The sequence below is a fragment of the Conger conger genome, chromosome 7 (assembly GCF_963514075.1).
Source record: "Conger conger chromosome 7, fConCon1.1, whole genome shotgun sequence".
In the NCBI taxonomy this organism is placed as follows: domain Eukaryota; kingdom Metazoa; phylum Chordata; class Actinopteri; order Anguilliformes; family Congridae; genus Conger; species Conger conger.
In genome coordinates this window covers 29,003,791-29,075,879 of record NC_083766.1, presented here as the reverse complement: position 1 = coordinate 29,075,879, position 72,089 = coordinate 29,003,791, and the positions used below count along the sequence as shown (strand labels likewise).

The 72,089-nt window shown below is 41.4% G+C and overlaps 1 protein-coding gene across 1 annotated transcript; it reads left to right on the top strand.

The window, feature by feature from the left end:
• Positions 1 to 17,021: 17,021 nt before the first annotated feature.
• Positions 17,022 to 64,389, top strand: LOC133133913 (LHFPL tetraspan subfamily member 6 protein-like). The gene is made up of 4 exons (XM_061250205.1): positions 17,022 to 17,363; positions 18,042 to 18,562; positions 59,692 to 59,790; positions 63,508 to 64,389. Exons 2-4 carry the CDS (start codon positions 18,178 to 18,180, stop codon positions 63,624 to 63,626), a joined length of 603 nt encoding a protein of 200 aa, XP_061106189.1. The 5' UTR covers positions 17,022 to 17,363; positions 18,042 to 18,177; the 3' UTR covers positions 63,627 to 64,389.
• Positions 64,390 to 72,089: the final 7,700 nt, after the last annotated feature.

Genomic DNA, 72,089 nt, shown 5'->3' with positions numbered 1-72,089 from the left:
CTCCCACTGAATCCCTCCATCAAATTAAGCCAAAATGGAAGAAAGTCAGGAAATACTACTTGTGAAGAACAATTTTAAATGTATTCCATCCATCCATTATCGGAACCCGCTTATCCTGATCAGGGTCGCAGGGGGCTGGAGCCTATCCCAGCATACATTGGGCGAAAGGCAGGAATACACCCTGGACAGGTCGCCAGTCCATCGCAGGGCACACGCACCATTCACTCACACACTCACACACTCATGCCTACGGGCAATTTAGACTCTCCAATCGACCTAACCTGCATGTCTTTGGACTGTGGGAGGAAACCGGAGTACCCGGAGGAAACCCACGCAGACACGGGGAGAACATGCAAACTCCGCACAGAGAGGCCCCGGCCGACGGGGATTCGAACCCAGGACCTCCTTGCTGTGAGGCGGCAGTGCTACCCACTGCACCATCCGTGCCGCCACATTTTAAATGTATTCATTTATTTAAATACTTTATAAAACACATAATCTCATCAGTTATGTGTATTTATTCACATTGTATGTTGCAAAAACAAGTGTTGATCATTGTTACCATTTAAAAAATATTTGAAAGTACTAGTATTGTGTCATGCAGAAGATAATGATCAAAATCCAGTAAGTTTTCCTTTTTTCCAATGTTTTTTTTCCCATTGTTTCTCCCAATTTGGATTGTTGCAAAAGAACCTAAAACTGAAGGAGTGGGTCTCATTAGATGCCTTCAAATCCCATATGAAGGATGTAGAGGCAAACTCAATGGTCGTTCTTTGTTTTGACTTAGATTTTTCCTTGATTGCCCTGCTTACGTACATAGTTTACTATTGGATGTATGTCTGTTAGTGAACTTCGTGTAATTTGCTGTTTGTGGTTTGCATGAAACTTTGTTTTTTTAATTATTTGTGCAGCTGCCGGTCTTCACCAGGTATCTCTTGAAAAAGAGATGTTTAATCTGAATGGGACATTACTGGTTAAATAAAGGCTAATGATAATAATGTGCACTCATGTTCACTGTGCAATGGCCTTTGCAGCTTCCCTTGCCAATAACAGAGAGCACACACAAGCTCCAGGGCAGGGTTATAGCAGCTGCTGCTTCTTCTCACACTGCCTTGCTCACATAGATGAGTCAGAGGAGAACTTTTCAAGTGCAGCTCAACAGATGAACTTGTGGACCCCGAGTCGACCAGCGATGGTTGCTGACACGTGATGAGACCCTCACCCTAACTTTCCCTTCCCTGGGTGATGAGTAACCCCTGCCACAGTCTGCACTGTCAAGGCCCAGATTTGATACACGACTGTATTGATACCAGACCTATCTACATTACATTACATTATTGGCATTTGGCAGATGCTCTTATCCAGACCGACGTACAGTTGATTAGACTCAGCAGGAGACAATCCACCCCTGGAGCAATGTAAGGTTAAGGGCCTTGCTCAAGGGCCCAACGACTGTGCGGATCTTATTGTGGCTACATCAGGATTAGAACCACCGACCTTGCGTGTCCCAGTCATTTACCTTAACCACTACGCTACAGGCCGCCAACACCTAAACATCTAAACACTGGAATAGTGTTAACAGGATGAGCTACCCAGCAAACCAAAGTATCGAGCTGGTTGGTGCCTTGCATGGCAGCCAATCGCCCTTGGTGTGTGAGGGTGTGAATGGGTGAATGACAAGCATCAATTGTACAGCGCTCTGGATGAAGGCGCGATATAAATGCCAGCCATTTATGATTTACCATTTAGTGTACCCATTAAGCTACAGTACAATTGCATTTGAATATGCTTTCCAGGTGTTATCTATAGCGCTGGTGCTCTAAGCCCTGTTTCAGCAGCCGGTGGTATCTGTAACAGCTTGCCGAAGAGCCGCTCTCATGACTCATGTATGCTCTCTTTATTTGCCTGTGGCTAATAAATCACATTCACACACATTTCTGAAATATCAGTCAGTGACATATTAAGGGGAAAGATAGGACAAAGATAGGAAGGACACAGGAGAGACATCCTTCATAGTCATCAAATTCTACACGGACAGTAAATGTCACCTTTTATAAAGCCCTCAGAGCCCTGTCTCCTTGCCTGTGGGCAACAGTTAACTCAAACTACTCATAATTGAAAAGAATAGAACCAATACACCCCTTTTTATGCATTCCCCTGTTCTTTATTTTGATAAGTGTTTTCCTCCTCTACACACGTAGTGGTGTAGTTATTGTGAAGGATGGGTTGTCAAGACTTGCATGCAGCACGACTAGCGGTATTGAAATACCAAATAATGAGATTGAAAGTCAATGCAGAACGCATCTTTTTGAAAAAATAGGGAGAAGGATAATTCACTTCAACAATACACCATAAGCATAATATGGTTACACTGCCAAAAGATCTACAAGTCTTGACAATAGCATTCCTGCTTGTGACTGATGTCAATACACAGTCACAATGTATGTAGCATTCATTTTGTAGATGTTTAAATGTGCATGCAACGATGCTCATCACAACCTGCATTGTGAATTAGGAAGACCACAATAGATTTAATACCAGACTGTAGTACTCAGCTGTGCCCTGGAACATTGCCTTCATAGGATGAGCAAGCCAGCAGCTGATTCGTTTTTATCAAATCTGTTTTGTACACTGGCTACATTGGCTTCTTTTGTTATGACAGTGTTTATTTGTTATGTGCTGTCATGTTATGGCTGGTTATAACTGTTTTTATAAGATGCTTATGGCAGCATTATGTAGGCTTTATTGTACAAATATTTTTCAGTAGTGGGGGGGTGGGGGCTATGCTACGTTCATATAACCTGCATACAGCATTGCATTGTGGTTCAGGAAAGAGTTAAATATGTGGGGATATGTGGGGGGAAAAAATAAAAATAATATCCTCCCTGGGAGGTCAGATGAGCCTTTGTATGTATCTGCACATGTGTATGTGTGTGTGTGTGACTCTGTGTGACCGACAGCATGTGAACTTATAAGCCAAACTTACATCCAGTTATCAGCCAGAAACACAAAGCCGCTTCCCCCCTGCATGTTCTCAAACAAGCACTGAGAATTCCTGAGCCCAGGGTAAGAGACACACTCAGCTCTATGCGGTCATTACCGAAAAAGTGAATGCCATTCAAAAGCACTCTGTGCCCTGCTCAATGGGTTTGGCCCCATAACTCACCCACAGAATGTGATACGCTGAGATCAGTCAGTCATATGTGGGTCTCTTAAGCAGTCTTTCAAGCAGACATAGGATTGCTAGTGATTGTAATTTGAATTATATGTAAATGATTGCTTTGGCAATGCAATGTGTGGTCATGTTTATAAACCATATTAGAATTAGAATTTAAATTTGATGGAGCAGCTTATTACTTCTCCATTACACAAGAAAATGCTTTCAATCTACAAAATATGTTATTAAACGTGGAACATATTCAGGGCTGTACTGTGCATTTTATGACACAAGCAGAGAATTTCACACACAGGTTGAAATATTTTTAGCTATAGGGCCATTTTACCCAGAATTACCGTGGCTTCAAATCATATCCAAATGGTTTTGATCAGCAAGGAAAACCAGATTTGAATGATCACCAAATGTATCTGCAGCACTTGGGCTTCATTGACTATTACCATGTACCAATATTGCTGAGATACCAGGTATTCCAAGCAAGAAACTGATTAGAATTGTATTCCTGTTCACAGTTCACACCATTTTGTGATAGTGTGTGTTCATTGCAATAGTGCGCTCAAAGGTGGGGGGTGGGAGTAAGGTGGTAAACAGTGTAAATTATATTAGAGGATCTTCACACCATTATATATTTCTCATCTGGCAACACTGGTTATGTCTCTCCCCCTTAAAGGAACTGCATTGAGGCTGTCGCAGGTTATTATCTGGTGGAGACATCCACTGATGTACCACTCAGGCAAGAAACACCCTTTCTGTATTTCACAAATTCGCTATGCAAAATGAAACAAGCAGGAACTAGATCAGGTATTATCTTAAGGTTGATTTCATTCCTCTTTAGTAAACATCGCTGATGACAACGGGAAGACTGCATAGCCTAAACGAAATAAATCATATAAATTATAGAAATGCCTGAGAAAAATATACCAGATCATACGCATCTGCCGGGTTGAATCTCCAATAAATAAAACTGTCCATGATCATCCACTTTTATTATTTTATGTATTTATTTATTTATATTGTAATATATATACGCACTTCATTAGGTATTTATTAGACTTATTTTTTAGACTTCCACTGCTGTAATCCATCCACTTACAGTAATGATGTGTTGTGTGTTCAGAGATGCTCTTTTGCATACCACTGTTGTAATGGTTATTTGCGTTACTGTCACCTTCTTGTCTGCTTTGACCAGTCTCTCATTAACCTCTGTCTGCAGAAGGGCTGCTCACTGGTTTTTCTTTTGTTTTTTGCACCATTCTTTGCAAACTCTAGAGACTAGTGTGCATGAAAATCCTAGGAGATCTGCAGTTTCTGAGATCACCAACAATCATTCCACACTCAAAGTCACTTAGATCAAATTTTTTCCCCAATTCTGATGGTTGATGTGAACATTAACTGAAGGCCCTGACCCATATCTACATGATTCTATGCATTGCACTGCTGCCACACAATTGGCTGATTAGATAATCACATGAATAAGTAGGTTTAATAAAGTTAAAATATTCCTAATAAAGTGCTCAGTGAGTGTATAGCACGTGTAGCAGGATTACGGTTGTGACCACGCAGCTGGTTCCCTTGAAAGGTTCTTTAATATTTTGTCTTCCACAGGATGTTCCTAAGGCTTGTAAGATATCAGGATATGATCTTGTTTGGCTTGCTGACTAAGACCACCTGAAATATTATTATGGTTTGTGGCTGGCAGCGATGCCCATCTTCACTGACTAACGAGAACTAAGTGGTCAGATTCATACGTTCAATAATTGATGACGGATCAAAAAACCTGGAACATGAAAAGGGCCATACTTTCAAATTTGCAGCCAAGCAGTCACACACCTATTCATCTTGCATTTCAGAGACATCATTTTTCAGATCTTTCCAGATTCTTGTCTGGTATGAAAATATATCAAAGCGGGGATGTTCAGAGATGCTGGAATTCACCTTTAAACACTCTCCCTCTCCATGTTGATTGAACAGCACTACTGTGGAGGATATTGGCAAGTGTTTCTGAGAAGCTGTCTTCTGGCCCTTTGCAGCGCAAAAACAAGGCAGGGGGAAGGGATGATGTCTATGCTATACATACAGATTTGTGTCTAATACTCACAGATCTGTTCCTAATATATAGGCACTTATCTGTGCCTAAACTATACAGACAGATCTGTGTCTAAATCACATCAATACTAATTTCTGCACAAACGTAGTACGGTTTCAGATTTTGACTTGAGTCTGAACAGACTTTTCCCCACAAATTGATGAATGGCTCATGGATGGCCATTCATACTGTAAGGCTAATTAAGGAGTGTACTGAGCATGGAAAGCAGGCTTGTGCACGTGTTTGGGATTGGTGTGATTTATTAATGAAACAGTGCATTTGCATGGTGAAAGCTATTTTCATAACTATCAAATTTTTCATGTGTATGCAGGATTATGGATGCCAGTGTACACAAAAATCTCTAAAATGTAGAATGAAATTCACACTAAATTTGAGAAAAGCCACACAAAAGAAAACTGGTTTATTGGTACCTGTAGCAATTTCTTTTTCAATGTCAGACCCAAACCACAATACCATAAATCTGATCCAATTTTATAAAACAGCATGTTAGCAACATAGGCAGAGCACCAATTCAGTGTATAACTGAGAGAAAATCACCCACGAAAACCACTCATAACATATGAAGTGCAACATGGTGCCATTGTGTGCTTGTTATGGATGGCCTATCATTTATCGTACATTCCACATGTTATCGTAATATTTAGCATTCAGATAGCTGCAGGTTTAAATGACAGTTACTAAAAGCAGGGAAGTAGCTTCAATAGATTAAATTGGTGAAAACATTGTTCTCTCCCTCTCCACCTCAGCTGGTGTGTGGTGAGTGTTCTGGGGCAAAAATGGCAGCCGTGCATCACCCAGGTGGGTGCTACACATTGCTGGTGGTTGAGGCGAGGTTCCCCCTTAACACTGTAAAGTGCTTTGGGTGTCTAGAAGAGCACTATAGAAATACAATAACCTATCTATCTATCTAGCCTGAAATGAAACACCCACTGAACACACCATCCATGCAGGATTCCAGCAGATAATCTGCTGATTGTGTGTTGTGCTCTGTCCAGCATCCTTCACACACCAGCTCATTTCTCCTCAGGCTAATGAGTAATGGGCCACAGTCTCACTCTGATTGTGAGATTCCTGTGGAGGTCACCACAGTACTCAGGGGCACTGTCTCTGAAAGGATGAGTCACACAGAGGCCTCCGGCTGTGACTCAGGTGCTGAGTATCTCAGTCCAGCCCTGCGGTATGACCGTGGTATGACGCACTGAGGCCTGCGGCTAATGCAATCTGCGACCTCTGCGTTATCGGCACTGCCACTGAACTCTCGGCAGGCCAAACAATCGAAACCATTGTTCTGCTGGTACATGCAATCATTTCACATCTCCTCTCAACTCTTCTTCTGCTTCTTTTCTGTACATTTGACACTCTGGTATCAGCTGCATTACTTCTCACCAGCCTGACTTCAGTTCTTTCTTTTATTTATTTTTTACACACAAGGTTATCCAGCTGAAGCCTTTTACAGTAAGCTCCCACTCTCAATATTTCAATCCTTGCATGTCAGCTCTCATTTCACAGCGTTTCCTTCAATATGATTTCTGGAATGGGCCATAAGACCTTATTTTCCAGCTCTAAAGAGTTTTAGCGACAAGAAAAATTTAAATTTGTCATTTCTGAAGGCTTCAATTGTGCCACATCTGTATTTAAAAACATTAAATGAATCTCTCTGTCAGTCATCGTAACCCCAATGCTACAGTATATTTCTGGATTAGTTACAATAAATGAAGTGATCTATGGTCCCTCCACTATTTACAGCTGCAAACTTGTAGAGTGAGAGCATAATGAGAGTCTTGGAGGAGTTGACTCAGTGAAATTACCTGTGGCCGATGGAACGTAATGACTGCTCTGTGAGGAATATAATTCTGCTCAAAAAGTCACAGCTCAAAAGTACAAAAGTCACAGTGATGGATATTACTATAAAACATTTTTGAGGGAATTACAGCTTTGAAATTATACATTATTTCTTAAAAAATACACACAAAGCAATCAATTGTTTCTGCAAAACCACTGAAAATCATGCACATTAGCATCACACAAATAAAACTTTCATTTATTCAAAATCAAAACTATTACAGAGTATGCATGCCTATACAGATATTAAAAGAATGCCCTTTTTATTTTTTTTATTTTTTAACAAATTACAATTATTGATTTTAGGAAGGCGGCATGGATGGTGCAGTGGGTAGCACTGCCACCTCACAGCAAGGAGGTCCTGGGTTTGAATCTCCGTCGGCTGGGGCCTCTCTGTGTGGAGATTGCATGTTCTCCCTGTGTCTGCTTGGGTTTCCTCCGGGTACTCCGGTTTCCACCCACAGTCCAAAGACATGCAGGTTAGGCTGATTCGAGAGTCTAAATTGCCCATAGGTATGAATGTGTGAGTGAATGGTGTGTGTACTTTGCACTTTGGACTGGCGACCTGTCCAGGGTGTATTCCTGCCTTTTGCCCAGTGTATGTTGGGATAGACTCCAGCCCCCCTGCAACCCTGTTCAGGATAAGCGGGTTAGGATAATGAATTAATTAATTCGTTATTTTAGGAAGGCGTTTCTTTATTTTACATTGACAAACATGTTGTGTATTTTTCTCATCCAGAAAGAGATTGTGTCAGAATGAGAAAATAAAGCAAGGCACAGCAGCTATTTCTCAAACTCTCTCACAGAGAGCAAAGGGAGAATATAATGACTGCCATAACCTACCTCATGCAAAATAGAGAACATTAATCTTAACGACTGCCTTGAGCAGACATCAGGAACTCATCCATCCAACAGCTCTTTGACAAGCCTAGACGTCCATTTGATTTGATCCTCGACTGTGCAGGAGTGCAAGACAAGAAAGCCCTGTAAGACTGCTTAACAGCCATATGTATGGTATGAATGACACACTCATTTAACTCCACCAAGGTGTTTATCTAATCATTCAATCTGGATGGTGTCAGTGTCCACTGTGGTCTGTAGACTGGATCTATTGCCTAGGGATGGGAGGCCAAGATAACAGTTCCCAGGGCACCACCAGCAACCCCGATGATAGATTGGGCGCTCGCAAGTCTGCCTGTTGGGCTGCACTTGAAATGTCTTCCTCCAACTCATGTCTAGTCTGATGAAGAGCCATTAGGCTCAAAACATCACTTTCTGGTTTTAATAAATTCACATTACTCTGGAACATACAGTTACAGTTCCTTTTTACTCAAAGATTAATAGCCTCGCTTCTCTTGTCCGCCCAGTTACTACAACTACAAACGCTGTACAACCTGTATTTATTAGTAAATAAATACTGTCAAATGTTCCTTGAACATGAACATCTCCTCATTGCCAAGTTCAATACAAGAAGTTTGTGAGAGGCTGAACAAATAAGATAAATTGCAGGTGGGGTATATATAGCACTAGCGGTCTGTTTTCAAAGCTGCAGTGGGTGTTCTGTGTTCTAATGCCTTGTGAGGCAGCAGTGTAGTATGATGGTTTGGAAGCCAGACTTGCAACTCAGTGATTCCCAACTGGGATATTGCCATTGCACCCTTGAGCAAAGTAATTAACCAGAAATGGCTCTACTAAGCATGCGGCTATTTCAGAACTGCCCTGCCCTGTCCTGTTCCTGGAGATCTGTAGGTTTTCACTCCAACTCGAACAAAGCAAACCACATTCAACACCTAGAGATCTCATTGAGCTGCTAATTAGTAGAATCAGGTGTGCCAAATTAAGGTTGAAATGAAAACCTACAGGACGATCAATCTCCAGGAGAAGGGCTGGGCACACCGGAGCTATGTAAATAGATTGCATGCATAAAAGGGTAAGGTGGATAACAGCATCTGTTGCATGGTAAAACGCCATGAAGGCTGAGGAAATTGAGGAAAGGGGGAGACATTAACTATTCTCTGTTCCTGTTTTTCAATGGCACTCACACCCTCGACAAAGGACAAGGGAGAGTGTAATTGACAGCACATGAGGCTGTCCATCTGTACAGACGTGCTGAAATGGCCCCAATTTCTTCTTCGCTGACCATCAAAAACCCTTCTGTAATTCATCTCAGCACATTAGCGGTAAATGTGCAAGAGTGAGACCACAACTTTGGCAGATTGGACACCTCTGAAAGGGAACAGGTCAGACTATTAGCTGTCAAATGAAAGCCATTGCTTTTAGGTTGCCAGGTAAATGCTGCTACACCACAGTGTAAAAAACCTATTTGACTCCATCCAGCCAGTGTTCAGAATCTGAATCTTTAATTGTCCAACGGAATACACAAAAGCCTGCAATGCCAAAGAACCTGAACCATGTGTTCACATGTATGTACAGTATTTCATATCTACTGTAATATACAAATATTGTTCTCTTCTTTTTTGTATGGTTTATATCTGTCACCTGCTAAACAACTGCACTATTTTAATGCAGTTAATTGATTAACTTTTTTGTGCATTGTTTCCATTCCTGTAAAGGACCAGTTTCTGTACAGCACTGCTGCTTGTGATATTCATTTAAATCAGTTAAAAATATTTATAGTTTCTGCTATGCTTAAAAGGTTCATTATATTATACTTGATCAGCACCACAACCACCAGGACCAGAGAATGCGTAAGTAACTCCCAGACCACAATTAAAATCATGTCGGACAACTCTCCTCCTAACACAGAATATGAGCTCATAACGCTACCTGTGTCTCATTTACCCTCTTTCTCTCCATCCCTCTTTCAGTATATTTCTTCTATCTTTCCCTCCCTCCCACTTCCAGTGTATTCCTGCATCTCTGTCTTAGTATTCCTGGCCTCTGCTGCTAACACCCCGCCACCTTCTTGTTGGAAGGTACTAGCAGCGTTAGCGGAACACGGCATTAGCGATTGTACCTCACAGCTGTCAACTAATGCCTCTGCCAGCAATCCACCCGTCGTCCTGCCTCCCCTTAAGAGGGTCACCTCCAGAGTAATGGCAAACACAGGCCCTTCCTTCCGCAATCACGGAATGCACAAACAACATCGGTCATCTGACACCCAGTGCTAAATGGCTGTGCCACATTTCTGTCCACATTACATCTTGATTCCCTGGGCTGCTGTGTCCAAATTAACCCTTATTTGCTAGCCTTAAAGGAAATTTTCACTGCATAATAATATAATATAATTAATATAATTCCCTTCAGGTATTTTACCACTGTCTCACACAAATCATAAACAATGACATTGTAATGAACTATGAGAGCTTCTAACAAGGGAAATATGGAAAATATTGTGTACACATTTTCAGAAAAGGTTCAAAAGACATTTCATTGATTTGCACAATTGCTTGTCTGGCAGAAGTACCTACACTTGTAAATATTGCTGTTTTTGAAATTGTAAAGATAATGAGAAGTATCAGGGGACATCATGTGTGACTTGTCATAAAAAGCATATTCTTATTATTAAGTTTATTACTGTTGGGCTCTGGCTGTATGTATTGCTCTCAATGGTGGTGGGGCAGCACTGCCCAATTGGAACCATTCCTGTTATTTCTTTTTCTGTGAGGGAAAAATATCAGTGGAGGAGAACTTAAATAAGCGCCCGGGATATGATGACATTTCATTGTTAGTAGACCTATTATAATAACACAAACTGGGTAATTACAGAACCCACCCATGTGAAAAATAGTATACTGCAGCATACATGAAGTATACTATTTTAATACTTAAAAATACTTGAAGTAAAAGTAAGTTTACATCAATATGCTTAGTATAGCCTTCAATTTCTTTCACACGCATCCATACTTGACTATGGTTATTTTAACCATGGTTTAGGTACATTAACTAAAGTATGGCAGACGGAAGATTTTAACACATAATGCTGAAAAAGATACATTTTCTTTAAAGACTACTAGGCTAGGCCTATACATGAACAAATATTTGCACTTTTCACAGATCACATATGCGGACTAAAGCGCTCCGCGCATGGTGAATGGATTTGACGGGCACCAGGTGCGATCAGCTGAACGCTCCTCTGAGACTCTTTCTGTGCTACAGTACTTCCTGTGACTGATTATTACAGTATGACAGGGCTGTCCACTCCCGGAGGCAGCCATGTTATTATAGCGTCTCTCTCCCCTTACACCCTCCTCTTGCACTTCATTCATCTGGAGAAACGACATACCGTTGACTATCATCCACGTTTGTCATTGTCACTCATCTCTCAATATAGGCTGCAGCACCGTGACCGTGAAGAAAAAACATTCAATTTTATGCAATCCACGTGAATGACAGCATGTTCTATTTAAATATCAATTATCAAAATAGCACAGACTAACCGTTCTCTTGACTTTTTTCCCTGTCTCTATAATCTTGCCTCTACAATTCAAATGTTTTTATGTACACCTAATTTGTCCCAAAGTCAGGTGGGATTGCAGAGAGATAAAGAGCAATAGATCTATACTTATTATTTTAATTAATATGGGTAAATACTGTACATATTTTGTGACCCTCATAATATATATATATATATATTTTAATATAAAATGCTCCCATATCTTTGTTAATCAAGTATTATTTGACAGAAACATGCATTTAAATGAAATACAGTATGATGTAAGTTTTTGTAACTAAGCCCTGTCTTATTGGAAGGGTTTTTCATGCATGAACATGTATTGTTGGGTTCCATTTAAAAATAAACCATATCACAGAGGTCTTCCTTGGACTACCAGCCCTTATGCAATAACTGAGCTCACCAGTGTTCTCTATGCTCCTAATGATGTGTTTTGGGTAAGCCTGCTTGACCATCTGTACTGCATGTCTCTGACTGTTTTATCTCATTTCTCAGTCTCCATGGCTAATGGCCTCCTTGACTGTCATTGGCACAACTCTGGTCCTCATGTTGACAAGGGATGCAATTCCTACATCAATCACCCAAATGTAAATACCCTCTAATTAAATGTGACAGTTTACACTTTAACCACATTTTATTTATTCCATTCCAAATCCAATGGATAATAGAGCAAGAAAAAACTATAAATTGCACCACTGACCAAATACATACTGACTGCACTGTATGTACAGTATATGCATGTACACAGTATGTATGCATGTGTGTGTGTGTCTCTGTGTGTGTGTGTATTAAACTACCATAAACCATACTCTATTGGATTCCCTCTGTTGACCTCCATTACCTAAAAACTTAAATTGCTGACAGAGTAGACATCTTTTAAAGCCTTCTACTATTAATCCCAAAAAGTTCCAAAATATGAGGCTTAAATCTTTCATTTGCAATTTATTTCAAAGTACATTATTATATCTGCAGGACACCTATAATGACATTCCGAAAGAATAACTTAAAAGGCAGTTTCTGTTGATTGCTTTGAGAATCCTCTTTTGAATGTGTGCATTGTTCAGGTAATTCATTAGCTTTCTACCTGAATACAGATTGAGTTCAGTTCAGGTAGGTTCTCACTGACAATGTTAAACAGACAATGAGGGACAGACTTGGGGCTGTGCTCATTTAAATAAATACAAATACAAACAGAGTTGTGCCCGCTCTTTATTTCTGTGCATCCCTTACAGAAGAAAAACTTTGAGGACAAAGTTAGACAAAAACAGGCATCATAGAACCACCTTTGATATACCGTACAATGACATGCAAACGTTTGGGCACCCCTGCCAAAATGTTTTTGAATCCCTGAGTTAGAAGAACTCAACCTTTTCAGGGCACAGGTTTTACAGTAAACGTGAAATATTTCTGATCATTTTAATGCACAATTACTATGTATTTAATGAATTGAGCAAATAGGGCATGTGCCGAAGTTTAGGCACCTTTCCAGTTGATCAATTTATACATTTTTAAGGTCTCAAAACTTGACTGACTCCTGAGGCCGAAAATTAAGCCAGATAAAGACAATTCGCTGCATATGAATAATTAATACTCTGACATGTCCTCTCAGGGAGCTGTGCTTACTCTCAGCGAGCTCCTCTAAACAGCTGACTGAGCATTTGAGAATAAAGACAATTGACTCTTACACAGCAGGGGAAAGCCAAAAGAAGATATCTAAATGCTTCCAGCTTGAAATTTCAACTGTCAAGGCAAGATCTGGAAGATTGAGAAAAATCTGCACATAGAAACCCACACATCATTGCAAAGGAACTAAAGAAAGGTTTAGCTGACTCCAGAGTTGGGGTGCACCGGTCCACTGTGTAGCATTGCTTATAGAAAAACAAAAAACTATATAGAAGAGTTGTTAGAGGGAAAACCTTTCCTGCAATCTCATCATAAAAGTCAAAGTCTGAAGTATGCAACCACCTTGATAAACCAGATTATTAAAATAATATACTCTTACTATAAGCTGTACTCTTTAAACCAATTCAATGTCTATTAAAAGAGGGAAAACTATTTGTTCAGTTAAGCAAGTGCAAGCCATTTGTCCGACATGATTCATTTTTTGATATGGCATATGATGCCTTAATCGAATGAAAGTCCATGAAAACACTTTCTTTCCCCAGTTTTTCAAGTTTGGGTGAAAAAAACTGAATACATTAATATCCTATTTAGGTGAAGAGAAGAAAACAATGACTATGTTCACAGTTCACATAAATCCCAGTGTAATGTGTTTTAAAGTGTTTCTGTCATTCACATTTAATATAACATGGTCCACTTCCAGGATTTCTTTTTCATCGGATTAGATATACCTTAAGATGTATAATTGCCTTTGTCATCAAGAAGGTATTGTACTAATGTACATTTTGGGCACCCATTGATGTACAAAATAAAAAGACTGATGAATTGATTTAATGCCTCACTTAAAAACAACACCACCTGCACATGGTTTTTACGTCTGCCATCAGGTCCCAGGGGCACTCATTGCACTCAATGTGGCCTCTTTTTCAGCCTCGGTGTAGGCAATGAAATAAGCATTAGCCAGTGCAACCAGGAGAGACTGTGAATGTCACCTTTGGTGTGATGTGGAATTCTCTGGGAATTTGAACACAGCGGGTGCAGTGACTGTCGGTATACTCCGGCAATAAGGCACAAGTGGGCTAAAATAGTATACTTTGCAGGACATTTTAGGGAGCACATCAGCGAAACAACATTGGTTCATTAGCGGAATGAGTGAACAGATGGTTAAGCGATATTCGAATGTGTTAATATGTAAATGGCATTTACCTACTTACCTACTCCAACAATTCATGAGAATATGGCCTTCAGATATTGTGTGTTTATCAAGGTTTTCCAGCCCCTGTCGAGTGGCCAGTATTGGGCAGATTATTGAAAATTCAAATTAATGATATTACTGAAAATTTCATAAGAAACATAATCTGATGGCTTACTCAAAAGGTGTAATATCATTTTATTTTGGATCGACTCCAGTTTGATTAACCAAGTATATTCGAGAATAAATGTTAGCAAAATATATGAATTTATGTTTCTGAACAATAATAGATAAGCCACGACAGCACTTCCTTCAGTGAGCAGGGGGAGCGCTGATTAAGCATTTTCTTCTTTGTTTCCCCTGTTCCTTTCTATCACTTGCCAATTTTAGGGGTTATCCCTCTGGGTTAACTTGTGGATTTCCTCAGTCTGCTACTGTGTTGAGAAGTTGAGAAATACACAAGGTACACAGGGGTCAAAAAACATAATGATGTGTATGTACATGTTTTATTGTTGCTCACAAATTCATTCATTTAAGTAGCTGAGTTATCTACCAGTATTCACCATTTAATGTGTAAAAATGTATTGGGCAGCTAAAGTGTGCAAGGCTTGTCACCTCGGTCAAAAAAGCACTGCATGCATATTTGTGACCAAGCCATTCCGTTTTGAAAGCCTTAATATGGAATATTTGCTTACTCAACTGAAAACTTCACTGTCTTATACTTTTTGATGCATTGACTGCAATATGACTACAAAGTTCAATTTATTTATTTATTCAAATAACCTTCTGCTGCTAGGCACTTTAAAATGATGCAACATAATACTTTGAAATATGCATTTCTCATGAATATGGAGAGGGCCATATGAACAGCCATATTAAGAGATTAGCTCCTCTTCATTCTTTATGTGTGTGAGCAGCACTCCAACTCTGTTAAATATTTTAATGTGTGTGGCTGCCACAATGTAAATTTAAATGCATCTGTCAATGAAACAGAAACAGTGAAAGTGATGATGAAGCATTTTTGAATCTTGAATTGATTGTATAAAGAAATAAACCAGACAGAAAAGGTATACACAAATGTATTGAAAAAACCCCCCCAAAAACAGGGTTGCATTGTTTGCACTATACCCTACCTAATAAAAAACCTTGTCTTTCATCTTTGAATAACTTTGAATAACTTTGAATAACTCAGGCTACATCACCATTCTGAATCACGGTTTACATGCATCATTCAAATAGTGGATTCTGTCTACACTTTAAACACAATTACAATTTAGACTGTTTTTCAGAGGTGGCTTTGTCCAAGTTGACTTGAATTGATTGCAATGTCTAAATCTCATGCACTCTGCAATGGTGCAGGTGGAAACAAATCAGGTGAATCAAGTAAAAGTTCTCAAATCTACACTATCTCTGTTACACACAGGAAGGAGAACCACTTGTGACCTTTAACCCCAGAACACCTTGATCTACCCGTGGCTCTACATGGCTCCATAACTGCCCTCTGAAAAAAACAAAAAACAGTACCCTGTGATTTTTTATTTAAAAAAACAAATAATCATTTTCTCTATTAATTCTTAAGTCTTTATGCTTGTCCTTACTTTACTTACCTGCCATTTATCATGGTCATATCCATGATGCGATTCATAATGTAAACAAAGTGGGCAAAGCCCCCTGTCTGTTTGGAGGCTTGTTCATTCTCTGAAACACCAGCAGCCAGCCTCCACAGTGTTTTACTTTGCCATCTTCAGCCATTTACTCCAGATAGCTCCGACTACTATGACTACCACCTGACACAACTGAGGCTGCAGGTACTTGCATCAACCAGAGGAGTCACTGCTACACAGTGAGACAGGGAATACGCCAGAATGTGACCACATTGCTCACTGAGGTTAAATAAAAGTTAGACTGATTTTATTCACAGGGGATAGGCTGCTTTCTGTGGACAAAATACCTACTGACCGTAGGAGCGTGACCCCTAGCTAATAAAGAGGGGGAGTCATACACCCACTCTTCCTTGTTCCTTGACAACTAGTCTCCCAATTACATAGAAACTTACAATAGGTTGTCATTTACATTTGTTAATTTGTTGAATTGGCAACATTTTGTCATATTTGACACCTTTTGCAAGTAAATGGTAAAAGGAAACAAATGAGCTTATAAATAATAAATCCACATAACCATTCTCAGTCTCAAGTCCATTTGAATCACAAGTACGTACACACAAACGCGAACAAATTTCCATGGAAAGACAAGAAATGTTGTACCACCAAAGAGTTAACTTGATCATTGCTAGAATAGGGTATGAATTAATCATCATCCAAGTTGAGTCCAAGTTCAACTGAATATAAATTAAATTCAATGGAAATATAAAGAAACTGCAGCCCCGCTGTGGAATAAAACACGGTACAGTAGCTTTGTTTCCAGCAGTGTGGATTGCCGAGCGGGGACTTCACAACGTGCGATATAAAGTAAACCCGCAAACCTGCACATTGTTTTGCGTGGCGAAGCCCTCGACAGCCAGGCGGAGCGCGTACACCCACTGCGCCGTCTGTCAGAGAGAAGACCACGATCAAGCAGTCCAGCCCCTGGGTGGAGATTTATTTTCGACTGACTGTCCCTTCCCAAAATGTGGCACACAGACCTCCCCATTCTATTAACGCAGAGGAATGTAGACGCTATTTTTTCTTTAGGGTCATAGCCGAAGCAGTAAGGCTACTTCTGTGCGTTGGGTGCCCGAGGCTCACTGAAATTCACATTTGTGACATCGCTTACTGGACAGGGGAGTTCGAATGGAACACATACAAACGGATAGCTGACAGAAAGTGACAGGAATCGGAACTCGTATTCGCATCGCTGCTTTGATATCGCGGGTCGTATGCAGTTTGTTCGGCATTTTTATCAGATGGTCGTGGATTTTTAAACTTTCGAAAAATCCACGTAATAAAAAACGGAATAAAACTGAACGGATTTATACTATCTGAAGGTAAAAGACCGTCAGCACCAGTCTAAGCACGTAAGTTTTACTACCCGTTCGTGATGCTTCAATGGGTAAAAAAGAACAGTTCAGCGCACACATGCTTGGGTAAAGTTTACATATAGAAACGTTGGGGTGAGACGTTATTCCTACTAGCTGTTGCCAGTTATTTGTAAAACTCACCTCCTGTAAGTGAACCAATCGGTTCAAAGTTGTTGGAACCTTTATCGCAAATCTAATAAACTATTAATGTTTAACAACAGTAATGCATTGTTTGTCATGTTGCTACACATGCTTTTAACTGAACTGGATTGCTTGACGGAAGTAACCGACCGTTTTTCTTACAATCGCTATTTACTTTACTGGTTTCATGTAAGTTACAACTGCCTATTGCCATTTAGTTTTCATCAACAAACTTTGATGTTTCCTTGTAATTCTTTACATACTTACTTATTTAATATGTAACATCATGAGGTCACGTTTTTCATTATAAAATATGTGGTCTAACAAACTCATTTCCATGTGTGATAAGACTTCATTGATGTTGATGCTTGTTTGCAATTTATGATGACGTCCACAATGTTAGTCGAGGTGAATATTCGATGTGACCTATTCGAATATTCGATGTGTAGTAGGCTAGGCTACATTTACTGTACACTGACTGTACTTCAGTCATATCACTGTGCCATAGCATTGACTCTCATTCCGTCCCCACAGGACATTGTCTTTGCAGAGGCTGTGAGGATCATGGTGTTGGCCGTTGTGGATAAGCTACACAGGCGGAGTGATTAGTCAATTGATTAAGTGCTTGGGCTGTGAAATATCAGGGACTTACAAAGGTAAAATCCGAGCCATGGCATCGAGCCTGACGAGCACGGGCATCGTGTGGGCACTGCTTTCGTTCGTGTGCGCGGCGGCGTCCTGCGTAGGATTCTTCATGCCCTACTGGCTGCTGGGCTCGCAGATGGACAAGCCGGTGTCCTTCGGAACCTTCCGGCGCTGCTCGTACCCGGTGCGGGACGAGGTGCGGCAGACCACGGTGATGCTGGAGCAGTGCGGCCGCTACGCCACGTTCATGGGCATCCCCAGCCTTGAGTGGCGCATCTGCACGGTGGTGACGGGTGTGGGCTGCGGCCTGCTGTTGCTGGTGGCACTCACTGCCCTCATAGGCTGCTGCATGTCTGACCTCATCTCCCGCGCCATCGGCCGTGCCGCTGGGGGCATCCAGTTCGTCGGGGGTAAGTCAGAGCACGCGGTCTTCCTTCCCTCCTTTTGGGTTACTGGCTTTACAGTGAAGTAGTTTCAACTTTCTCAGGCTTCGCTCCTCCGTTTTGCAGCCCAAGTTTTACGTAGCTCTGTCAAAAAGGGACTCGGCCGGTCTGTATGTTTACCTCTTGTGCCTTTTGTCAGCGTCTTGGCTGGGACAGACTCCGTTGGTGGCTTTGACCCATATGCAGGGATACATGTCACCCACAATATTTTCATATGAATTAACTTTTCAACTAGTTGTGAGCCTAAGTGAGACTAGGTGGTCCAGCAGTGCGTCTTCCCCCAAAGTCAATGAAACCTACGCCCGTGTCCTCAGACCACAATTGTTGAATGTGAAATCGTAGTGGGATTCTTGGATGTATTGGATGTGTCCAGGAAATCGGATATTAGCTGTGTAAGTACTTATGTGTAAATGGATCCTCAGTGATCTCCATTCACTGTCCACACCTGCTGTAATTTTGGCATTATGCTCTTTCCATCACCACTGACACCCTCCCCTTCTTTTCCTAGATCCTGAAATTTGATCAGACTTTACTGTACAATGCAACATGCACTGTACAGAAAACTGAGCATTCTGAATTATTCGGAATTCAAGATTTCAAACACCTTCCCTGGAAAGTAGGGATTTCAAACTCCAGTCCCAGAGTGCCACAGTGTCCGCTGGCTTTCTGTATTTTTTCACCACTTAAGAGTTTCATTTAAGGTTTTTGATTGGCTAAAGGGTCCACACACTTTGATTGAAAGGAAAGCAAGCGGAAACCTGGAGACACTGCAACATCTTCCGGACTGGAGGTTGATATCGGTAGTGTACAGCGGCCATACAGCTCACCCAGCTGCCTACTCAGTAAACACCCTTTCCGCAAACAGCGTGAATATCTGTGCAGAGCAGAGACGGTCATGTTTCTCTCGCTGAAAGAGCTGGCATGTATCCTTAACGTCTCCTTAAAAGGATTTAAATGTGTGTGCTGCCGTGGTTACAGGAAGCTGTGCTGTTGACATGGTGTTGTTGGGAGCTCAGGCAGACCGAGCCTTGTGAGGGTTTATTGCCCTCTTATTAACTCGAGACACTCACAAACTCTCCGATTACCCTGTCACGGTTTATGTGTAGTGGAAGGAAAGCAAATGAGAACAGACAACAGTGCAGTGGAAGTAGTTTTTTTGATGACAGGGTGTTAACATACCCACGTGCGCTTGTATTTTTTGGATGCCAACCTCAGCCTCCAGATTGGAAAGATGTGGTGCTCTGTTGCGGTGCTACGGTGTTACGCTCTGCGTGGGAGATTAGCGGGAGTTAGCTGGTAGGCAACAGCTGCAGAAGGAAGTTTGCAACGTGAACCAAAAAGTGAAAAGGCCACCTGTCCAGTGGGTGACAGCAGGCTCTAAAGGCCATTAACTTATTACAGCAGAACCTGTAAATATTATCACTGATGCATAACATTTGCACATTCATCAGTGGTTAAAACTAGAAATACTATCAAAATCACACACAAGGGTATATCTCACTACGAGAAGGTAGTGCTAAAAATAAACCATTTGCCACATACAAAGTCACTGAAAGGTAAAATATCACTCAGATATCACTCACTAATATAGAAACAAATGGATTGATGCTCTTGTGTTCCTGATTACCGCTACTTATGATTTCAGCATTCAGCATGACAGACGTATTGGTTTCGCAGTGAAAATGTCCAAATAGCGCATATTCTTCATATGTTGCTCTCCTGGAGGTGAATTTAGTGCGGAGGAGGGATTAGAGGGAAAGCCCAGAAAAAAAACACAAACCAGCAGAACAACAGGAAGAGAAGAAGAAACATGAGAGAACAGTACTGAGAGACATGGGCTGTGATGGAAACCACATACTTAGCATACACTTAGCTCGTACTGAAAATCACCCTGAAATTAGTACAGGTAGTATGCTAGCATGCGGTTTCGAAGGCAGCCCTGATGCAGAGTGAGGGAAACAGAGGATGAGTCAGAAAGAGAAAGCGAGAGTTTCCAAAGCTCTGTGATGAAGCCAGTTGAGACAAAAGATCAGGGGGACTGGAGGTACCCTCATGCACCACACCTCTGCTTAATAATCCTAATTATCTAGCGCTAGTTTGCCAATATCCAAATTGATGTTTCCATAGAAACGTGTGAATGCCCTTGAGGGTGTCAGGAGGACCCAGTAGGCTTCCTGAAGTGAAGAGTCTTCACACTTATTCAGTGCAGATTCTTTAGATCCCTTTGGTTTTTCCAGCTCAGTAATTTGACAAATAGTAACAAAAAGCCTGTTTGAATCAAGCAGGTTTCACAATATGTTTTTGTGAAATGTGTATACTTTCCTGCACGCATTAAACGTGTAAAATGATATGTACATGCATAATATATGCAGGGTGGACACATACAGTGTCGTCCCTTGGCCCTATGAGTGTACGTTTAAGAGTGTGACCTGGGAGTACAGGCACGATAATCTAAAGCCAGGCATTTCTGGATCAGAAAGCAATGAATCCTTGTTTGCCGTGGCAGCCCAGGACGTGCTAAGCTTTGTCAGTGGTGAAAGGCCACTGGAAGATTAACCAGAACCTCCCTTGGTGTGTCCCTCAACAGCAGTGAGGTCAAAGGTTATCTGGCACAGGCTCCTGTGAGAGGATGTTCTGTACCTGCTCATCCAGCTGGACAGGTGTGCTGAGATTGAGCTAGGCTGGGTTCAGCCTATCAGTTTCCACAGACACTGCTTCTTTTCCATTTGTTTGAAAAGGCTGCATAGGACAGCCCTGCTGCAAAACAACAGCACAAGCTAGGTTATGAAACAACTGGTAGCTGGATTTTGCACCAGGGAGGAATTTCCCAAAATAATTATGCGAATTATGAGTGTTTACATGCTTGTGTGTACATGTTCATGTGCATTTGTTTACATGTGTGTGTCCCTGTGTATGGAGTGGAATGGCAGGTGGGTACAAATCACTTGTGGTAATCAGAGCCATCCCTTCCTGTCTGTCACACTGACCCCAGATTTAGATGGCCAGCGATGTAGCCTGTATGCACCTGTTTGGAAACAGCCGGTCTCCCTCCCTCCTGCTTTCTCACTCTCAGTCTGTGTACAGACCTTCACCACACCAGCAGTACAGAGAAGCATGAGGTCTTTGGTGGAGCTCAGATTTGAGATCAGCTTTGTCTTTTCAGCTCATAATGTATAAGGTTATGATATGGATGGCCTAGGGCAGTGTTTCCCAAAACCCTTCTTGAGGATCCCCTGCTGGATCCACGTATTTGATGTGTTCCTTGTTGAGCACACCTGATACAACTAATGAATGGCTTGTATCAGGTATGGTGGAGGTAGAATACGTAAAACACATGTTTAAAAAACATGCATTAAATACAGTAAAAAAAACATGAAATTGATTTTTTTTTCCTTTCCTTAAACCTTCCCTTACTCTAAGCTCCACGAATCGGGGAGGCAAAAAAAGGAGGCAAGAAAAGTAGGTGAAGACTAGGGAACCAAGAAAACATGAATTAGGCAAATGGAATGTCCTTGCTCCTTGAACGTCAGTTTGAAGCCACAGCAGTTACAGATGTGGCACATGCATGGCAGATGAGGAGAGGTATATCCGCAGGTCAGTCATTTAAAATACTTCCACAAAGAATGCACTCATGTTTCCTTGCACAGGAAAGGTTTGAAAGCCTCCTAACTTCTACCTCTAGCTGCTAGAATGAACATTTAACAGGTTTGAATTTCCTTGAACGATTTCCGGGTCAGGCAAAGGAAAAGGAGATAGGCGGTTGGAAAGAACCCCTGGATCTGACTGGGGTCTCCAAGCAGAGTCTTGGGAACCACTGGCCTTTGGGAAAACTGATCCCAGAAGAGTGCTCCCACAGTAATCAGAGAGCTGTCCCATCCTGCCTGTCGCGCAGACCCCAGATTTAGACGACCAGGGATAATGCCTGTTGGCATACTTTATACACCGACTGTGGAATGCTAGGTTCAAGGCCAGATTTTTATTCTAGACACGGTATCTATCTATCTGTTTGTATGACTTCTCTCTCTCTCTCTCTCTCTTTCTCTCTCTCGCTCACATTTTTATACTTCATTTCTTTTGCTGGTTCGTTTTTCATTCTGTCATTGAGGTCTTTTTTGTGGCAGAGTCAATGTTTGATCAGAGCGTACGCCTGTACATCTGTTATATCTCCTTTTGAAAGCTGAGTATGTGTTTCTTATTTTACATAATAATAATAATTTCTGTGTCTGTGTCCACTGCCAAAGGGGTCACAGCTGTCAAGTGAACCCTATCTACACAAGACACTGGAAAATATATTTTAAACACATTCAATTGAAAAGAAGCTTTGATGTGGTGTTCTTACTGCGTGAAGGATTTTTTACTGTTTATATTCAAGTCCTGATTCTGAAAGACAGATTACTAACTGAAGAGAAATTTGCCCAGGATTTCCAAAGGGTTTTTTTGTCGCTCAGGAAAAACACCCCTAGTTTAATCACCACCTCAGATGCTCTCAGGCTCTTTCTACCTATTGAATGCGTTTTTCATCATTAAGAATGAAATCATTTTGAATGCATTTTAACACAATGATATAAAAAGAGGTTGCTAAGAGCTATTGTTTGACCACAGTGTTTCCCTCCCTCTCCCTTCCCTCTCTCTTTCCTGCTGTATCTTTCTCTCTCTCACTCTTCTCTCCTCTGTCTTTCTCTTCCCTTCTCTCTCTCCCCATCTTCCTGAGTTTTCCTATCGCTTTGCCTGTGGGATTCGTGTCAGAAATCCAGTGGAATGTGTTTTTTTTTTTTGTCTTGTTTTTTTTCATTTTTGTTTGTTGTCATCCCTTGGCCATTTTTCCAGTCTGTTGCCTACTTCTGCACTTGATTTCTTTTCTGTCTCTTTCATTTTCCAGCTCTCTGTTTCTCCTCTCCCCATCTTCCTTCCTCACAGTACACTCTTCTCTTTCATCCTCCCTCCTTTCCTCTCTGCCTCTCAGCCCCTGTGTCTGTGGATGTGTGCGTGTATGCGTGTGTTTTATATGTGTGTTTCTGTGAGTGTGTGCATGCCTTCTTGTGTGTGTGTGTGTGTGCCCACACATCCATGTCTCCATTTGTGCTTGTTCCATGCTGCTCACTCTGCACACTGACTGTGTAAAGCAGGGTTCAAAGCCAGCTTTCTGTCCTCCATGAAGTGGCTCCTCTTTCCATATATGTTTGTTCCCCTTCTGTGTTGTCCTCGGTCAAAGAGCTGTCTTCATCTTGAAATCCTCTTTTCTCTCACATCTCACTTTGTGACGGTTCCAATTTCATTCTGTCATCAGGGTCTTTTTTCAGAGACAGAGTCAACGTTTGATCAGAGTGATGTGTGTGTGTGTGTGTGTGTTTGGGAGGCTGAAGCAGACTCTGGCAGTGCTCAGTGACCCGTTGAGTAGATGGGATGAGCCTGGGCCTACAGACAGGAGCGGAGTGCTGGGTGGAAAGTCCGGGAGCAGTGAGCAGTGAGAGCGCCAAAAGAACAGGCAAGGGAGTCATTTCAGTCCAACTTCACCCATTTCAGCCCTGTGTTCTCTACTTTGTGCTATCAGCCAGATACCCTCTGAGCCAGGATATCTCTTCTTGTTTCTCGTATTTTTTTCCTCTTGTCAGGAAAGTCTGCCAGCAGGTGGGTGGTATTCTTACAGCTCAGAAAAACAGCATGAAAGGGAGGGTGCCTTTCTAAACGGCTTGCTCTGAAGATAAATTAACGCTCGCTTGTCGGGCCGAGCCTTTGAGATGGGGGTTAAGTGCCGTGTTATCAATGCATCTCTTTTATCTCCGTTTTCCCATCCGTTCGAAAAGCTTGCTCCCAGCTCGTCAGAGTGTCAGGGGAATGACACCTGTTCCAGGTTCATTTTTAAATGCTAGTCTGAGCACAGAGGGGGGAATTCCTCCTCCCCACCCCCGCCCTATCATGGGCAGGGCAGAACCACGGGCCTGCATTGCCTTGGCTACTCCAACCTGTAGTGGTCGGCATGGCCGGCTCATTGTGTGGCTGTAAAAGAGGGCTCTCACTGCAGAACCTGTTGTCCTGTCCTTGTTTAGAGTCTGTGAGTCTGTGAGTCCTTGTTTAGAGTCTGTGAGTCCTTGTATAGAGTCTGTGAGTCTGTGAGTCCTTGTTTAGAGTCTGTGAGTCTGTGAGACCTTGTTTAGAATCTGGGAGACCTTGTTTATTGTGAAGGGTTATTGTCAAATGTTTTGCTCAATTATTTTATGTATCAATACATTCTTGGATATACTGCAATTGCATTTTAATATATCAGAGTATATTCCATTTCTTTTAAGTTTGACAGGGTGTGAAAGAGCCAGCGCTAGAGTGTGTTACTGTGTATGTGAAACAAAGGCTTCACGCCTGTCTTTTCAGTGACTATGACAGCATTCTGAGACACAAGAGGAGCAGGTAACTTTGTGCATGGTACAGTACCATACATACCCGCATCGCCCACTCATCAGCTGAGTCGTGAGGGCCACCTGTTTATCTGGCACGCCTGTTTCTGTGAGTTCTTGTTTAGAGTCTGTGAGTCTATGAGTCCTTGTTTAGAGTCTGTGAGTCTGTGAGACCTTGTTTAGAGTCTGTGAGACCTTGTTTAGAGTCTGTGAGAATTGTTTAGAGTCTGTGAGACCTTGTTTAGAGTCTGTGAGACCTTGTTTAGAGTCTGTGAGTCCTTGTTTAGAGTCTGTGAGTCTGTGAGTCCTTGTTTAGAGTCTGTGAGTCCTTGCTTACAGTCTGTGAGCCTGTGGACCTTCTTTAGAGTCTGTGAGCCTATGAGCAATCTTGCTTAGTTTACATTCCTGGCCAAGAAGGCAAGGTGGCTGCAGTGTATGCTGCTCTTTTCATCAGAGCTCAGAAACAGACAGGGACTGTACCAGATTTACCAGATACCCCAAAAAGGAAAACAGAGATAGGGAGAGAGAGGGAAGGGCACGCCTGTTTCTGTGAGTCCTTGTTTAGAGTCTGTGAGTCTGTGAGACCTTGTTTAGAGTCTGTGAGACCTTGTTTAGAGTCTGCGAGACCTTGTTTAGAGTCTGTGAGTCTGTGAGTCCTTGTTTAGAGTCTGTGAGTCTGTGAGTCCTTGTTTAGAGTCTGTGAGTCTGTGAGTCCTTGTTTAGAGTCTGTGAGTCTTTGAGACCTTCTTTAGAGTCTGTGAGTCTGTGAGACCGTGTTTAGAGTCTGTGAGTCTGTGAGACCTTGTTTAGAGTCTGTGAGTCTGTGAGACCGTGTTTAGAGTCTGTGAGTCTGTGAGACCTTGTTTAGAGTCTGTGAGTCCTTGTTTAGACTATCTGAGTCTGTGAGTCCTTGTTTAGAGTCTGTGAGTCTGTGAGTCCTTGTTTAGAGTCTGTGAGTCCTGGTTTAGAGTCTGTGAGTCTGTGAGTCCTTGCTTACAGTCTGTGAGCCTGTGGACCTTCTTTAGAGTATGTGAGCCTATGAGCAATCTTGCTTAGTTTACATTCCTGGCCAAGGAGGCAAGGTGGCTGCAGTGTATGCTGCTCTTTTCATCAGAGCTCAGAAACAGACAGGGACTGTACCAGATTTACCAGATACCCCAAAAAGGAAAACAGAGATAGGGAGAGAGAGGGAAGGGAAGAGAAAGAGTGAGTGAGCGAGATATAGATAGGAAAGGCAGAGTGAGAGAGATACAGCAGGACAGAGTGGGGGGAAGAGTGAGGGAGAAACAGAGAGAGAGAGAGAGAGAGAGAGAGAGACCTCTCTCACCTCTTATCAGGAAAGTCCAGGCATTCCATTCAGAGGACCAGCCAGGCATCGCTGTGGAGTGGCGACATGTTTTCAGAAGGATAGCGAAATTGCTTCACTAACTGTGAATCTGTTTGTACCCATGAGCAGGGCACTATCTGTGGACTCTAAGGCTAATCCCAGCTGTGGGAATGAGTCTCAGTGACCACGGGACACTATGAGTTAAACTCTGTGTCAGGCAGATTAACAAACTAATGTACGCTAACTGAGATCCCAGCCCTGGGCACCCCAGGAGGGTCAGCTTTAATCAGTAATGTTGATTACACTGGTCTCCTGTGTTCGGCTCAAACCTCATCCAGTTTTATAACCCCACTGACACCTCACTTCCTGTTTCCTGTTTGTCACAGTTCGGTCAAGCAGCAGCTGTTTTAGGTCATCCCTGGTAAAACCCTGAGGTCAGGAAATCTCCTGGTGTCGCAATTGTTGGGGGCAGTTTGCGACGTGGCTGAACTCACGCATTTGAGCCGGATTTACAAGAATGGAATACGCTATACTGAAAATATGTGCATTATATGATACATCTATTTCACAGATATATTCAATATCTATCTTATATAAATGGAACACAAAACAATATTTGAAAAATACGCTCTTATGGAAAATGTAGTATTACATAGTCACTGAGCACTTTATTAGGAACACCTGTACACCTACTTATTCATGTGATTATCTAATCCGGAAACATGGGGCAGCAGTCCAATGCATAAAATCATGCAGATACAGGCCAGGAGCTTCAGTTAATGTTCACATGTGCCATCAGAATTGGGAAACATTCTTTCACTGCGGAATGATTGTTGGTGCCAGACAGGGTGGTTTGAATATCTCAGAAAGTGCTGATCTCCTGGGTTCTTCACGCACACCAGTATCTAGAGTTTGCAGTATGCAGAATGGTTTGACAAACAAAAAACATGCAGGGAGCAGCAGTTCTGTGGGCAAATGTGCCTTGTTAATGAGAGAGGTAATTGCCAGACTGGTCAAAGCTGACAGGAAGGTGACAGTAACGCAAATAACCACACATTACAACAGTGGTATGCAGAAGAGCAAACCTCTAAGTGGATAGGCTGCAGCAGCAAAAGTACTTCATAAGTCTCAAAAATAAAATGAAATATCTATATGAAATACACTGTATTATACTGTAATAATATATATTAACATGATCAGAAAGGTATTGCTGTGAAATATATTCTATTTATCATTTATCATCTATATATTTACAATATATTTCAGTATATTCCAATATAGTGAAGATCTGAAAGAGGCAATAATGAGATATTTTCCTGCATTTTGTGAAGGGTTATTGTCAAATATTTTGCTCAATTATTTTATGTATCAATACATTCTTGGATATACTGCAATTGCATTTTAATATATCAGAGTATATTCCATTTCTTTTAAGTTTGACAGGGTGTGAAAGAGCCAGCGCTAGAGTGTGTTACTGTGTATGTGAAACAAAGGCTTCACGCCTGTCTTTTCAGTGACTATTACAGCATTCTGAGACACAAGAGGAGCAGGTAACTTTGTGCATGGTACAGTACCATACATACCCGCATCGCCCACTCATCAGCTGAGTCGTGAGGGCCACCTGTTTATCTGGCACGCCTGTTTCTTAAGTCGTACCACATGGCCCCTCTGGCAGGGCCGGAGGGTGAAGACGTGCTCGATGACGATAGTCTCTAAAGCGCGCGCATGAGTCACAAAACGAGCAGAGATTAATTGAAAAGCCACAGCTCAAACGAAATTGTGGAACTGCATTAGACAGTGAGAGGCGCATAGAAATTGGAGTCTATGGTGCGCTGAGAATGAAGGCTCATTTTAACTGACCTCTCCTGACCAGAGCATGCTGGGAGATGTGGGGGGCCAGGGGGAAGGTGGCGGAAGGTCAGGGCTTCTGTGGTACCTGCCTGGGTGATAGTGACAGGCTCCAGCCTGGGCTCCATGAAGTGCTGACTGTAATATACGTCTGTGTGGGCATGTGTGTGTGCCGGTATGCATGCATTCACACACGTGAATATGTGTATACCTGTTTTGTATGTCAACAGGGATAGTTTCGCGGTTCAAACACATGTATTTGCATGTGTGTATGTCACATTTACTGTAATTGTGGGTTCTCTCCTCTTTTTGCATGGTTTATACCTCTATCCTAGTAGCAAACACCATCATTATGTTTCCACCTTGACTGATATGTTTATTTGAATCTTTTTTATTTGTAACAACATTGCAGTGATTTTTGCCTAAGCCTGCATGTCAGGGCATCCTTTGTCTGACTTCGGAATGCTGGGAACGCTGTGGAATGCTGTGGAGAAAATGTCGTCCCTACCCCCCATCCCTCCCACATTTCCTACATCCGCCTGGCCACTGTGCATTGTAACACAATCCTGTCTGTTCACTCAGCTGTGCCTTCCACTGTGCAGCCCTCTACAAACTGTTTCCAAACCAAAAGGGGAGGGTGGGGAGGTTTGCCATAATGTGAACATTTATTTTCACACATTGCACAAACACGGCAAAGGTCCACTCTCAGAGCATGGAGGAGACGCTTCTAAAGCTAGCCTATCACTTCTCCCTTTAACTCGATAAAATAAAAACAGACTCCCCATCCCACAATTGCTTATTACACCCTAAAGGACTTTATGAACATATTTTTTAAAATACTTTCTACAGTTATCCGATCTCTGAAAACTGAAAATGTTAACTGAAGTAATGTACTTACTTTGCTGTCACTTCAGTTATATTCATCTTGAAGTTTATTTTGTCCATATACATTTTTTCATAATCCAAAGTGTTTGTTTGTATTCAAGCTAAATATGTTTTCTTTGTTAGACATTATATTCCATTGACTCAAATGCGTGTCCACGTTAAAACGAGGGAAAAATATGTGAGGAGGGGTGTTGCTAGGCAAGACTCTTAGCTTTTTTGTGCACAGTGGGGGTCCTAATAACATTGCTAATAATAGCTGTAACTTTGCTAGCAAATCATGCAACTTAGCAAACTTCTTTGATACACAGATATACATAGCTAGATATATAAACACATGTTAGTGACCTAGCTAGGTAACGGTATTCCTCTCGGGTTTATGTTAGTCAACGTTAGGCTACTAAAGTTAGCTAGCTTGCTAATTGGAGCGAATAACCTTATATTTAGCAAGCTAGCTAATGTAAAGAAAGAAAGAAAGCTACTGTAAAGTTACATAATGTCTAGCAGCTTTTTATGAAGTACCAAACATACTCTTTTGTGTGTTTCTTTTTTTATACTCTAGTCTTGATGGTGCACATGTGCTCTTCAAATTCAGCCATCATCCATGTCTCTGCTATGTGTTGCCACACAGTGAATCAGCCTTATATAAGAGGATTGAAAACAGGCTTGGGGGAAAATGGTTCAAAGTTGCCAGCCAGATTTTTTGGAACTGTGTCTACAAACATCTACAGTCAACATTTTCTGTACATTCCTTAATTTATTGCAGAGCCAGATTAGATATTTAGAAGCCATCTGTCTTTTTCTGAAGCTGATTGGATAATAAACCATATAGAACCGGCAACCCTAAATCAAAACCAAACTAGATAATAAAACATACAGAAACTTTAGACTTTCTCAAAATTTCAAACTCTTTAAATTAATAGGCTGTGTATTCATATAACGTGTTCATCTAGTTTTTTTGGTAGACCTAACTCCTTACATGGAGGATCGGACATGGCCTAGGCATTACTTAAGATGGTGACCCCAGCGCTTCTTTGGGGGAAGGTGTGCCCTGCTTAGGGGCTGAGAGGCTGGCCTGTCCTGCACTGATCCTTGCTGAGGCTGTCCCTCTGTATTATGAGATAGGGGTGCTGCTGGTCTGACCCTCTTCAGCACCAGCTTCAGAGCCCCTGAATTGTTGGTCTGGCCATATTTTGGGACTACCTCCCAGCGAGGCTGTTGCTGAGAGGTGTGCTGTTTCTCACTGAAGCAGTGGTGTACATCGACAGCACTCCCAATGCCCAATTCTCCTCCCTGAGAAAACAAGGCCCGAAAAACAAAAAAATAGTGCTTATAGCTCAGTAAAGCTCACGCATTAAGCAATGTAAAGAATTTAATGAAGTAGATAACAGAAAATAAAGACAGGTGCAAAAAAAGAGAGGTCCGAACATAACAGTGGACTGAATAAAAAAGGACGAGTTCAGCTTCAAAACTAGTGGAAAGAGCCACCTGGCTCACAATGTTACTTATTCTTTGGCGTTAATAAAATTATTGCACTGGGGAGCCTACACAGAGTGCAGGCACTTCTTTTTTTTTTTTCATTTTCAAAGCCACAGTTAATGGAACAAAAGCTGCCTTTTATTGAATTATAAGAAAGTCATCAAGTGAATGTTTCCTTATGACGAATGTTGGTATTTGGCATTATCTAATAACAAGGAATTGTGATTCCTGATAGATAAGGTTAAATCCTTCGGGCTTATGAAGAGTGCTGTGTGAATGAAGTACTATTCGTTCTGTACCTGTGAGGACAACATAGGGCCCTGCTTATCAGGGGATTCTGTTTCTCCCTGGTAATCCTCTCTGAAGTGGGGGGTACTACTCAACCCCCTCCTGCTTTGCAGTGGGCTGTTCTGACTGTCAGGGTTGATGTAGGGGTCACCGGGACTTCTCTGAGAACTGGACTGACTCTGAATGTGAAACCAGGGGAATCTTGAAAAACATTTTTATGTGTAGACAATGAAGTTACCATCGAAGATGTATTCAAGTACTTACCATTTCAGTTAATTTGTGAGTGCAATTTACAGACTTTCTATTTATTCTGTTTAAAGTACTCCCAACTGGTGAAGTATACATTTCTTTGTGCCTGTTATTTGGACAACAAACAGTAAAAAAGGAATTTGCATGGCAACTGTGATTCTCTAACACACTGTGACAAACAGCAGTTTCAGCTGTGTGAGTGGATCTTGGAATTCTAGAATTTTGGCAGCAATGGAACTATGTGGAACTATGTGATTACACAAGGAATAGTAAAAGATAAATATAAAATGGGTTGGAATGTAAAATTCACTGTATGGGGGAGAGAAATATGGGGAATTTTATCAGAAAAAAACATGACCTGAATTTGAGTGAGGTGGTCTCTCAGTAGACCAGAACACCGTTTCCTTGGAAGCAGCGGCCTGTAACGTAGCATGTTTGCAACAGCTGGAAAGATCACAGAGCCACATTTCAGGGTCTGCTCCGAGATGTCAGGGGCATAGTTTGTTTTTAAGAGAGAGAAAGTGAAAGCACAGGGAAGAGAGGCAAGGTTGGAGGTCAGAGGGAGAGAGAGAGAGTGAAAGAAAGAGTAATGAGAGAGAGAGAGTACAAGTGGCAATAGAGATCGACATTAGATATTTACAGAGAATTGACATTAGCCAGGAACCTGAGGGAGAAGGTCATTGTTTAGTGCCTGTGTTTGTGTGCTCCTTTCCTCTTCGGTCCTAACCCCACCTTATCCAGGCCACCCAGTACTGTCATCACACTCCTGCTGCTACAAAGGGCTAAAACAAATGGTTTTTTTTCTTTGGTCCTGTTATCTTGAATTCATAGCGTATTATCTCGTGATCTCAACATAATACAATTTGTTTTCTTGTGAGCACAAGATGACCTCTACCATCTGACTGCAAAAGTGATTGTTTAAATTACATTCATGTTCTAATGTAATTCTGCATTTCTGAATGTACGCTTTGGCAATATTTATAGGTGTACTTCATGTCAATACAGCAGTTTCAATTTGAATATGAAAAATATGATTGTGTATGCTGGAATAGGATGCAATATGCTAAGTTTCCCTATGATGGATATAGATACAGTCAGTCCTGTAGCCAGTTTCCCTTAGTCTTAGGCCAGAAAGGAAAAGTTCACTCACAGTGCAGACTACCCTCTACTGAGTTATATTTCTTCGTAGTTACAGTATCTTTCACCTGCTTTTGTGCCAGGGTCTCTTTGTCCAGGTCCAGGAAACAGTGGCTCTCTGTTGCTGAATAGTTAAGGAGGCTTTTGGGCACCCCATTATGACCCTGTCCCAGCCCCGCACTCCCCCCGCACTCTTCCTTTTGTTCCAGAGAACACACAGAACTGAGGTCCAGCCAGGGCTGCTTAGGGTAACCAGATCCGGTTGTGGAGACATGTTCCAGAACATTCTGAGATTTATCTGTATTCACTGCCTCCGAATGCAGGGGCCCCAGCCCCTTTCCTGCTTTGTTGCAGGGTCACAGATAGACAATCTGATAAACTGTGGAGAAACTGTAGCTTTGAGACTGCACCATGCCCACTGGAGTCTGAGCCTGTTTTTTCCACTCAAGACTGTGGGTAAATAGGTCCAAAGCGGATAATGCCGAGGGCCTGGACCCCCAGCTGTGCCTTTTTGTCTAAACCAGTCAGCACCACCGAGTGCTTTAAGTAAACAAACCATAATCGCTCCAGCTGTGCCGGATAATTTGGTGGTGTGTGCGCTTGTAAAGGAAATTTCTGCAGAAAAATCTTCTCCTTTAGAGCCTTTTCCCTTTTAGTCTTCTTTTTATCTCTGGTTCTTTTTAAGATGTTGCTCCATAAAATATTTAGTATTATCTCAGAGTCCGCAGGATGGCCAGTGTGTCTCTGTAACAGGAAGTTGATGAAATGCCAAAGTGGTGGTCATCTGCCAATCTACTTGGCAAATAACATTCAAAAGAATGGGGTTTCATAATATTTCTATAACGGAAACATGAGGGTTTATAGTGTTCTCATGTAGTTCCTATTTTTTAGCACATACAGTATTTAAATAGTCAAGATCTACAAAGAGTATAATTGTATGAAGTGATGGAAATTAGGCAGTTATTTGTAATTGACCCTCTGCAGTTTTGTCTGAAATCACAAAAAAAAAACGAATTGATTGGCTGTGTATTGAAAGGACATGATTATTATGACAAATGCTCAACTGGGCTTTGCTTCGATTCACCCAGTGAAAATCATTGTCTTGAGGCAGCGGAACATGAGTTGGCCTTAACTAATGTACTTCCTAACATTAATTCATGATGTACAAATTCATAAAGAAAGCTGAAGATTGACTTCTCATTCAGTCTTTAACAGTAATTAACAACTGCATTAGTTAATGACAATTCATGTAACCTTCTTGTAAAGTGGGGCGACATGGCTCGGGCAGTAAGCGCAGTCGTCTGGCAGTCGGAGGGTTGCCCGTTCGATCCCCCGCCCGGTCTGTGTCGAAGTGTCCCTAACCCCTAAATGCTCCTGACGAGCTGGTCGGCACCTTGCATGGCAGCCAATCGCCGTTGGTGTGTGAGTGTGTGTATGAATGGGTGAATGAGAAGCATCAATTGTACAGCGCTTTGGATAAAGGCGCTATATAAATGCCAACCATTTACCATTTAAAGTGTTACCAAGGTTTTATTTTGTACTCTGTTGTGGGAGGTCTAAATATGTGTTTATTTTCTATTCAATTTCTTTTTAGATGCTCTCCATCCCTACTTTTAGGTGGTGTACTTTTGCTGTTGATGTATATGGTTGCGGTAGGAAAGTAATAGAGACGTTTTTGGTGGCCCAGTAGAAAGCAGCTTCTGACAAGGACAGTCAGCCCAGTTTTCCATTCTGTATGGAAAAGAGCAAGAGAAATTCAAACTGACAGACTGTAAAACTGTGAGACAGCAACCTACTCTTCATAATGTGATTTGTCTGACTCTAATACAATTTTGCTTTCTGAAGAAGCGACATCTGTGCAAGAAATGGTGGCATTCAATAAAGGCTTCTCAATGTGCGACGCATCAGTGACGGGCAATGTTTAATCACGCTTCTTAACGGCGTACAAAGAAGTCAGTTACAGATCACTTCAAATACGATTGACTGTCAGAGGACCACATAGTGTCTGCACGACCAGGGGAGCACTCAAGTTGAAATATGTTGCTAGGATATGCCAGATTGGGTGAAAGCCAGATTTTAAAAATTATGTATGGGATACACAGGAGCCCTGTGATGCTACAGTTTAGTTTTGTGTTAAAAGTTTGTCTTTTTTCCTCAGCTCTCAGTTCATTTACTCGCCCATTCATTTTCCCTTTTTTGGGTCTATTTTTCAAAAGGATTAAACATATTTAGCCAACAGCTTTGCCAGCCGTCGCATGGATTAACTTTATAGTCCTGCCTCAGTCTTGCCAAATTCTTTCTGAAAACACAAAGGTTTTTTTGTTCTGCGGTTATAGTCAACACCAAAGCGGATTGTTCCTAGACAATGTGCCTAAATGATGAAGATGCAGGCCAGCATCAGGTTGTTGTGCTGTTTAAAGCTTGTGTGGTGGTGATGGATGTGAAAGACGTTTTGAATGGGAAAGGCAGAGGCAGGGAAAGATGGTTGCCAGTGTGCAGGGATAGGACCAGCAGTGCATGCCATGGCATAGATATCAGGGCTCGGATACACATAACCAGGCTTGCAAGTAGTGCACAGTGAAATAATTAAACTATGCTGAGTCCTGTTTACAGTGCATTTCATATCTTTCCTCTCTCATTACTCTCTATATAAATGCAGTCTATTTATCATTAAAGACAGGTACACAATGAAACAATCAGTTATTTTAAGAGTACAAGAAGGATCAAATGTACTGTGTGAAGGCAATAATAATCATGTTTGTACAGGACTTTTCTTAAATCAAAGTTTGCAATGTGCTTCACATACACTAGGGTAAGGTAAAAAAAAAGAAGCAATTAAAACAGAAGAAAACTGACAACAAATCAAACTATATACATAATTATATTGAAGTATTAAAGCAAAAGAAGTGAAAAGACTAATAAAGAGAAAGTACATACACAATCTGAACAGAAAGAAGAAAATTTAATTAAAACCCTTTCTAAATGTTTTAAGAAGGGAGTTAAAAGGTGGAGTTGTTGAACTAGTTCGCCTAAGCTCCTTGGGAAAGATGTTCCCGAGTTGAGGGCCCCTGTAGTAAAAAGTAAAAAGGAGCATTTGAGTTGATTTAAAGCAGAACATTTTACTATGTACCAGCGGGTTTCTGCCAGCGGAGAGCTCTGGGTATTCATCTCTGAACCTGCTGCCATGCTGCTTTGCCACTGGCCTAATTGCAGACAGAGCTGGGCTTCTGCCCTCTGGCTGTGTGTGAGCAGTTGCCTTGACAAGGACAGAGGACCGCAGAACGCCGCCAGGCCTGGGGGCGGTAGTCTGGCGTTCGGAGGGAGCTGAGGATTCTCAAATGAGCAGCAGCTGTGGGTCTTCCAGATGTGACATCCGGTGCCTATCAGTGGGATGTGAAGTGTGCGGGGAGCACAGCTGCACAGAGCAGGTGTTTAATTGCTTTCCTCTCAGTGTGGAGGGCGATGAAGGTGACCTGTTTCATTCTGGGTTGATAGGACAGATCTGTAATGACCTGGAGAATACTTGATAGTACATTTTTTCAACAGACCTCAACTTTTTTATTGAGGAAAATGAATGAACCATCTGCATATTACATATGCCTGTGTACCAATGTGTGTGTGATTGTGTGTGGGTGTGTGTGTGTGTGCGTATGTGTGTGTGATTGTGTGTGTGTGTATGTGTGTGTGTGTGTGTGTGCACACAGAGAGAGAACTGCTCCTCACTTTTTTCTGCCTGAACAAATACAATTCCAAATCATACTCACATTTTTGTGCCCCTCGCTGTGGTGTCAGCTGTGATCCAGCCCCAATCTTGCAGCCCCCTCCCCTTCCAGTCAGATGAGGAGTGGGGGCAGGATGTCAGACTCCCTTCTGTCGGATTTGGGTGGAGGAAGCTCTCATGTGTAGTGGCTAGAGCTTAAACAGATGTGGTACCCTTTCCCACCCCCATACTCACACAACACACATAAAGTCACAATCAGAATATCCTTCCTTGAACTGTCATTTCACTGAACTGAAGTGACTACCACTTTATTGAGGTGATATTTTGGCATTACTGCTTATGCATGTCCATGCTCTATAGATCAGGTGAACAGCACAACTTTTGGTTTTCAGACACAGCTAGGCACTCAGATGCACACTTTCACTGGTGGAACTATACACTCTCTGTCTTCTCTCCCTAAAGGTCCTCTTGCACACACACACATGCACGCACACAAACACACACACACACACACACACACACTCATCCTGTTTGAGAATCGGCTGGCCTGTTTGTTCGTTTGATCTTCCTTTGTTTACTGCGGAAATGTGCTGCCCTGAGCGCACACCACAGGGTCGTGACTCGCCAGCAAATATACACTCCCAGCACGGGTCCAGGATCAAGGAAAAGGAACAGGGTTCAGAAACGCAGGACCGGAGTTGTGAGAAACGTGTTTGGCTCACTTCCCGTGTTATCTGGCACTGGCTTTGACAATCTGTGTTTCAACCAGCCTCGTACATACCAATATGACAGCAACAAAGACATTTTTTTTAAACCGAACGCATTGATTAGCGTGGAAGCGGACTGAGCTCTTGCCAGTTGCCAGTGGCAGGTGACATGTTTTACATTCTCCTCCAGGGCCAGGTGGTTTCTGAAAGCAGGGTGACTGCAAGCCTCGGCAATGCTGCCATTCCTTTCTCACTTGGAGAGGTTATTGTGACATTGCTGCTTTTTGTCAGTTTCTTGTCAGAGACATTAAACCCTGCAGGCACACCGATGGGTGGCAACGAAGACAGTTTATTTTTTTGCATTTTTGTTAATGGAGTGGGCGAATAGGGCAGAAGTGTGAAGCGGGAAAGGGACAGGGGGAGGAGAGAAAGGGGGAAGAGAGAGGGATGGAGGGAGGGAGTGTGACTGTAAGAGAAGCCCAGTGCGTAACATATGGTGCGGTGTTTGCTATAGCAGGTACGCTTGGAAACTCCTGTGTTTGTGAGGAAGTTAAATTACATGTTTGACGGTTCCCCCTCGAGGGGCCTGCATTGGTTTGGTCATGTGGAAAAAAGAAGATTGAAATCTGTGGGATGACACCCCTCGGTCACTGGCCAGATGGGAAGATGGGCTGCTCACACCGGGAGAGCAGGAGAAAAAGGCAAAAGAGAGAAAGTAGTTATGCGATACCGTGAAAATAAAAATGTTTTGCTTATAATGTTTATAATGTGATTCACATCCAATTGAATAGTAATACTGTTCAGTAGTTCTTTTATACCTTCAGTTATGATTGTAAAGTAACAAGCGAAGGTAGACCCATAGGTACTAATTACATTAGTATATCAGTCAGAAGCTGCCACTAATGCTTCCCTCTGAAAATTAAACAATAAATATACAAATACAGAATAAAACTAAATGGGTTTAAAGTGGTGACACGGTACAGAAAGCTGCCTTGGGATAACTGTTTTTGTGATATCTGTTGACTCGCTTTGCTAAGGCTCCCATGAAGAAGGAATGTTAAAGAATGAAATGGCTTCATTAGCTTGAGAGAAAATCCAGTTACTTAAATCACCTATATGTTATGAAGACCCAACTTACAGCTGTTTCATTCATATAAACAGGAGTTTCTATTTATTTTCTAAAAGCAATAGGTCATCCATAAAGGCTGCTCACTTACAGTATATATTTCCCTCCTATCTATTCAGTATCTTTCATGCAATTTCAACTGACAGCTCTGACATGGTTGCAAATTGGTGTTCCTTCATTTTAAGCTAAAAATTTTATTAACAGCTAAAAATAATGTAAATCATCTTCCAGAGGTCTTATGGACTCCTGCATGCTGCACGTCCAACTCGGTCATCCATCTGAAGATAATTGGTTAACGACCTGCAGGAAATTAGGGTCAAAATCACTTTCAGTTTCATATATTTTGATGGAGAGGGAAATGTGCCATTATCAGAAGAAGATGTGATGAACATCGAAGCTACAGAAAAGATTTATTTTGTTTTTCATGTTTCTAAGAAACCTGCAGGGATTCTGATTCTTTTCTGCAATTTCAGAAAATGCATTCTTTGTGTCTTGGATAAGCCTGGAAATGTCTGTTCTGGTTAAACACCTAAAGGGAAAAGTATTGCAGTTTTACTACTAAAATGTAGAACTGATCCCAGAACAGGGCCTGCTTTCATAAAGCATCTCAGAGAAGGTCTAGAAACATTCCCTATTGTTTTATTATTGTTTTATACCTTTTTTTAACATTGTACTGTGTAAATAATGTTTGAGCTGACTTTACTTGACTAGGATCAGATTTCCCTGTCCACATCATAACTCCTCCTGATTATGAGCCCTAAAGGCTAAACTGATCCTAGATCAGTACTACTGCTCTGTTTATAAACGCAGTCCTAGCGGGTAGAACACCCCTGCTTTCTCTCGTCAGTCACGGCTCTCAGGGAGACATGGGGGAGAGAGACAGGGTGACAGATGACAGAGAAAGTGAGCGCATGTGTGCAAGTTTGGGGACACTGCCTTGACAAGACCAGCCGAAGTGGCTAAATATGGCAGACTGTCAATGTAATTAATAAACCATAGGGAGTGTAAAGCATCAAGAGCAAAGGCACTATTTCTGCTGGCATGCCGGTCTCATTAAGCACTCATTTCTCACGCAAGAGATATCACAGTTTAAGGGAAGGATGACAGAGTTCAGAGTTATGTTTGACCGTGAAGATCAATCAGGCAAAGTAAGAGCAGTAGAATGAAGTGTAATGGAATGACTGGATACCTGGACTTGACGGGACAAATTCATCTCACGCCAGCCCAGACACAATTATCACTGGTACATTAAAAACTGTAATCAGTAATCACAAAACCCCAGGAAGATGGCATCACCTTATCACTCCACCGGCTGCAGTCAGGACTATGTACAGTAAAGCAACCCAAGCTATGAATGCATTGGGAATGGGAGTAACTTTTGAAGGTGGTGTTAAATACATACTTTTTATTAAGTAACTCCATGCTTTCTGAAGTATCACTGTTTCCTCTAAACAGTTGTCCAAGGATGTCAGACTGAAGATGGTTCATTTCAACCAAGAGGAAAAACGTTTCAAACTGCCTTATTTCCACTGTCAGAAACAGTATTAGAAAATGTAAGATAAATGGAACAGTTGAAGCCAAGGCAAGGTCTGGAAGACCGAGAAAGATTTCAGATAGAATGGCCCGAGACCTGGTCAGAAATGCTCAGAAGAACCCACACATGACTGCAAAAGAGCTGCAAAAAAGAGTAGCAGACACAGGTCTAGCTGTTGACAGGACAATACAACATACTTTAAACAACAAAGACCTTGCCAAAAAGAACAACCTCCAGCATCCGAAGCATGCAAAAGAAAACATTGAGAACCCTGAAGCCTTTTGGAACAGTGTGCTTTGGACTGACAAAACTAAAATGGAATATTTTGGCCACCATCAAAGAAGGTATTGAAGGTGTTTGGAGAAAAAAGGGTGAATCCTTTGTAGTGAAGAACACTTTGCTGTTAAGCAAGGAGGTGGATCCATTATGTTTTGGGGCTGTGGCAACTGGGGCACAGGAAATATTGTGTGAGTGGAAGAAAGAATAGATTCCACCAAATATCAAGAAATTCTAGAGGCTATTGTTTGAAGGTCAGTCCAGACATTGAAGTTGAAGATAAGTTGGGCATTCCAGCAAGACAATGATCCACAGCATACCTCGTAAAAAAAACCAAAAAGTAATCTTCCTTTAAAATTGAAGAAATGTGTCATGTTTAACTTTGTACCATTTAGAAGTCAGGTTCGCTTCTGTTCACTATTAATTGTAAAAGGCTTTTTGACCAGGGGTGCCCAAATATTTGCACACCACTGTACACAGTATTGCTATTGTATTTCCTTGATTTTGTATTGTAGAAAAGCCAGGCTCCTGTGAATGTCTTGTTACTTTTCTCTGCTTGTTTCTGTGTGTGACAGTGCTGTCGGAATAGCTGAGGAAAGCTGCCATATCAATCCATTGCCAAAAATAGATGATGCTGGAATCAGTGTGGTACTGTATACGTACTGTAACAGAAACAGAAATCATAGGCTCTGTTATGCTTCCATTAACAACAGAACTGCACTGTACCTAGCTCAGGCACCTAAACATAGTCCATGCTTTTGGCTCGGTACCAGGTAAATCCGACAGAAACCGATAGGCAGAACTAGCAATACTGTTAGGCTGTTGAATGGCCAAACATGCTTCACAGCTTTCTTTACTCATTGGACAGCACCATTTGCTGAACTATTGTGGGTAACTCCCGTTGTCACAGTGAAAGTGAAAAATAATGCTGTTGTTTCAGTCATTTTCTGTCCAGTGTATGACATTGATATTGATATTGAGTGGTGTTCCTGTGCGCTGGGAGAGGGGCTGTGACCTGACTAATCTGGGAAGCTTCATTAGTCAGGATTCAATGGAAAACCCGGCTGAAGTTCTGGAAAGTTCTTGATTCAGATACTGGATGGCACCAGTTAATAGAGACGCCTATGATCCCTGCGGTGCTGAGCGGTGGGGGTGAAAAGAAGAATTGATCGCCGTTCCCTCTCCTCTGTGAGGACGAGTGCGGAGCGGCCTGCCATATGGAGGCAGGGCGAGAGCTGGTGTCTGAGGTGCGCGGGGGGTGTGTTCTGCCATATGGTTGCAGGAAACAGTCGCTCGCTGCCAAACAGCAGATCGACAGCAGCCTGGAGGCCGAGCAGAGGGACCTGTTCCTCAGCCCAGCCTCGTGTTGAGAGCCAGAGGCACGCGGTATGCATTGGGGTGGGGGGTGGAAAGAAACTGGGTCAAGGCTCAACTTTTAACACAGAACCTTCAGTATCTCAGTCTTTCAGAGGACCTGTGTGCAGGATTTTGTGCCAACCTCTATTTGTGCCCACTTTATTATTTCTTTTATTTTTTTAAAGACTGGCAGGTGTGTCCTTGGGGGAAGCATTTCATTGTAGCTGGATATAGGCGTGAGCTAGCATTGGCATAATTCAGCTGTTCAGAAACTTAAGACCGGGCAATCGGTTGGAACAAAAACCAGCACACACCCCCTGCTGGTGTGTGTGGTATGTTATTTTTGTTGGGGACTGACAAAAAGCCCTAAGCTGTAGGATCAGTTTCCCCTTTCTCAGTCAGCACTCAGGTTTCAGGCCTTGTTTGACAGGACTCATTCCCTCTCCCTCCCAAATGCTTGTCGCCTTCTCCAAATGCACAAGTGTTCTTTATTGTGCTGCATTCGAGCAAGGCAGGGAATTATTTATGACATATTTGCTGTGATTATGAGAATATTCACTGGAAATGTGAATTTGGATTGAAGACAAGTCCCTCTAATGGAGAATAAATGAGGAATCAGAGTAGACTGAGTGCTTGTGGAGGAGTCTCTGGTTTGCTGTGTGACCTTTCAGACCATATGCCCACAGTCTAAGCATAAGCAGATTGCTGTAGTCTCAGTAATACCAATGGCATGAAATCTGCCCCATCTCCCTGTCTCTTGTGTCTCTACTACTTTCTCTCCATCACTTTCTGTCAATGTCTCTGTCCCTCCTTCTCCCACTCCCTCTCTCTTTGTCCCGCTATTGCTGTCCATCTCTGTCTCTCCTCTATTGCTCTCTCTATCTTTCTGTCTCTCTCCCTCTCTCATCCCCTTCCGTTTTGCAATGCTTTTGTTCCCTCGTCATCCTGCCTCCACTTCTTTCTCTGAACACATCTCCACATCTCACTATCTCATCTCTATCCCTCTCTCTCCCTTCTCTGGCTCTCTTGCTCTCTTTCTCTCCCTCTCTCGCTGTCTCTCTGCATGCTGTAACAGACTGACAATGTTTCTTAGCTGCCCTTGATTATGCTGCTGGCCCAATTAACATTTGCACAAAAATACCTTTCAGATGGCCCATTGTTTATTGTTATTCTTTTTGAGTGCATCAGAAAAAATAACAATAATTGCATCCTGCCATTTTCTCAGTCTTTTCACTCAGAAAATCAACTCAGGCGTACCCCAGGGCCCCTGGGCCCCATTTTAATCAGGATGCCCCCTTTGAGAATTATTAATTATTTGTTACTTCTACAAGCCTCACAGTTTCTCATAAATATTCATCCCCCTGCATTCTTTCTCTTTTTTAACCCTTTGGAAAGTCTTTGATGTGCTCCCCCAGTTTGGCTGTCACTGCTCAGATGAAAGTGGGCAGCTGCTGAGGTCTGTCTAAGCTTGCCTGTTGGTTTGTTTGTTAGTTTGTTTGTTCCTGCTTCTCTCCCCCTTGTCAGCCCCCTAGTTCTGCATGAGGGGGAAGAGTGATCACACTGTTCCACGTTTAACCCTTCCTAATTGTATCACGTGAAAATGAAAGTGCTACGGGAGGAGAGATCCTGGAATAAAACGGGTAAAACGGGTTCATTCTTGAAAGTCTATTATTGCAGTGCATTTCCTATGACTTTCACTGGTATCTGTCACACAAGTCAAATTTGCTGAACGTGGTGACCTTGGAAATGGCAAGCAGTGTGTTGTAAACATGCTCCATACAGTAAGTATGGGGTAAAAAGTTGCACTTGTCTAATGTGTATAAAGAACAGCACTCAAATTAGCAATTATACAAGCCAAAAAAGGCTCAGCAGAGTAGTCTTGTACTATTGGCCAGCTGATAACCCAACAATACAGCAATTACATTTTTCACAGCTCCCTCTTCTACTTTTAAGTCAGTCTTCACATACTGTCACTTATTCTGCAGGTATTTCAACCTCTCACTCCCTGAGATGTCGTTGCATAAATATCCACTCTTACAACCAGGAAGAGGAAGTTTTCCTCAGACAAAAGGAAACTTTAGGATGGAACTGAAACTTCTCCCGGGGTGTTTTTTTTTAATACTTTCTGAGAGGCCTAAATATAATTTAATTGGAAAAAAAAGCTCATTGGACCATGAATGAGAAAATAGATGGGCTTCAAGTACATTGCTCAAGACCAGATGAAGCAAAGCACAAAAATACGCTCCCTCAGTAAGACTATAGTTCTAATCACTGCTGTGTTTCAAAGCAGCGTAGGCCTTTAAGTGGCAGCAGGGAGTGAGGAGTGGGAGTAATTGAGGATTTGCTAGCGATCTCTGTATAAATAATGAACCATTATTCTGACCAAATAGTTTTCAAACAAGTTTCCTCTAAGCTTCAGGAGTTACCCATGAATCTGGTCCACTAACTGGAGTAGCAGAGTAGATTAGCATTTAAAATCAGATTTCTTTTTTCTTTTATATGACTTGATAGAATTCTATATTTACAACTCATCAGTTCTCATTGATGGGGTATACATTTTGCAGTGTGGGCACAATTTAACAGTTCCTCGGAATTGAAATGTTGGAGTATTAAAAAGAAGCTTAAAAATAGCTTGAAAAGAAGCTCGCCGAAGACTCACTTTGCTTTGGGGATTTGATGAGCCTTTCCAGTCTCTCCTCTTGCCAATTTCTGTGTTTCACATGGCAATGTTGCTTATTGATTTGGGAACTGGGAATTCAAATGCTAGATTGAACACTGTTGTATCCCTTGAGTATCCCTTCTTCAATGAATATTGGATATATAATGCTTGAATAATGTATGCTGATGAGAAAGCGGCAAAGATGCAGTGCAGATCTAAACAAATTTTGGTTTCGCACTTCTTCAGTATGTTGTTACTCCAACTTTGCCTTGGCTTCAGCTTCGTCTTTACAGTACACATGATTATGAAAACTATTATAACATTATTGTATTATATTATAACATCCACAGCATTTGTCTATATATTTGTCTTATATGCATATTCTTTGAAATTTTGACTGCATTCAGTGTTATTATGAAACCTTCAATCAGCAACTAAGTATCCTGGTACTCAGCCATATGACCAGCATGAAATCACCAGCTACCAGTCCTTTCAAAACTTAGCTCCAGTTTGTCAAACCATGTTGAGTATGGAGCTGGTCTGAACTGGTCAACCAGCTACCCGCTGTTTCAAAACCTAGCTTGAGCTGCGTTTTTTTTGTAGTTTTTGTCTTTAGCTCTTCTACTCTACTCCTAGCTGTGGTGCATGATAGAGCTTACCTTTAGCACTCAAAGAATGTAAATGTAAACAGAATGTCAACAGAATATTCAGCTAACCATTTATATGGAATATTGAGTTATTCTTTTCATGATGCAGAATTGAGGTTGCTTAATCTTGCTCCAGTTTGTTCTGAGTAAGATTATATTTTATGATATAAAAAGCTGTTTTGCCCAAAAATTATAATTTCCCCCCCTGTACTTTCCATAGGAGTCAGTCCAATTCCTGTTATTTAGCCTTTATTTTCAAATTAAAGTCAAATTAAATATGAATCATCAGCATACAGCTGCGGCAGTAAACTATGTAATTTCGGGATTTTGTTTCAGTGTATATATATATACAGCGTAAGTACATTTCTTGCACAGATAAAAGATGATGAAAAAATGGTGCAAAAAATTATACAAATTGTAGATACTGTAACTGTAACCTCCATCATTACATTACATTAAATGGCATTTAGCAGACGCTCTTATCCAGAGCGATGTACAACGAAGTGCAAATCAAACACAAGTACAAGTGCGAAGAGGACCTGAGAGGACAGTACAGTTCCGAGTCCTAGTGTAAACATACAGATAATCAGAACCCTTGAAGAGTACAATCAACATCATCAATTATAAAGATTACAACAATTCATTAATTTACTTATTATCATTGTAAATTGAGTAAATTATTATTATTAAAGCTTTATTAACCCTTGTGCTATCTTAAGGGTAAAAAATGACCCGCCACTATGTTTAACAGTAGAGAAAACCCCCTATATGATCTTTTTTCAAATTGAAATTTAATGACAAAGTTTGTGATGAGTGACAGGTTGTAGATTTGGGGTTTAAAATTCTGCTTTAGTTTAGGGGTGGAAGGTGGGGCATTTTTTACCCTTAGGACAAAGGGAGTATACAGAATATTAAGACTACACAAGGGTTAAATTAATTGATGTAGCTGTCTAGCTAGCTTCTTCAAACGTGAAATGAAAATGATGTTTATTATGATAGCTACTGTAGATAGAAGGTTTTTTGATACAATGCTAACATCATGCTGATTTAAAACTTTTAGCACAAAATTAAATACCTATCTCTTCAGTTGTGCTGTATTGTATCTCAGAACTCTGCTATGTTTTCAGATATAGCTTATTTAATGTTGGAGATGGGGGGTTAATATAAACAATACAACTACCAATGAAGTGTTAAATGTATTAGTGAATTTGTAATATGCTCCAGTAAATCATAATTTCTACATTACTCTGGCCAAAGTCCAAATTGACACAGGATATGGTGTTTACATTAACTGCCTAAGACAGAAGCCGATAAGTTTGGTTTTCAGCTGAGAACCATGTTTCAGGCTTTCTGAGTGTAAAACAAACAACACCGAATGAGTAACTATGAGATGAGCTACCACAGAAAAAGACACATATTTCCTGTCATAAATGAAAACTAAGTGTACATGATCCCAGAAATATACTTGGATACACTGAAACCAAATCTCAAAATGGCGCAGTAGCTATATCTCATTACCCCCATACAGCCAGCTGTATTATGGTAATTACTATGTCATTTCACTTGCAGAGTCTTTTGACCTAACAATATGAGCAGGTGCTGGTCTATTATCTTGTCTTAACAAGCCAAGTTGGCTACTCTATACAGCAATTTCATACTAAACAAGTGTTTAAAAAAAACAGACCAACAAGCCAATTATAGAACACAGTTGGAATGAAGATGTCTCTCTCAAAGCTCTCGGTAAACAAAGACTAATTTGCTGCCACAAATGGTTTTCTTATGCTTCACAAGGCATTGAAGGAAAATAAAGATTTTCTTCTGTTGTCAGAAGTGTTCAGTATTATTAATACTTATGTTCACAAAGTCCTGTCGCAAATGTTCTACTCACAGTAAAAATAATATATGTAACAACATTTATTTTGGGGGGTGCTGAGAATTTCTCAGAACATTTGGCAGGACTAAAAATGTGAATCCATCTGTGTGGCAGTTACAGGACATAAATATATGAAAGTTCCTTTCAGTCAACGGCATGGGAATTTTCAAACTCTAGTTAAGAAAGAAATCAGCATAGATCCAAGAGCCAAGCCCCCTCAGGCTGAGTGCTCTTGACGGCTGTAAGTTCTGTGATGCAAGTTTGCGAAACAGATTTTATGTTTCTTCTTTCCCCATGTCATTTTTAAACACAAAGGAGGTTGCAAAGGAATTTAACTAAAGAAGTGACAGTCTTGCTTTCTTAGAACTAACTCAACCTGTGGAAATGGTTCAGTGGTTTTCAATGGGATTAGCATTACATTTACGAAGCCAAGTTTATGGAAGGATTCTTGCAAGAGGATAACAGATGTACTATGGCCAGTTGCTTCCTGAGAGCTGGAAAACCAGCTTATTGTGCTGTTATATAATGGTGGGTAGCCAGTATCAACTGTTGAACTATGGTTGGTAGGGTGATCTTAGTTTGTTTGGTATTTCAGATGTTTGACAATGAAAAATATATATTTTTACAAGTGTTATGTTAGTGCTCGCCGTTAAAGCTCTATTTGGTTTAGTCCCTGACTACAGACAAAGTGTAGCCCATGTTAAGCCTGGGAAGCAGCTTAGATCAGTGTTTTTAGTGTTCTATCAGCAAGGCTAAAAATAAAAGGACCAAAGGTGGGTGTAGCCTTTTTCGCTTCTTCTTCTGGCAGTAGGTAATTTGTCATAATTGCAGTGTCTTGTTTCATGTGTTAGGCTGTACACATGTCTCTATCAATCCTTCAGGGCAAACTGAAGAAAATAAAGGGGTTTGAAATGTCAGACATAAACTGGATACTTGAAACCGTCCTGACAAAGGAGAAATGAACATTTCTCACTCAGCCGATTGAAAAACCATGGAAATAAAGTGAGATTATCATGGCAAGATGATACATACAGGAAATGGTGTGTGAGTGCAGTTTCAGTATAAAAAACAAGTTGACTGGCTGGATAGCAAACAGGACAGGTGTGTGGAGGTGTCACCTTATGCACTGTGTGAAGATTGCACTCCAGTAAGCTGACAAGGAGTCATACCCAGAAAAATATCACAATTCTGTTTTATGATAGATCCTTTGTCTTCCCTGTATACATATGTATTTGATTTAAAGGTATAGTATGTAAGAACATTGTTACAAGACCATTGTAAATACCTTCCTATCATTGAAAAAGGCTCACTGACATGTTGACTCACCCTCTGCATGTGCTTATACTCCTTAAATTCTGGTTTGAAAATATACAGTTGACGGACCGACACTCTGTACCAAACCATTGTACAGCTCTACAATAATTCAAGCTCATTTGTTTGAAAATTGTTTTCCTGAGACGGGTGCGTGGGGGTTGGACCCAAAATGCACGACTCAGAAACAATAGTAATATAAAGACCCCTCAGGGCTTTATTCGGGACGAATCCCAGGAGCGTAGTCAACACAAGCAAAGTCCATACACGTAGATCCAGCCAAACAAAAAGTAAACAAACAAAAAGCACGGTGCCGAGGGAAGAGGCAAACTCGTAGTCGGTAGACGTGCAGGGAGGTCCGGTAGCAGGAGAGCTGTCAGCGGGGCAGTTGAACAGACGGACGGCAGGCAGAGGCGTAGTCGTGGGCGAAGCGGGAGTCGAAACCATGAAACAATCAGCGAAGCAAAAGTACAAAAACGGTAGGCGAGGACGTAGTCAAAAAACAGACGATGGTCACAAAACAGAAATCAATAATCAATGGTCGGTAAACAGGCTTGGATCGTAACGTGTAATCAATAGTGGTAAATGCTCAAGAGTTGCGTGGTAAACAGAGGCAGACAATTTCGCAGTGAACAGTAGCGCGACTGGGCTATAAATGCGGGTGTAGACAGGTGCAGACAATTAGTTAGAGCGTAGCAAGGAAATGGAAAACAGGTGCGATGGATGACAATTTTAACAAGGAGATTAGTAATCGTTAGTAATAAACCTATCCTGCCCTAGCATTAGCAAATTAGTAAATGACATGCACGAGAAACGTAAGGTAACATGAACACATGATTAGTTTGTTAGTTTCTACCCAATCCTGATCTAGCGTTAGTAGTTTTAGTAAATAGACAAATGGAAACAATTAGGGAGTGAATGACAGAAAGAGAGAGAGAGAGAGAGAGAGAGAGAGAGAGAGAGAGAGAAGGCGGAACGCAAGGTTTGCGGAAAAACATGTAAAAGTGTATGCATAAACAACAACCAGTTAACGTAACAATAAACATGCATCAAAACATAACACAAAGCGAAACTAAGACGATAACCACTAAACATAACCAGGTAATATAATCGTGCGAAAACATAACTAAACATGACAAGAAAATAAATCGTAACGAAACATAACTAAACAACATGACGAACCTAGACTAACATAATACATGATAAGACAATACAAGACTAATACAAAATGAATAAACATAAAACATGGCGAGACAGACCTGAAACGTGACATTTCCAACATCAGCATGTTCACAGAGAAGGGGGAGAGATAAACAGTGTTGTGTTTTTAGGGTGTTTGTTGCTGCAATTCCTCTCTTGACCGTTCAAAGTCTGAAATTACCTATTGTACCTTTATGGTTTCAGTTTCTTCCACACAATCAAGGAAGGAAGGGATCTGTGGTGATTGTTCTGCTCCTAACCTGACCTAACCTCTCCGGTGGTTGCAGTAAACTCAACTCCAAATGTCTTTGCACTAGGAAGACCATTTAAGTCTACCTTGCAAAACTGGTGGTGCTGCTGACCAAAGAGCAACCTGCTATTGACCAGCCCTGACCTTTATCCCGGCCAAGTCACTGTTGTGTTTGTATATATATATATATATATATATATATATATATACTTATATATATTTATATGTTCACTAAGTATATAAGGAGAGGAGGGAGGTGTGTGTGTGTGTGTGTGTGTGTGTGTGTGTGTGTGTGTGCCCGCACAGAAGACAGGGGTTTCGTAAGCCTCCATCTTGTCTTATGAGAGGAATCCCTGCTGCTCGTCCTGGCAGCTACCACGGGGCCTGTCTCTCTCCATGACACAGTGTTAGCAGGAGCATCTGGGTCTTCCAGAACCCGCTTTGCTACCCTCTTTTCAGAGGGTCAGGAGTTCCCCTGGGCCCAGAGTGGGGAGAGAACAAACAGAGCTGTTTAATAACAACCAAAGTGCTATTTCTCCCTTCATAGTAATATATGGCTGCAGCTCGGTTCCGGACTCTGGCTCTGGGAGTCACAGACTGGAGATAATAGAATAAAATAAAGTCACAAATGCTTTCCCTATGTCCTGTTGCTTCTACAAATGACTGAAGATAAACAGACATTTGTTCTTTAAGGCAGAAATCTATTTTAACATTTCTGTCTTCTCAAAATGTTCTGAAACATCCTCTGTGGAGCCAAGCTGCCCATGATTGACTTGATAGATGCTATGATCTTAATCTTAATGATTGAATAAAGTCTCTTGCATCTTTACTCGCAAATGTTCCAGCAATTTTCCATGTCGGCATCATGTGTGAAAAAGAGCAGGAGTCGATTTTCTGGCACAGTTTATTTCATAAATAGTTTACTGAATCTGCCCTCTCAACAATTCTTGCAAAATAATTAGAATTTGCAGATTTGTTATTGGAGCTACATTGCGTGATTTTGTGAGGGAAATATTTGGAATGGAATGGACAATATCAATGCTCTTGCATGACATTGCTTAGTGATAACAGGAGATTTTTTTTTTTTTTTAAATGATTGTTCCGAATCATTTTTGGTCCTCAAATCATGCAAAGCAGCTGCAAATGTAAAGTTGGTTTAAATTAAATTGGTTTAACTGTGTGAAGTTAAACCCACACACAAGTTGCTTTTTACCTGACGTATTAAGCTTGCTAGCACAACATTTATATAGGGTATACTGTATATGGCAGACATTTTTCATTGCATTTTACTGAAAACTGCTATTGAAATACAATAAGGTAAGAAAAGGCGAGCATTGCTGGGCTGAATGGCCTGTTACATTGTGTTATATTATGTTACCTTAAACCTATCACTCTATACCATAACTGTTGTGTTGGTGGGATTTGTATATACTGTATGCCTCTCATTATGTGCTCTTATTCAGTGAGATGTTTCATGTGTGAACAGACTTAACACAGATTTTTCCATATAGGAGATGTGTGAATGGGGAAAACACTGTTTTAACTTGGATAATTGAGTCCAGCAATGTTGCAGGTTTCATGTGTGAAAGGGGATTAATGCAACATACAGAATACTTGTAGACAAGGCGAAAGACCCAGAGATTTAAAGAATCCAGTCATATCGATTTTTCAGATACCATAACCCTACCCCACAACTCTCTCTTAAAATGGAACATCCCTGAATCTCATCTTTGAGAATGCAGGTCATGGGAATTGCAGTTTTCCAGATAACATATGATGCAACTATTGGGTTGAATGTTTCTTCGTGGTCTCCCATTGGTGCTTTAATGATAAGAGGGGGAGGGAGAAGATTAACTGCTTGAATTAAGTTGTGCAGGTGGTGAGCCTTCACTTTCTCCGACACGTCTGAGGGGAAATGTCTCGTTGCGGTGGGAGAGAGCTTTGGTGTATATCTAATTAGTTCATTGTTTGGTCGTGTTCCCGATGGCGTCTGGCTGATTTGTTTATCTGGGTTAGTATTGGTGTTTCTCTAATTTGCCCTCGCACAGTTCAAGAAGACCGAATCTTAGCTGCGGTCTCCAGGGAATAACCCCTGCTGCACTGCACAAGCACGCATACTCTTCTGACTCCTGAATGTGAGAGTTTTCAGTGAATTTGCCCAAGTGCATCGCCCCGTTCTGTCTGACTTTACCTTCGCTGATCTGAAACTTCATCATCAGTGGGATCTGTTTTTAGACTACCCTGTGTGTGTGTTTATGTGTGAGGTGGGATCATCATCACTCACTCTTTGTGTGAGTGTGTGTGTGTGTGGGGAGGGAATGTTTGTGTGGCAGGATCAAGTAGTTACACAGGCAGTAGGTTCCTGTGAAATAAGCAGACTCCCTGATATCCAGGGGGACTTTCCTCTCCCTCCCACAGCAGAGAACCCCTGTTCTGACTCCCAAAGCCTCAAATAGGCTTCCGTCTTCCGGATGCCCCCTCCCAAGGGAGCAGTTTGCTGTTGCTTGTTGTTGCTTGTTGTCTTTCAGACAAACAGGTGATGTGGATCCTAACGTGATACAGCTGCCCTGCTCTGTGGGATGCAGAACTTCAGCAGGGTTTTTCGGCTGGGCTGGGGCGGGGGGGGCGGGTGGACAGGAACGCGGGATGAAAGGAGAAAGGAGGGGGTCCCCTGTGGGTGTCCTGTCGTAAGCCAGGATCACAGGCTGCTGAGGATAAGGCCCCCTTGGGGAGAAACAGCATGGAGGATTCCACTTTTTCACACTGGATGCCACAGATAATGAAATAGAGATAGGATAGCCATGTCCTCACTTTGACTGCACTTTACAGAAAACACAGAGGGGCTCCATCTCTTACAGAGTATGCTGGTAACAACCGATATAATGCACCCAAAGGTCATTGCTGAAGGCTTTCTACTCCCTGGCTCCCTCTGCCAGAAGGCATCAGTCAATTACTATTGCCAAGGCTTCATTTGCTACCAACATACTCCATGATTTGTGGAGCTTCTCTTTTGTAACACAGTACAGTGATGTCATCTCATTTATTATTCCTGGAGTAGGTGCTAATGATGTTCAATTTTTTAAGAGTCTGCTGGAAAAAATCTCAGGGGATGTGTCTGACTCCTGCTTCTCCGCCCCCTAACGACAGGGTCACTCTTTGGAGGAGAATTTATGAGATTAAACAAAAAGAATTACCATTATTCATGCATATGTGTACATAATTTAGCATATAAAATGGGTGCAGGGCCTAATGTCCATCGAGGGGTGTGGTGTTTGGCTGAAATAATATGTCATCATGTGCAGGCCAGATTTAAATTTGCACTTGTAGTGACCTCAGGCAATTTCTAGAATGTACTAGGAGAGAGTAGAAATTATGCTTTACTATTTCTAATGGAGACAAAGTGGCAATGGTGGCAATATTAACAATAATAAAAGCAAAGCAATATTACGATGTTAATGTTAATGGTCCATACAATGGTGCCTTGGTAACGGTAACTCCCACTAACCCATTTGTCATGTTAATGAACGCATTGTTCTTTTAAACCTGACCTCTTAACTTACCTCTTTACTTATATTGCGTTGAGCCACCATTGCAACCATAGCAGCCTGTATTCAGTGTGGCGATCTACTCATGTCTGATTTTTATTTGAAAAGTCTGAAAACTATCACATCCAGGAGAATTTGCTTAAACATTTATAGATAGTGCTCACATTGTGGATTTTATTTGACCAATTTGTAAATGTATTTGATCTCTTTGTGGAATTACACGCCCCTCTAGGTTAAGGAATTCCTATTGGCCACCATTAAAGAAAAGTGAGATGGAGTACATAATTTCCACTGCAATACAAACAGCCCTGGACTCATCCATTGGTGGAATACTGAGTATCTGTGATTATTAAATTGAAGGCAGGTGCTTTGATTTCCCAGCAAGGGCTGTGATTGGAGGGATACTGACCTATATAGTCTGATTTATAGGAGTGGATGAAAGCTTCTGATTAGCTTGAGTCTGGGGAGCTAGCTTGGGAAAGTTTTTTTTTCTTCTTTTTTCACTGATACAACAAAAAAAAACCCTTAAGCTAAAGTGCTTGAGGCCAAGGGGTTTATGGATTGAGTTTTAAATAGGATTAAGGTTTCGGGTCAGGGTTTTCTCCATGCATGTGATCAACATACAAATTCCCTGGAAGTGGCTAGTGGTTTGGGTGCTGTAGCGATGTGGTCAGAGTGCATTGTGAGTTTGTGAGTGCTTAATTTTAATTTGCTTCCTGAAATCGATTTAAAAGCGGGGATTGATAACAGTGTTTGGCAGTGCAGAACAGTGATTGGAGTCAGAATTGCTTTGAGTTCTGTAAACAAATGAGTTCCCCTCACGCAAAACACCCAGGCAAATGAAAATGAGAAATCACACTTCAATCACTCGGTCAATCGAATGTTATTTATATAACACATTGTACAAAGAATTTGTCTCAGTACACTTGTCAGTATATCCTGGCATAAAACCCTCAAAAGCAAGCCTGAGGCAGCAGTGGCAAGGAAAGTAAACCCCGTCAGGAATGTGAGAAGAAACTTTGGGAGGAACCAGACTAAGTGGGGGTAGCCCTTTCTCCTTTAGCCGGCTCACGTAAAGCGTACGTATTTTTGCCCCTGCTTTTGTGCAAAAGCTGGATCATGTTCCATGAAGCAGGATTACAGAGTTAACCAGATAACTGCACTGAGTCAAGCCTGTTCCCCACACAAATCTGGAACGTGGACTGAAGTAAAAAGAGTTGTTCCGGGATTTACTTTGTGGGGTTATTTGGCTAACAGGACTCAAAGGACAGGACAGGCAATATATTGCACTTTGTATTGAGAGGTATATTAAATATTATACATAAATATATTGCTATATATATAACTATACCAATTATTGTCACTTAATTTTTTTGTCTCATTAGGATATCAATATATCCAAGGAAATATATTATAATACATTGTAAATGTATTGGGAGTGCGTATTACTCAGTGCTTGTGAATGTACTGTATTGAAGTACACCAAATATAATAACATTATATGGCAGTATATTGTAGCGCTCCCTGGCACTTCCTTCGCAGCCCTGTTGCCCTTCGCTCTTTGCTCAGCTCTCCTGTGGAATTCAGGAGCGGCGCTGAACAGAGTCGCCCACGGCTGACCCTCTCCCGCTTCTCCTTTCTTCCACAGCAATGGTCCAGCTGGCTTATCCTCCCCATCCCCCCTTTCTCCTCTCTCAATGTCATTCCTGAAGGGCGTAGGACCTCATATAAGGGGTTTTTTCTGGGCTCCTGTTCACATATTTTTTTACACAGGCATTCCCGGAATGGCTGAAGCAGGGAAGGGAATTCTGGTGTGAATAGGAAGGGGACAGTGGCAGGGAGAGATGTTGGATGGTAGAGCTGGGCCTGAAGATGAAAGTGGAGACATTGTGCTGTTTGGGTCGGGCATTTGTTCCAGCCACCGGCTATACTGCTACCATCTTTCAGTCTGATGGGAAGAGTGCGTGCCACTATCTGCTGAAAGTGGTATTGCTTTGTGGACCGTGCTAGGCTGACATTTCAGATTCAATTGGGAGGCATAGCTCAACAGGCAGACCAGTGCAGTGGCCCTTAAAAAAATGACTGCGTTCAGCATCTAAAGTAAGATAGTATAGCGATATGCACAGGGACTAGGGTGCAAGCCAGAATAGGGTAGTAGTGATTAACTTAAATTAGAGCCTGCAGACCCAAACTCAATATAATTCTTTATTAATATCAAACAGCGTTTCAACCCATAGTGGATCTTTGTCAGATCAAATCAGCCTTTATATTGTACTTGCGATATGCACACAGTAAGGTATAGATGTTTTCTCTTTTGATGGGAAATGAAACTACTTCTGCTGGACAGACCATCATGTGAACATGCAACTAAAAATAATGAACAACTATATAATTTACTCTATTAGACTATAATAGACTATAATAATTAGACTATAATATTCACGTTCCATGCCTGTTCATTCCCGCAGAACAACCAGAACCTGGATAGTGCTTTTATTTTTGTTATTTGTCCTTCTCAGAAATGTTCAATCGTGTATATTTACATTATTTACATGTGACTTCAGTATACTAACAGCTGACATATTCCTTAACAAAGCAGCACTGTTGTCAGAGATGAATAACCGACATCTCATGATCCAGAGATCTCCACCAAAGGGGAAAATCTTAACATCTCACATTTCACAACCTTCACTGGTTTCATATTAATTAATAATTGTAATACAGCATTGTGGGCACGTGTTTGCATGTGCAAGCAATATGATACATGCCTGTGTGCAAGTCAGAGGATAATGTATTTCAAGCTGGGTTAATCATATGGATATGACTGCAGAACTTTTCTCATAGAGCTGCCGTGCCTAAAGCTCCTGAAAGAAGCTTCAAGTACGACTTATCTTTAGCCTTTTTCCACAATTACTTGCTCATTTTAACTTTATAGCACCTTGAAGTTGGCCTGCTAAGTGTAACTTGATTAATAAAGCAGCTGTGACAAGCAGTAGCATGCCGTTAGGCTGTATTTAATGGATACATCCAGGAGAAGTGGTGATCAGTTATACAGGTATGTATGGTCACACTGCAAAGACACAGGCTGGGGGCTGACCCAAAAAAGTGATTTATTATGTGATGTTTCCAAGGAATGGTTGATTTTTTTTTCTGCCAGTGTCTTTCTTGCTTTTGGCTCTCTTGATTTTTTATATAGAGATAGTCTCTCTTTTCTGTTTCATAAACAGAGAGAGAGATTGAGAGAGTAGGAGAGAGAGAGGGAGGGTGGGAGGGAAGGAGGGAGGGAGAGAGAGACACAAGAGAGTCATGGTTCACATTGAGGTTGTTCAGGGCCAACTGCCTTCTTGGAATGCTTATTGTCAGGTTTGTGCAATCTGTTTTATTTGGTGAAGTATCTGATCATTTCACACATATAAAACTGTCACCATGAAAGCTATTTTATTTAGTCATTTATTTAATCACATACCTTTGAGCTGGGTCATATTGGCCTCTCCCGTGTTCTGAGGGAGAAGTGATTCATTTCCTGAGTTCAGTCACCTCATCTGAGACCATGCGAAGGCTGTGCTAAAGGGGAGATTTGTTTTCACACATGCATAAATCCTGTTCGTAGTCATCTGTCTCCACTGGAAGTTACTTAAGGCAAAGGACTAGAGTGTAGTATATTATAAATATATGGATTGTTCTGGAAATATTATAATACATTTATTTATATATTTTTTCCAATATAATTTCTGAAAATTGTGTGTGAAAATCGCAGGGGATCAGCAGTTTCTGAGATACTCAAACCACCCTGTCTGGCACTAACAATTATTCCACAATCAAAGTCACTTATATCATCCATTCTCCATTCTGATATTTGGTCTGAAAAACAACTGAACCTCTTGACCATGTCTGCCACATGATTGGCTGATTAAATATTTGCATTAACAAGCTGGTGTAGAGGTCTACCTAATAAAGTGCTCAGTGAGTGTATGTTATTTCAGTATATTGCTGTGTCCATAAGGATTGCATCACCCATATGTTACAGCAAAGAATATTTGAAGAATTCTGGGATTTGGTGTGGAATGGTTATGGGAGAGAAATCAGCCCTGTTTGCATTAGATCAGTAGTGTGCTTTTCAGTGTGGATGTTGACCGATGGCTGGGTTTTTGAGCAGTGTGTGCAGCCATGGTCCCTCTGGGCTCCCCCTCCCTCTCTTCCTCCCCCTAGCTTGCCGGAGGGGCCGGGTGGAGCCCTGTCACACATTCACACCTCAGAGTCAGACATAGAAAATAAAGCCAATATTTGACAATGTATTGTTTATTTGTGACAATAACTGATCATTGATTGTTGTTGCTTTCAGTGTGATTTAATAGTTTTGCCTTATTTTCAATTTGTGGGTTGGTTTTGTATATTGGAATTTTGAAAGTGTATAGATTGGTATGTGTCTATGCTTGGTGAATGATTGTGTTTTTCAAAGACAAATGTTTTTGAACTGTAACTGAAAACTTTGATTCCAATAAATACACATTCAGTACATGGCTCGGTATCAATCACATATACTGGGCACTTGAAAGAGAGTCTGTAATTGTGCTATGTTCTCTGGTAAGACATCGCAAAGCCACAGCTCTTCTGCTCCAAACTGCCGGCTACAAAATAAACAGAAAACTGGACAGGAGGCATACGATGAGATTATGTAACTTGGATTGTTTCAGTCATTCATATGCCAAATTTAGCAGCTGCCCATTGGGCAGTTTGCACAAGTGACAATTTGTTTTTGTTCACGGTACACTCTGTGGTGAGCAGTGCGCACCCTGTCACAAAACAAGAGAAGATGTAGAAAAGTTGAGGAGAATTACCTTTCTGTTGCTTGCAAAAAAGCACCAAGTCTGCCAGCTGATTATCATTGCTGCCTTGACTGAACTGAGTTGACTGAGTGCTTGTGGGTCTTGCCATTTTGATTCACACTGTTCTGGCAGGTACACAGCCCTGCCGCTGGCTGCTAGTGGGCAGCTTGTGGGCACTGTAGGTTTTTGGCTGAGGTATCAGGGTGTTCTGTAAACAGAGTAGGCCAGCAACCCAAGTAGGATGTGCACAGTCTCACTGAAAAATGAAATATCCACAGGTCTCCCTGTCTGTTGTACTGTGGAGCTCTGTAGGGTTGCAATTGCCAACATTCACTTGCCAGTTTGGGACACAACCTGAGGCACACTAAGGTCATCAGATTCAATATTGTTATGTTGTTGCTGGTGGAGAGGTGATGGCATGTGCAATGTGGAACGGACAGAGGAGTAGGGGACGTCCCATCTAATACAGGACACATGACCAGCCCTATTTGTGACTTGTGAGAGGGGATCGGCCCAGTTTAACATGGTTTCTAAAATGGTCATTCTGAGCCCGTGGAGATGCCGGGGTGTGTGCAGCCCTTGTTTCCAGCCTGTGGATAGCACTGGAGTCAGGCATTCACATGCTTGATATCTCATTTAATCCGCTTGCAATACTTTCCATTGTGTTACAGTCAACTGTTCTGGTGCTTGTACTGGTGCACCCCACAGCTAAAATGGAAGGTCTGCAGGTCTGCCTGGTAGAGGTGGACGTTTTCCAAAAGGAGAAAGTCCTCCTCAGTATTTTGTTCTAATCACACGGATTTGCTAATTTAACACAATATTTCAGCCAGGTGGTAGAACTAATTGGTGAAATCGGCTGGCTGAGTTCATGGGTGGAAGAAATACGTGGCAGGAGTTTTACTGTCTGACCCCTGAACTTTCTACCCCAGCTGACTGGCAAAAGCCAAGTAGCGTAGGAAACAGCTTAAATACTTTGCCTCACAGTGTAATTAGTGCAGCACACATTAGTCTTGTTAAGGAAGGGATAGATGTGTCTGCTGTGGGGGCTGACAGAAGCAGAACTGCAGTATGGACAGTAGAGTCTCTGGGCCCCTGATCTTTGATCTGCTGGCTCATGCTGGGGAGGATGAATGGGATGGTAGGGTTGGGCGTGGGAAAATTATCACCCCCTCACACCTGTCGTAGGCATTCCCACCTCAGTGGGATGTCTTAGATTTCAAGTGTCCTGTTGTGTCTACGGTGTGTGGGGGCTGGGTCAGAATCCGATGCATACAGGGCAGTCCTCATTGTCCTTTCTAGATGGTAAAACATTCCATTGTACTTAAATTTCTTTATCGGGAATCAGGAGAACATTTTGATATTGATATTTAGCAGTCCTTTCAGATTTGAGCCTGTACAGTTCTGAGGTGCTAAGAGCCAGCTGTAATTCCTCATATTGCTTTGCTTTTCTGTTCATGCTGGGCAGTTTCCTGAGATTGAATAGCCTGTGCTGTTGATACACATATTATTTAAGAGGCCCAGATAGCAGTGGAACCACCATGTGAATGCTGAAAAAATGTATCAAATAGAGGTTTCAATTAACATTTGTTCCTAACTTTGACATATAATGAAATACATTTGACTTTTAAAAAGATAAATAAAAAATTCATTCTTGCTTAAATATCAGTGATGTTATTTACACAAGTAACATTTGGAAAAGGAAACAAAAGACTGCCTTCCCTTTAAAGGCCATTTCGAATCCAGCAGAATTCATAGAGCCACTGTGTTTCTCTTGCAAAGAGGCACTCAATGTCATAGATGATAACGTCATACACTTAATACTTTCCAATCCCCCCCTGGGATTGGAATATGAACCGTTATAGGATTACAGATTCCCTAAAGTCATGGCTATAGCCCAACATGGAGCTCGACACATAGGGAATGGTTAATGTTCCTTAATAAGGCCAGGGTACTTGGGAAATACCCTGATACAGCCAGGTGGCACAATTTGCAGCAGTCTCCGCTTGCATTCAGTGGACTGGATATTGGTTGTAAAGGTCAGACAATTCTTTAATTTGGTGTGTGAAGGTTAAGAGTTCCAAACAACCTCAGTACAAACTATTGGCAGGTTTGAGTGTTTTGATCTCCAAAGAAAACGTACGGACCGGAGCTGTAAACAATCGGTATTCTTTATTCCCACAGATGGGCAGTCCCTCTGAGCATGTATAACATTCATATCACATCACTTGGTGTTTACCTTCAGCCCAGCAAATAATCAATTGTTATGTTCACTGGTCTCCCAAATGAGGTTAAATTTACTGTTTGAGAGCGAGAGAGGGCCTGGACCCTCTCCCATCAAAACTTATGAACTATGGATAATATAGATTAGTTATGTGAGTAAAAATAGACACATATGTATAAAATGTTTTATCAGTATGCCTTGCTGTTTCCTGTGTGTTGATCTGTGTGCTCTGTGTGTTTTCATAGCTCTGCTGATTGGATCGGGGTGTGCTCTGTACCCGCTGGGATGGGACAGCGAGGAGGTCCGACAGACCTGTGGAAACAGCTCGGATCAGTTTGAGCTGGGTAAGGCCCAGAGACTGGGGCTTGTCTGAGCCCAGTCACACCAGTACCAGAACAGCAGCCTTACCCACAAACATGCATTTCACCTGAGCAGATCAGGCCTCAATGCTACACTGGCCTTAACCGCATTTCACACCTCCTGGGCCACTGCTGGTGCCAGCCACCAGTCAGCTATGTGGCCAGAGAGAAGCAAGAGCAGTCATAGAATAATTTGCTCTTATTTTACACTGATCCTCGTTTCGACTGCTGCACCACAAGTCTAGTGGCTGTGTGTGCACTGGCTGGGTTGGGCATGCCTCGCGCCTTGACACTAAATATACCTGAGCAAACCTCACACCTGAGTGTAAAATGTGGATATCTGCGCTTAACTCAAAAAAAGCACTATCACGTCGAACAGTGCACGGGTTCCATGTCTCACCAGGGACGTTTTAAGCACTTCTGGTTGAGAAAGCTTATATTTAAGGAAAGGAATCTAGCACGAGGGGCCTCGTGGCCGAAGTGTGGCTGCCTCACTGCGTAATGAATACTGATTAAGTTCTTTCACCTTTCCCCTGTATATCACAGTGTGCCCAGTGGAATTCTGCTTACTGCGGTCAGAGTTACTCGGCAAATGTCTTGGGGAATTTCTGAAACCCGGAGCTGATATTAAAAGCAAATAGAAAGCCAGTTTAAACACGCACTGTGAGTTTCCTGTAGTTTCATCGTCTGAGTGGCTGCCTTTGCTTTACAGCTGGTTTGACTTGTGCATGGTTACGTGGGCTGAAGCTTGTCCTGAGGAATAGAGGGCACTTCAAAGCAGCATCAGACTCCTACCACCAACCTGTTTCCTTTCAATCACATAGAGTCTTACTGCACTTTGTTGTACGTGGCTCTGGATAAGAGTCTGCTAAATGCAGGCATTTAGGTGCTATATCTAGCAGGCAAAATAATGTTGTATTTATCCGATTCCCAAGTCATCCCAGAATCTGGGATCTTTACTTTTCTTAATCTTTATTACTGAGACAATCATATTACAGATTCTTAGGATTATAACAGAAATGTTATAAATATGGTGATGGTGTCATTTACATTGAGATTGTTATTAAATTAATAACTGCGACAAATGTCCCATGAATTCATTGTTTTTCAGTTCAGTTCTTGAATTGACTGAAATGAAACTGGCCTGAACCCTGATTCCCTTACACTGTATAATCCTCTACTATGCAAGCTGATCAGTGGATACTGTGCAGGTTTCTTAACTTTCTATAAAACAGTAGGAAAAGGGCAGTATTTTATGACTTTCATGAGATACGCAGTTGAATACATATCTGGTTTGTTGTCGCAACCGTGATGGACGGTCACGTGTTGACATTACTTGTCTCCCGATACATGAACAGACCAGCTACTTTCAGGCAGGATTTGACATGGAGAAGGCTAAATACATAACAGTGTCTTGACAAAGTAACTGGTGGAAAATAAACTCTTCTATCCCTGGGCTTTGTTCATTTCATTGCGGGACCAGTAAATTCTGGCCAGACGAGACTATTGAAACCAGAAAATGTTAAAAAGCTGTATTAAGCCAGTTGATTGCATTGGCCATACATAATTCCTTTAACACCATGTAATTTTCTAATACATAGATCAGCCAAACAATTGAGCCACACGTGAGTTATGATGACACCTCAGATTGTAGTGATATTCCCGTGTAAATCTTCAGAGACAGCACCACCATTTGGAATGTCCTCTTATCTGTGTTCCAACAGCAACACACTTACTTTTAAAAATCTATTGCGAAATAGAGCAATTTTGGAATCGTATATCCCTATTTCCTTATTTCCACAGACATGTTTTTAATAAACCATAGAAAGTAAGTGTTTTGAAGTACTACGTTTTGTGTGTTACTGTGAGAAACTTTACCTGGGTTTTCCTCACACAAGCAGATTAAAAATATTTACATTTCAAGCCAATTACAGGGGGTCTACACTTGAATATCAATTGTGCGTAAATAATTTCATTGTTGCAAACAAGGATGAACTACACTGCACTGGATTTTCCATTCAGCAACATCGTGTAAAACATCCCTGGGAATCAATAAATCTTTGTTTATTTGCCATTAACAAACGGGTTGTCACACTAAGCTTCACAATGAGCATTTACTCAAGGGAATAAAAAAGGAAAATGAACCAATTTAGGAAAAACTGAAAAAAAAAACTGCGCTTTCAAAATTACCTCCTAAATTGTATGCAATTTATGTAGCTAGTCAATTACATTTTGACTTGGGATTTTCTAAAAATATGCCACAAAGAATTGCCACAAATATGTTGCCAGCACTTCAATCTGGCCAGAGTCAACCAGTACAATGCTCATAAGTTTTGCCCTAGGGTCCTTGTTGTTTTCAGGTGGGTTATGATGGTGCTTAGAAAATGCTTACATTAATTACTGTCAACAGATAATCAGCTGTCAGTGCCTGTCTGTGGTCCCTGTTGTTGACAGTCCCTTTGCAAGTTAAAATGAAAGAAAAAAAAGGTCATTTCCAGATATACATGAGCACAACCAGAACCGATACAATGGAATTTAATTGGACAGTTTATTTGTGAGAGAACTAAAACAGTAAATATATGACAAAAACTTGTGAATGATGCTAATGCAAAGCTCCCAACCTGAAAGGCCTAATTTGGCAAAACTTTACACTCTTTCTGTGTCTGCATGTGACCATGGGAGGTATTTTAGTCATTGTATAATCATGTGATGAAAAACAAGTGGATGAGTGGTCAGTGTGAAATGTATTATTTTGTGTTAAATTTACCTAAACAATCCTTTGTTTACTTGTCATTTTATTGGTTTATTGAAAATGACTCATGTACATGGGGCTGAGAATTTTTATACAAATGTTGCTCTTTTTTAATCCAGATTTACACGGGTTACACAGTTAGGTAACCACTGTATGTAGGCCGCAATGCCCATCTTATGTAAGAATGCACACATGACTACAGAAATTAGTAGACATATCAGGTCTCATGCATCTAGCCCCTGGCTCTGGTTCTCACACCCTGATGCATATGTACTGTTGGTGGATTGTTTTCATTTCAAAATTCATGTTTCTGTTCCTGACAAAGGGAGTAATCAGCACAGACTCTCTCAGTGCCTATGGCAAATTAGGCCCTGATCAAGTCAACAACTTCAAAGTCATAAAGCATTTTAGTTTTTTACAGTACTTACATGAAAACAAATCATATGGTTCTCTGCCTTTTACAGCTATAAATAATTACTTTCAAGAAATATACTTTTGTATTTTCAAAATACAAAGTAATGTATACATGTATGCAACTAGTAAATCATTGTTTATTTTAAAACATTTACTTTTGTTTTGACGTATTTTAATATAAAATATCCACACACACAATAATTGATCAAGTTTGAACTTGCTAATATAATGCACAGTTGTTTTACCAACTCTAACTGAATATGCTTAAAGTTCACTCTGGAGCCTAGACTAAAAATGCCTACAAATTTACTAATACATTGTAGACAAAGCCAGCCGTTTGGTTAACCTCTTATGGGCGAATGTGACCTGCACGTTACATCTCCCTTAACAGACGGATGCGACACCAGCATTGTATTTGATCGTATGACCGTTGAAATGCATTGTGATTCCTTGGGCTTTCTGTGGGTTTTTTATTAGTCCATAATTGGTTAAACAACCCTGCAGTCTGAGCATTCTCTGCTTCTCTCTGTCTGCAGGCTCCTGTGAGATTGGATGGGCCTACTACTGCACAGGAGCAGGGGCACTGGCGGCCATGTTGGTGTGCACCTGGCTGGCTTGTTTTGCTGGTAAGAAGCAGAAGCAATACCCCTACTAGAGCAGGAACCAAAGTGGCCATCACAAGGGCTATGATGACCACCTGGAGGACGGCCATTTTGACCACCAATGGACAGGCCTACAGGAGGTATGCAGGTGGAGGAAGAGAGCGGGAACAGGAGGCACAGTGTCTGCATTTTCCCAGCATGCCTCTCTGGTTTTGAGTGACGACAGCACTCTGTCGACCTCCAGACCCTTTACACCAGGCCACATCGTTACCGCAGCAACTGGACACTTCTGGCTCGCTCCTCTCAAACTGCTTCTTAAAGGACCAATCTTTCTGTTCTGCTCTGACATTATTGGTCAATACATCATTCATTTTACAATAAGGTCTGCTACCCTGGTCACTGACTTTTTGACAGCAGAACATACATGTTCTCAAGGACAAGAAAAAAACGATTGAGGTCTTGCAGAATAGTCTTGATGTTTTATTTGATATTGTGATCATTTTTATTTATATACAGTATTTTTCTTCTGACTTGTTACCACTAGACATGCAACAACCTTTACTTGCAGTAATAGCCATCTGGTAATTGCTATTATGATGGGCCAAGAGCCTATATTGGAGAGGAACATCAATATATTGTATGTTTTAGGCCATTTCCCATTTTGTGTATGATAATGTGTGTTGTTATTATTAGCAAATTATTTTGTATAAAACAGCATAAGACAATGAACATTTTATTTGACTGTGTGTTTGTAAATACATACTGTTCATTCAAACCATATACACTCATTGAGCACTTTATTAGGTAGGCCTGTACATCAGCTTGTTAATGCAAATATTTCATCAGCTAGTCATGTGGCAGCAACTAAATGCATACACGCATGTAGACATGGACAAGAGGTTCAGCTGTTCTTCAGACCAAATGTCAGACTGGGGAAGAAGTGTGATCTAAGTGACTTATGCCTTGGAGTGATTGTAGGTGCCAGACTGGGTGGATTGAATATCTCAGAAACTGCTGATCTCCTGGGATTATCACACACAACACACAATTCTCTCTAGAGAATGATTCATAAAACAAAAAACATCCAGAGAGCAGCAGTTCTGCAGGCAAAAACGCCTTGTTAATGAGAGGTCAGTGGAGAAGGGCCAGACTGGTCAAAGCTGACAGGAGGTGACAGTAACACAAATAGCCATACGTTACAACAGTGGTATCTCTGAACACACAACACGTCAAACAGCAGCAGAAGACCAATAATTCTAAAAAATAATTCATAAATACCTAATAAAGTGCTCACTGAGTGTATGCATGATACTCGACTGTACAGGTTAAGAACATACTATGATGGGTGTGTGATGCGTGGACTGTCACCTGGTGTATGGACCCTATCAGAAACATCGAGTGTGCTTTAATAACCACAAATTCCTCTGTGGTTATTCACCGTGGTCATTATTTTAGCAGTTTCATGATTGATGGATTTTGTATCTCAGACTTCCCACTTGGTTTCCAGAAAATCAAATCGTGCAATGGTAGGAAACCGCCATATGCACCAAAACGCTTAATTACTGATTTATTTGAGGGCTGTTAATCATGCGGTGCATTTTTATCGATGACTAACGGGCTAAAACTACAGTCACTCCAATTCATGTAATTGGAGGCGAGAATATAAATTACAGCGATGAAGTCTTTGCAGCCGGCAAGTCCAATCGACCCCCGGTGATTTACAGCAAGGATGGAGAGCTGTCACCAGATGTCGGTATGCAGCTGCTGATGAATGCGTCTGCAATGCCGTTCCGAAATTTCAGTCGGCTGTTTCCTCGACTGACTCCCTGCACTGTAACGAAAGGGCCGGATATAATTAATCACAGGTAGGTGGAAAAATACCCGGAACTAACTGAAAAGTCCCCGGAGTTAAACCATTTTTCTTCCATTTTTTTACAGTTGGCATAGGTTATAGCCTGTCTGTGGTAGGCCTAATGGTGCATCCTGTTGAGTATAGGAATAGATTTTACATATGTATATTTTATATACATATTTTTTACATATATTACGTATATTTTATGTACGTATATTTTATATACGTATTTCTAACCACAGGTTGGCAGTAGGCTGCAGCAATTCACATGAAAAGAAAAAAAGCACACATATGGTGCTTTGTATCTGGCCCTCGCACCCTCATTTTTATGTGTTTGCATGACGTCTGTCTCTTCCTCTGTGCACTCAGATTTTAATGCACAACTCTTGTGCTCTCATTTTTTCTCACATTCGCTATCAAAACAGTTATTTCGTCCCGCCAAATTGCCCAAGACACGATGACACATTTCGGGCCAAGGTTTTTTTTAACGGCTTTCCTGGGATGTGATAAAAAATTGTGGGTCGATGCAGTATGCAGTTTAATCACTATCTGATGGGAGGCTGTTCAGTGTACTTGTCCCCTACCGCGGTCAGAGACAAGTTTACACACAGCGTAACCGATTTTCCGATCAATCACAGAGAAAATCTGAGCGTGGCCTTCAGGCAGTATGTGTGGAATGGATGTCATCCGCTCCACAGCAGTGCCTGCCTTGATGGGATATTCTAGGATACAATATGGGAGCGCTACAGAAATGTGCAGCCATTGGCCTCCTCGGTTAGTGCAGTAATGCACTGTAGAGTCCAGAAAGGACTGTGGGTCATGCCTGTGCTAACAGGAGCCAAGACCATCGCTGAGAGATTATTTAATTTATTTTACCTTTAATTAGCCTGGTAGGTCAACTGAGAACTTAATTCTCCTTTACAGTGATGACCTGGGGATCAATGTGGGGAGGGCATGAAAGGGACTTTGTAGTGAATCTGATATAGGGGATGATTATGTTGCTAGATGCAAAGAACCAATTGGATATAGTTTCATGCAAGGGGGCTGGGGGAGCTTGGCAGAGGGGGGTGTGTGGAATAGCGCAGCCAGGCTGGAACAGCTGCACTCACACTCCAGTCCTCCTGTACAGTTCATTGCACAGCTCAGCTTGTATTTGACAGTGCCATTTTATTTTCCATAAAAAAAGATGGTGTTGGCTGTTTTCTGTGCTTCACTGTGCTTTGCTTTACATGCCATTTCAGCTCAAACAGGGTTAAATGATCTCACGGCTTCTGAACAGTCACGTCTGAGTGAAACGCCTCCCAAGCATGTCACTGCAAGCCATGAGTGACAACTGAATCAAACTGATCGCAAAAAAACGACCTGCATACCTTATCTAAAAATAAATAAATACTGCACGGATTGACATACTGTACCAATACATGCTTGACATTTAACCATATAGCACCCAGCCATTCATTTTCGGCACTGTAGGGGACATGAGTATCAAGAACCATACGCATATACTACACTACGAAGGACATTTAATACAAATAAAATAATATTTTCAAAATGATTTTCACTGCAACATATTTTTCTCCCAGACACCGGTATTATCTCATCCAAGACAGTTTCGCTCCAGTTTCGCTCCATCCTTACCCCTAAATTATTTTCTTTAAAAGTCAGAATGTTCGTTGCGCATGATGTATAAGTGGCATGAGCTACCATAACCTATATCTGGTTCAACAAAGCACAGAATCACAGCTATTTGTGTACACGTGTTTCTTTGTTGTTTTTTTCTGCTTTTATCTGCTTCTGCCTTACTAAAATGTTCAAATGTTATTCATTTTTATTTATGTCACTTGACATGTTCATGTGTGAACAGCCGGCCAGTGTGTAAAAAGTTTTTCATTTAGTGAAAAAGTAACAACTGTTAGATATGATAGCAAATGATGAAATTGATATAATAAAAAGAAAGTATTAAAAAGAATCAGTGATCTCCATCTCAGCCGCTCTGATCTTCCCGAGACTCGTCCCAGATCGTCTCCTTTGAAGCGCGTTCTGAGAGACGCGGGTGCGCGAGGCAAGCCTGCCGCCAGCGGCACAAATCCCCTGATGCTCTTTTTTATCTGTGCCTCATCCTGGCTTTGAGTTTTACTCCTGCTCGTGCCGTCAATTCACAGCGCTGACAACCCCAGGGGCTCTGGGTGTAAACATCGCCTGTTCGCCACTGAAGAAGGGAAGTGTATCTATCACGATGCAAGATTAAAACCTCAGATTAAGTCTGCTTAGTGAGATACGTTTCAAAGGGCAAATTTATCTGTGAGAAGAAGTATTGTGCTGCCTAAAACGAAAAAATAAATATCTGGTGCAGTTCAAGTGTCATTTTTTGAAGTGTTATATGCAGATTTGTTTATTGTGGCCATGAAACTTTCATTTATTTGGGGAAGCTTGTTTTCTTGTCTTGTGATATGGAGCTCAAAAATCTTTTCTCACCCTCAATATCAGATCTTACAAATGACTCCTTTTCAGGCCCATATTAATTATTCAATTGGCACAACCCCTGAAGAAAACAGCTGCCTGAAATTATGAAAAACTTTGATGTCCAAATAATATAAATTGTTTTTTTACAATGTTTTTCTTTGGCTTTTTTTTCAAGATGCAAGAGACAAGCAATACACACATCAAACACACATAGTAGTCCTGCACAGAAATATAATTTGGGACATTGTGTAACAAAGTGTTATTTTTTTTAACCACACATTTAATGGCCCACTGTGAAAAGGTTACCACTCGTTAATAAATGTTTTTTTGACAAAGCATTCGCAAGAAAGGAATTATGCTTGGTGCATTGCATGTTCCATATAGACAAAACATGATTAAAAATGGTCCTTTAGAACAGACCAGGCAATGCCCTTGGGCACATTCTCATAGCTGGTCCTGGCTCCTCCCTGTGAATGCTGCTTGTGGTTTCAACGAAAATGTTGTGAATATAACAACCTGCCGGCTGTGAATGATTTACTTTAGGGAGGGGTTTTGTGTATGCTGGGTGCCATTCCAGCCGTATCTGCAATTCTCAATGTAATGAACTGTTAATTGTTCTGAATTACACACTCAGGATAACATATTCTCTAGGGCCACATTATGTTAGAAATGCATATGGCACACGCACATGCTGAAGAATACACAATTTTTAATCACTCTGATCAGGAGAAGACAAGGAATGCGATGCACTCCAAGAAAAGCATGTGTGGATACCTGGTTACTGACATTAACCCTTGTGTTGTCTTCATATTTTGCATGGACCCCATGTACATAGGGTAAAAATGGTCCACCTCAACTGTATCCTCCATGATAAAGCCTCTTCATTAAATGTTAAAAACAGCTGAACCTATTTGCAAAAACAATAACAAGCTGGTGTACAGGTCTACCTAATAAAGTGGCCATTAAGAGCATATTCAAAAGATTGGCTGGAACCTTTAGACCCAATTTAACAATGGAAACCCAAAAATTCAGGTGAGGGAAGTTAACTGAATAACTACTGTAGAAATACTGCTGCAGATGTAGAATTGCACCATTTTCCTTGCAGTGCTTTATAAGTAAGTATTATTATTACCAGTTAAGCCTTGAGTAACAGCAGCCCCTACGGCTCTACAGCGTAAGGACTGGGACCCTTGGGTCTAGGGTGATGGCATTCATTTCAGAATGATGATTATGATCACAATAAACTTTCATTAAGTTTAAACTGTAATGAAAACGAAAAGATTTGTCATGGAGAGAATTTAAAAAATCCCTCAAAAAGTGATAAAAAAAATAGAGAACAACCCCTCTAAACCTGCTCTCTTAGCAGACACAGATGCCCTGAGAAAATCTTCTCTGTCTCCTTCAGTAGATAAAGAAGTATAAGTGAGCTTGCGAGAGAAGAAGCTAAGCTGTTATTGCTTTTTAAGCATGTCTGAAGCTGCTGCGGGCGTCAGCGCTGATCAGGGAATTAAATATTCTCCTGCATGAAGCAGAACAAGCAGATGAGGTAGATATGTGATCTTGACAGGACCTGGCAGAATTTAAAAAGCCCAAGAACCTGAGAGAGGAGGATGCCCCCGTGTAGTTAATGGTTAATAGCGGGGATGTGGTAGATTACAGTAACACAGGAGACAGTGTGTGCGGCTAAAACATTTCCACCAAGGGTACGTGCGCAGTCTGCAGCTGCAGCTCATGACTTATAAAAATGTCGGTTCAAATAAATGATTGGCTTAATTAAATAACTGAAATACAGACACTTACATGAAATCCTGAAACAGATTGGCCCTCCTTCTGCACCCCTGTAGTAATGTTGTTCAGTACATGCCAAGCTGGCACACAATCATTCCTGTGGCAGCAGCAGTGTGGATTTGCATAAAATGAACATTGCATGTTTTTTTCTTTTTTTACGAGAATGTGGGTAAAAGAGGTGGATTTCCATATTAAAATGGCATGATATCTACACTCAGTGAGCACTTTATTAGTTATGTATTAGACTTTTTTTTCTTCTGCTGCTGTATCCAAACTTAGAGGTTATGTGTGGCTATGTGCATTACAGTCACCTTCCTGTCAGCTTTGACCAGTCTGGCCCTTCTCCTCTGACTTCTCTCATTAACAATACGTTTTTGCCAACATAACTGCTGCTCACTGGATGGTTTTTTGTCTTTTGTACAATTCTCTATAAACTCTTGTGAGATCACTCTTGTGAGAACAGCAGTTTCTGAGATATTGAAACCACCCTGCCTGACACCAACAATCATTTCACAGTTAAAGTCACTTAGATCACATTTCTTCCCCATTTTGACATTTGGTCTGAAGAACAGCTGAACCTCTTGATCACGTTTGCATGCTTTTATGCATTTAGTTGCTGCCACATGATTGGCTGATTAAATATTTGCATTAAGAAGATGGCTGCGATGGAATGGCGACCTGTCCAGGGTGTATTCTTGCCTTTCGCCCAATGTATGCTGGGATAGGCTCCAGCCCCCCTGCGACCCTGATTAGGATAAGCGGGTTCAGATAATGGATGGATGGGATTAAGAAGATGGTGGACAGGTCTACCTAATAAATTGCTCACTAAGTGTATATTTGTTTACAGTTGTCTTCAGTGCGGTGCCTGGTTAACTGTGCGCTCATGAGAGAAATGGCAGAATATACCAGTCCTCTGTAGTCTGGCACTCTGTCCTCAGAGTATTCAGACCACGCTTGATCTGAGTCAATGTGTTCTAATTTCATTTTTCAGATTAATAATGGAGGATATGAGGTGCCTATAATGAGTGTGTGTGCCTGTGTGTACCTTTATCAACTTGTTATTTGTCTATAGCCTGCTTTTCGAGATGTTTCTCAAACGTATCCCTCCCCCCACTCTGTCTTTGTGAGTATGTGTGAGAATCAGACGTCCTTATGAGTTAAACTCTATGTGTGACTGGGGTGGTGCGATTGTTTGCCTTTACAGATTTCTCTGTAGTGTGTGAGGATGAGATAACAGGAATTAGGACTCAAACAGAAAGTGAAGGCTGAGTAACACATATAGAGACAATGCATTGCAAATGCATGTGTGGCAGTATTACACAAAGACCACACAAAAGACTTTACAGTGGTAGCAGTGCCAGAGAAGCCAAGGAAAGAAGTGGGTCATGCTAATTGGATATGTAAATGTTCTGTTTGCATATAGATTCTGTAATACATCACTTGCATACTAGCTGATTAAAATGCAGAGAATGGGGAATTAGGAATGGAATGGTAGTAGTCTTAATATAGATCTCATGGTATTTCTGCATTTAATTGCCAGAAAAAATACATATTTTAAAAATTCCAAGAACTAATTCTGTATTCTTTATGAAAGGGTAGTTTTCACATCCTGTGGATTAATTGCTATTGGCTGCGTGAATCATTTGAAGTTCCTTCCAAAGCGAGTGTGATGTTTTAGATCTCTTTCCATCATATTAAATCTTAATTCACACACTAAAATCACATCAATATTGCATCAGCATCCTGATCATCTGTATTTTGGTCTCACTTGTCAAGCATTATCCTCATTCCAAAGTATGCACTGCTTATGTAGGAGAAGTAGTGCAGTTTTCTAGCTACACAACATGCAACATTTTTTGTGCCCTTCTGTATGTTCAATTGGGGGTTTACTCACACGATCATTAATAGGCAGTGTCTGCTACAGAAAAACCTCTCTTCCTCTAGAATGTATATTAAAGAAACCACAAATCAATTTAAAAAGCAGCTTGCAATTCACGTCTAATAAAATGATAACCAGTTGGGAATTTTCATTATGTTTCTTAGCAAGTTTGTTATGGCAAAAGTGTATACTTTGTCTACATTTTTATGAATGATGAAAAAAGACAAGCCTGTGCCTGTAGCAGTGGTTTTGGGAGTGTTGTTATCAAGCTTCCTGTCCTGGCTGAACTGGTTTCTATGCTGAGGAAAAGCCCCCAGCACATCTCTACGAGAACACCAGTCCTTCCAACCTCTGGAGCTCTATGACATTCAGGGGGTGCACTCATCTCACAAGTTTATTAGGGTGGCCTGTAGAGTAGTGGTTAAGGTGAATGACTGGGTCACACGAGGTCGGTGGTTCTAATCCCGGTTTAGCCACAATAAGATCTGCACAGCCGTTGGGCCCTTGAGCTAACCCTGCATTGCTCCAGGGGAG

Bases quoted from the DNA above. Each gene is read 5' to 3' on its own strand.
- LOC133133913 (XM_061250205.1), top strand. From the start codon at position 18,178: ATGGCATCGAGCCTGACGAGCACGGGCATCGTGTGGGCACTGCTTTCG. The intron at 18,563-59,691 runs GTAAGTCAGAGC...GTGTTTTCATAG, and splicing joins GGGCATCCAGTTCGTCGGGG to CTCTGCTGATTGGATCGGGG. The intron at 59,791-63,507 runs GTAAGGCCCAGA...CTCTGTCTGCAG, and splicing joins CTCGGATCAGTTTGAGCTGG to GCTCCTGTGAGATTGGATGG.